This window comes from Copadichromis virginalis, linkage group LG6 (assembly GCF_057382275.1).
Source record: "Copadichromis virginalis isolate Kocher_CV1m ecotype Utaka linkage group LG6, C_Virginalis_male_GT1.1, whole genome shotgun sequence".
Lineage (NCBI taxonomy): Eukaryota > Metazoa > Chordata > Actinopteri > Cichliformes > Cichlidae > Copadichromis > Copadichromis virginalis.
The window spans coordinates 25,606,254-25,672,421 of NC_140623.1; the positions used below are offsets into that span (position 1 = coordinate 25,606,254).

The following is a 66,168-nucleotide window of genomic DNA, read 5'->3' on the forward strand; positions in this document are numbered from 1 at the left end:
CTGTTTTTGGTTGTTACTGACTTTGCATCCAATGATGTAAATGCGCTATATTTGCTTTGTGTCTATTCAGCCTTCTAAACAGACAGTAAAGAATGATTGAGATTGGAAAGAATCAGCCACAGTCTGAAAAACATCAACTTTTTTACTACTACTACTTAAGTAACTACTTTAGTTCTCTCTAAATAGTTATTCCTGTGGTTTATATTAACATAACAAATAAGCACGATGTTCCCCACAGTGATATTCCAAAAAATAAATAATTAAATAAAAATAACTTAAAACAAATTTCCATACAGAATTTGGTAACTGTTAAATCAAGTTCACCAGTTCTCATTTTAAATTTATCAGGTCAGCTTCACCATCTAATTGATGAACAGATATTAGATTTTAACATGTCCAATTCTTTACTTTCACATGGTGTCATTAGGAACAAAATGACTTTACAGTTACCTGTGAGTTCATGGGAAGGTAAAGACGAAAAAAGAGAACACAAGAGGCAGATCCGGATTTAAAGAAAGATTGTTAAAAAGATATAAAGTGACATTTAGACCAAAGATTTATCTGCACATCTTCTACCAGCAGTCAGCAGATGTTGGCGCTACAGGTCGCGACCAGCATGGAGTCTCTAAAGCTGGCACTGCAGCAAACACACTAAATACCCCCATGCTAGGTGCATACAAGCTGATGATTAGAACACAATCTTTTATGTACAATTAAGTCCTTGACTTCTTGGACAAAGACACAATTTTTCTCTCTGTACACAATCACATTCAATTTTAAATCAAGTACAGTTTCAGATTTAATTTCAGACTTTCAAAATGCTTGCATTAACTGTTGGTACCGAGTTACAGCTATTTTTACTCACAATTCCCTTTATTCAGAAGCTCAAAATTAATTGGACAATTGACTGACATCTTGTTTCATTGCCAGGTGAGGCTAGTTCTCTTGTAATGACTCTTGTAGTTCTCTTCATGACTAATGAAATAGAAATGATAGCAGTGAATTTGAATGTTTATCTTATCAGTGTGATTTTAAACATGTGGTGCAAAGAGATGTTAGTGCAAGCGAGTTAGGCCATCATAGAGTGAAAATCCAAAACAAACCTATCAGAGAGACAGAAAATCTACTGTAATGTTTAAAAAGAATGAAAACCCTAACCCTAACCCCCATCCAAAAAAGGCCTGGAAGACCACATACAACAGCTAAAATTGATGATTGAAGAATTATATGCATGGTAAAAAAAAAAAAAAAAATCACTTCACAAGATCTAACCAAGCCAAGAACACTGTGAAGGAGGCCTTCGTGAATTAAATATAGAAGGCTTACAACAAGGTGCATACCACTGGTTACATTCAGAGAATTAGAAATCTAAAAAGATCCAGTGTTGTTCACATTTCAGGTAACATGAAACCAAGATAAAATTGTATTAGAAGGATAGGAAGAGGGGCAGGGCGCTCATGTATGTACCGGCTCACTCCTGGTGGCTGATTGGCGGGGCCGGGCGCCTGTGGCCCGGCTGGGCTCCTTCCGGGGGGTGGGATGCCCTCAGGCCTCTGGGCCTGAAGCTCGGTCCTCTCTGGCACAGCTGGCTTCCGGCAGAGCCCACGGGCACGCCACTGCAACCCCCTCTGGCCTCTGCTCCGTAGCTGCGGGGTGACCTCTCCTTTGGGGCTCTACTCAGCTCTTCCCAGGAGGGTGGCACGGTTCCCCCCCTTTGGTGGTCCTCCTCGAGTCCTTGTACTCTGGGGCCTCTGGTTATCTGGGGCCTGGATCTCCTCCATACCTGCTTCATACCCTGGAGGATGGGGTTGTGGCTCCCCACACTCCCTAGCAGATCATTACATGGAGAAACCTTCGGAATACAAGCGTGCTGATCCACACAGGTATGCACACAGGTGTACACACGGGTATTCACAGACACGGACTACAGCTTTCTTGGCTGCTGCCTCAAAGCACATTGTGCGCTGTCTATCTTGCGTGCTGCTATCGTTTATTAATTAGTATCTACTGTTATCTACTGCTAGCTAGTTTATTGTAATGGTGCTGTTTTTTTTATTATGTTGCTCTTTGTTGTTTGCTTTCTCTTCTGTTTTTTTTCTCCATACAGGTGATCCAGGTGTTTTGTTTGTGTTTTTTTTTTCTTTCTCCCCCCCCCCCCCCCCCTTCTCATTGTCTCTTCTCCCCTTTGGTTTTCTTTCTCTCCCTCTCTTTCTTTCATTCTTTCTCCCTGTCCTATCCCCCAGTCATGTCTGTCCCGTTTGTAGCAACTGAAAATAAAATAAATACATAATTATAATAAAGGTCAATCAAATGGACCAATATGGCAAGGCCATGATGTTCCACTTGGTAAAATAAATCCGCTTGGCATCTTTCTTGGCCTTAAGACAACAATTCTGATGGCTAAAGATCCAAACGGGACACAAAAAAAAAAAAAGAAAAAAAGAAAAAAAAGAATGATAGGAAGAGAAAAGTCGGAAGAAGTGTGAGGAAAAACCCATGACAAGGACTATAACACGTTATCTGTTAAACACAGTGAAGTCACTGTTATGGCATTGGCATGGAAGGGTACCAGTGGAAACACACAAGTGTTTAGTGATTAAATTATTTCTATGACTGTAGTCGGATAATGCAGGGCTATAATCTATACTCCAATTTACCCAAATGCTGCAACAGTGATTGGACAGAGCTTCACACTGTAAATGGATAATAACCAAAAGCATACTGCAAAAGCAATCCAAGACGTTCTCAAGGCAACAAAATGGGATACTGTTCAATGGCCAAGTCTGTAACGTGATCTCCACCAAACAGAGCATGTTTTATAGTGACTGAAGACAAAACTGAATGCAGAGAGAGCCACAAGCAAGCAGCAGCTGAAGGCTGCTAAAATAAAGGCCAATAATGATTTGATATCCACTGTGCTAGTGTACAGAGGCAAAACTTCAAAAATTGTGTGACATACTTAAGTTAAATGTTCCTATAATTCAACAAACCTCAGTTATGAGGCCTCTTCTCAAATTAGGTTTGTAATCAACAAAAAAACCATGGGAAAGGCAAGAGTGGTCAGTGGTTCCTTCCATTTCTTCCAGCTATCAAAATATATATATATATTGAATGCACTCTGACCGCATTGCTCACTCAAAAATTCATCTGAACAAACAGAGGTTACATGTCAGAATCATTTACATGAAAAGCAAAGGAAGTATATTTACCAGTCTGCAGTTGGTGAGCTACTAAGCTTCATAAATACTGTCAGCAGAAAGACAAATCTCCTAAACAAAATACTAAAACTCTATAACTAAATATATCTAAATCATAGATACAAACAAACAGGATTTACTAACAAGCACATTCTAATAACTTCTTATATTACAAAATAAAAAGCATCATGAATAAAACTCATGAAGACCCTGACAGCTCATTGGGTGGTCTCAGCTTCCCTACAGTGCTCTAGCTTTAGCAGAGTAACCTCATTAAACTATCATATCAACAAACAGAAGTTATTTTGGATATGAGTTGGATCTGTTTTTTTAAAAATAATTTTAACCTGTAAACAACATTAAATAATGAGATGGTGAACAGTAATCTCTTTCATTCCCTTATTTAGCCACGTCTGAAAATAAACACTTGCTACTCTCTCTCTATATATATGTGTGTGTATGTATGTATGTATGTATATACAGATAAACCTGTAGAAACAAACTATCATGTTTCAGAGAACTCAGTCATGTGAGACAAAAAGACTTCATGTGTTAATGGGCTAATTTGTTTAACCTAGCACAGCAGATTGTACCCCTCCCTCTGACCCCACCTCTTGCCATCTCTCCTGTTAGACCAATCATTTGCATGCCCTCCTACAGTGTGGTCCTGACAGCTCCATCTTCAACATCCTTTGTCCAGTATATCCACCATTCCTCCTTTATACATGTTCAAACCATATACATCTTTGTCTTCTATGTTCTTTTCTCACCATATCTCACAACCTAAGCTATCTGTAGTGTTTAGAGTATTATTATAGAAAGTCAGCAGCTTCAGATGTTGTCTTGATAATCATAAAAACATAGCAACGAAAGTCAACACAAATGCACATGCACATACACACTCATGTTAGTAGGGGCACTGGGTCAATGAACACATGGCAGTAGATGAGAGACCACAAGTGTGTATGATAAATATTTGAAGCTTTGCACAGCAGATCTCTGAGCCATCAATCAATCTGTAGATTCCATGGTGATACTAAGTGTTTTTGATGGTAAGTGTGTGTGTGTGTGTGTGTGTGTGTGTGTGTGTGTGTGTGTGTGTGTGTGTGTGTGTGTGTGCGTAAATCTAGCAGTTTGTAAATGCATGTTTTTATAGATTCGTACACCATGATGGCAAATTTTCTATATACTCTTTATTCTTTCAGTCTTTTTTAAAGCTCTGAAGAGAAAATACCTCTAAAAGAGTCTTTCTGTTACAATACTAGCTTAATGATCCTTATGCCAAAAAGGGAACGTGTAGATCTTCTAACAAAGATGCTATAAGGCCAACAGGTCCACGGCTTGATCGATGTGATGTATTGGCTGTGTTTTTGGGTTTTGTCTTAAGGCTACTGTCCGCCTACACAAGCTCATTAAAAACACAAACAGAAAGGTGATTCATATTCATGGGTGGAATAGTGGTTACACAATACACACTGCTACTGTGTGGTTTGTTTTTAATTGTTGCGATTATCTATTGCCATCTGAAAGTTCAAATTGATTTATGTAGCAGAAAATCATATCCCAACAGCCACTGCGCTTTCGTGCTTGTAAGTTTCCCACTCTGAAAAGAAAAGCCTTTCCAGAAATAAAACATCACACATTAGAAAAAAAAAGCAGTAACAGGGAGTAAAATGGCTAAATGAGCATACCTTATGTAAAGCCTGACATTACAGCAACTGTAAGGTAGCATTGCACTGTGTTTTACCTGACATGCAGTTGCATGTGGTTGCTGAAAGTGAGACCAAAAAATGACAGAAATGGTGGTGTGATAAAAAAGAAGGCAAGTGATTTATTCTCCACCTTCATACACAGTTGTGCTGGCAGATGGTTTCCAAGCCTTTACAATATTGAAGAAGCGGTTACTAGTTCATTATGAGTCTACTGCTGGACTAATGTGAGGCTGCAATTAAGCAGAGCAATCTCTGACCAATATATATAATTTTATAATTAATAATTTTTCCAATGTTTAGTAATACTTTTTTTTGTTAGCATTTTCCTTAATATGTAGATTTTTGGTAACAAACAAGTTGCTTAAACAGATTTTCTGACTGTATTATAGTACTAGAAAAACAATGAGGGGCTCACGATTGTGATTACAATTTGGAGCAGGAGTTTAAAACATAAGGGTTGGGTAGGGCTGTTCGATATAACGATATATATCGGATGACGATATAAAAACGTCTATCGTTTCATTTTACGCTATCGTTTGTTTCGTGGTGTCGCAAAATAAACTGTTTACGGCAATACTTTTTCATCGTTTTGATGGTCACTGTAGTGGCTATATTAATTTCTTAAAGTTCTCTCTTTCTCTTATATTTAATATAACCACACTACTGACGGACAAGCGCCTGTTTTTATGAGTTGTGTTTAGCAACAAGGACGGTAACACCATCGCATGTCCGCTTGTTTATGTTCCACATAAGCCTTTCACAATAAAGCTCAAGATCCTGTTGAGACTTTTCAAAATAAACTGAATCACGTGAAAGAGCAGATTATTTACGGATGAGAAGTAAAAAAGAGCCGGCAGGTGCTAAAAAATAAACCTTAGACTCAAACGTTAGAACAGGCTTTTCCCCGCAGCACGCCGTGTAATAAATACTCACAAAGAAAAGCAGCCGTTACAACTTATGTCTAAAAATGTATAGTTTCACGCATCGATTAAAACACTCGACTCCAGCTACATGATGCGCAGCTGGAAACACTTCCCACAAGACGAGCTGCCCGAGATTCACAGAATTTACAGAAAATGTTAAATTTTTGTGATTTAGATCATTATCGGACGATAGATGTCTTATATCAGGATATGAGATTTTGGTCCCTAGGGCTGGGGATCAGATCGGCCCTGTCAATTACAATTACAATTATAACAAAAAAAAATTATTTGTTTTATAATTACAGAACAGTCTGAGCAATAAGCTATCAGAAGAATTTTTCTCAAATTTTACACATTTATTTCTTACAATTTAAGAGTCATGCTGGCAGACCTCTTTCATTTACTAAGACAGCATTTCTTTATCATGTAGACAAACCGATACTATTCTTGAAAATACATTTCTTTTCCTTATATTAAAATGTCTCAGGGATTAAAAGGGCTGTTAAAGTTCTTTAACTGACAAAAAGGGACGTTTTGGTGGTCTGGCCCCCTTAAGATCAAACTGGGTTGCATGTGGTCCACAATATAAAATTAGAAACATGGATATCTGTAACTTCATTTGTGGCTGGTTGCCAAGAAATTTTCTCAACTCAAAAAAATGCTCAAATTAAATTGTCTTTGGGGAAGTAATGGGATAATCAAAGTCAGGCTTCATCCTCTGGGGGCACAGTTATCGTTACTGCATTTCCTTTTGAAATTATACTTGTCTGGGTGCAATTCCCCCCTCCAGGGGCAAGGGTACCTAGACCCGGTTTGTAGAGTACGCTTGGGGAGTGTGATTGTGTGTACAGCGTCTCTTTATGTCTGTCTCCACGTTGGTTGAGTGTGGAGTGAGTGCATATGAGAGCATGAGGGTGGGAATGGATGTTTGTGTCTGTGTGTGCCTGTATGTCTGTGTCTATATGTCAGGTTGGGTATCAGACGCCACCTCTCTGGGGACACCTCAGGCCCTCCAAGGTTTGGAGGCCTATCTCCACCCACCACCACTTCCCCTGCCGGTGGCGGACTCCCTCAGGTGTCGGTGTGTTGGTGGTTCTTTGTGTCTGGGGGTGGGCGTCCGGGTACACACCGGCTCACTCCTTGGCGGCCGCTTGTCGGGGCCTGGGGCCTGGGGCTCGCTCGGGCCCCTTTGGAGGTGGGGTGCCCCCGGCCTCTCGGCCTGGGGCTCGGTCACTCAGGCACAGCTGGGGGCCGGCGGAGCTCACGGGCGCGTCACTGCAACTCCCCCTGACTTCTGCTCCGCGGCTGCTGGGCGAGCCCTCATCTGGGACTCTCCTCAGCTCTTACTGGGACAGTGGCGCGGCTGCCCCTCTGTTGGTCTTCCATGGTCTCTTGTGTTCTGGGGGCCTCTGGATGTCTGGAGTTTTGATCTCCTCCATACCCACTTCACACCCTGGAGGACGGGGCTGTGCCCCCCCCACACTCCCTAGCAGATCATTACATGGAGAAACCTTTGGAATGCAAGCATGCTGATCCACACAGGTATGCACACATGGGTATTCACAGACGCGGACTAAAGCTTTCTTGGCTGCTGCCTCAAAGCACACTGTGCGCTGTCTATCTTGCGTGCTGCACAATATCGTTTATTATTTAGTAAATATTGATATCTATGACTAGCTAGTTTATTGTGATGGTGCTTTGTTTTCTCTATTATTATGTTGCTCTTTGTTGTTTGCTGTCTCCTCTGTTTGTTTTTTTTGTTTGTTTGTTTTTTTCTCCATACAGGTGACCCAGGAGTTCTTTTTTTTTCTCTCTCTTCCCCCCCCTTCTCACCGTCTCTTCTCCCCTTTGGTTTTCTTTCTTTCTCTCCCCCTCTTTCTCTCATTCATTCCCCCTGTCCTATTTATTAAAAAAAAAAAAAAAAAAAATGACAAAGGATGAACTGAAGCTCTGCCATCACGTAATGTCGCATACTGCTGTTTCTGATGTCATTTGGGAAAAAAAAAAAAAAAAAAAAAAAAAAAGAAATTATACTTGTCTAGATATTTAAGATGGACTGGCCAACCAGCCAATCAAGCTGATTAATGGGTCAGTGTGTGGCCAAACATGTTAGATGCCCCACCTGCCAAAATAAGAAAATAAAAGAAAAAAAGTTTAATAATTCCAAGAGAACACAGTGAGAATGGGGAACAGCAATTTATGGTCTCATATCAATCATGTAAAAAAAACAACAACTACACATTAAAAACACTTATTTGAACTGTTGAATTCATAAATGAATCACAGGCAAGTCAGCTATTCAGTTTAATGTACTGAATGGGGATCTAACAGATGTCTGTTCACATTCAGTACAGCAGTCTGAAATCAGGGTATCGGTACTCAGCCCAGTTCTGCTGCTCCTGTCTTGATGAGCTGAGAAGGCTGTCGAGTCACATGAGAGCTGGGATTCTTTGAGGATTTGATGATGGTGCAGTCCCCAGATTGCCATCCTATTCCAGGCCCTGTGATTAGATAACCAAGCATGTATGTGTGTGCAAGTGTGACCTGAAAATAAAAGCTTTGCCCTTTGAAAACCTTTGATTTTTTTTTCTCATGCAGTTTCATTTCATATATTTTTCCATTAATTGTTTGCCTTCATTTCTAAATATTATAAAAATATAACATATACTATATACTCTAAGTTTCAGGCATTGACACGAGCATCATAAATGGTTATTTGGTTAGTTTTTAGTTTTGACAAAATAAACTTTGCTTAAATGACCTCTGAAAGAATATGAGTGGCAACAAACCTTGCATGAGAAAGCAAATTCCTCACTCTGTTAGACAGCACAACATATACACATGAGCTTAGCAAGATAATACAAGAGTCTTATCTCACTAAGCTCATGATATAAGGCGGAGTCAGGATGTTGGAGGGAGTTTTGTGGCAACCTGCACTCCTGTTAGAGGACCAGCACAATAGAATTTAAAATGTTACCCAAGATGCTTGTTAAATGGAAATAATTGGCAACCTTAACCTATCATATTTGTCCAGGTTGACATATCCTGCAACAATACGTTAATGATATGGGATGACTAATGCCAATCAGCTGAAGACTTCATTGCACAGCTTAAATTACGCTTTGCTTTACTTCACTCAGACACTTATGTCACATTACTTACTGGAAATGGTTATGCAGTTAAAGTAAGCAGGAAAGCCTCTGCTATTAGAGAGAGCTCTCAATGAATCCGATCAACGTCAACAGTTCTGCTGAGTGGGCTAATCCCCCAAAACAAAATTATTGCTTCCTGCTTATTAAGTATTAGCAAGGAACACATTAAAACCCCTGAAACAAAAGAGCCATTGTGATCAGCCATCCTGTATTTAAGCAGCAAGCATGTTGCTGAGGTTTCTCCCCCACTGGTAGACAGCCTATCCCACTTGAATGGCACCAAGAAAGATATGGCAATTTCCTTGGAACAAGATACTCCCATCACAAGGAATCTACACTGTTTAAATTGCTCAATAGATCTACAAGAAGATGGTGAATGGCACAATCGTGAAATGGAAGTCAAAATCACTGACAATTTGATGGCTGATTTAAAAAAAGAAATCACACCAAAATTCAGCATATTTTACACATAAATGTGCTGTACTTTACTAGTTAGAGCAACAAGTACGTTGCTGTTTACTCTACATGCCTGTGTACCCCTTGTGCTTTAACAGATAGTGCATTAGTGTCATAACTAATGAAACGGGTGGGACTGAAGACGCAGACTCAGAGGATAAAAGTTAACTGAAGTTTACTTAAAATGTATTTACAATGCAGCAAAAGGCAAGGTTTGACAGGAGGATTTATAGTTAGTGGATCCAAGGCTCCAGTGCAGACAGGTCTACTGAATAATCTCTCAACTGGAATACTCTCTCAGTAACTCACTCACAATTGGTCCAGGAAACACGTACAGAGGAGAACAAACAGATAACAAACAGGTAAGGTGAGGGCAAAGAGGAGAAGCCTCAAAGTCAGAGAGAGCGAGAGAGAGAGAGAGAGAGAGAGAGAGAGAGAGAGAGAGCAAATGAGACAATGAGAAAATGCAGAGAAGATAGATATGGAGAGAATGGGTGAGCCAGCACAGGGGGACTGGAGGACCATGACAATTAGAGTATGTTCTCTTAACTTCTGAAATTCGGATTCTAATAGAGCATTTATCCTGTTAGCTGGAATATGAGATGCTTTCATATTGAAAACTCATATGATGAATTTACAAGTAAAGCAGCTCTTTAGTTTATTGATGAAAGACTTTATCATATCAACCATAGTTTAATTAACATGGGCCTATTACCTGCTTTCAAGACCACTGATGCCTCTTTCCTATGGCCAGATTAATAAAGTGCTTTGGGGTGGAGCTGATAATACTTTTGACCCTCCATCAATTAACCATTGTTATTAATTTATTTTTTAAAGCCTATGGAGCAATGGACCCATCTGTTTTATCAATGTAAAATTTTATTATTTTGAGCTAAGGAAAACTACAAAAATCTGTCATGCTACTCTAGTATATGTGCTTAAAAGCACTAAATGTGGCAGGAATAGCTCAGTAGGTAGAGTGGTCACCCCACAATGGGAAGGTCAGGGGTTTGAATCCACTGAATGACTACCCTCAGGTACCCCTGAGCAAGGTACCGTTGCCACACACTGCTCCCTGGGTGCTAGATTGGTGGCTGCCCACTGATTCACTAAGTGAATGGGTTAAATGCAGAGAGGAATTTCCCCACAGGGATCAATAAAGTATACCTTATTACACTAGAAAAAATGTCTATCCATCTGTCAGTCAGGCAAGTTCAAACTCCTTTTTGACACTGAAAAGAAGGTATATGCATCATCTACCTGCAACTTTATCAAAACAGCTATCCAAAATTCATATATATGGAGGTGAGATAAGTCACAGTTCATACTCTTCTTTCTAATTCTCTGCTTTCATTATTTATGCATATATTTGTGGTAATTTCATCTGAACCAATAAAAGTCTAGAGAAGCAATCTGAAAATGTACACCTTCATTCTCTTTTTTTAATTACATCTGCCTCCCTCGTGGCTCACTTTTCATACTTTTTTTTTTTGCCATTTTAATCAACTATAAGCCTTTTTAAATTCCAGCAACTTCAGACAGAATGTCCCCACAGCTACTTCTGAGAGTCCAGGACCTAGCTTTAAATGTAAGTACTGGAAGGATGGTGAATGGAGAAATCATGAAGGCCTTTTTCTTCTTCTAGTTTGCTTTTCAGATTGGAGACTGCAGAATGTCGCAGTCATGAGAAATTTTTGGAAGCACATACAATCTTGATAAAAGAAAAAAAAGCCCCTAAACTAAACAACTGAGTAAGTACTTCATAAAGCGAAAAAATTTGAGATTTTTTTAATGCTGTCGGACGTTTAGTAATTGTGACACGGGTTATTTCTTTTTTACTAAACAAGTTGTGAGGAAGGAACAGACAGACTTAGGGTATCTCCTGCTGCAATCATGCAACCATTGGTAATTAGAAAATGTAAACACATTCACAGCAAAGTTAATAAGGATTACATGGTTACCCTGGAGCTTCTGAGATTCGGGATGACAAAAGCCAATTACTGGCTTCATAATTCTGCTGTGATGACATTCTGTCATTCAGACATATGTCTCATTTAGATTAACCCTCTCAGGCCCAAATTAAGTGTTTTGTTGCTAATGCACAACCAAGTCCTGCAGTGGTACCTCTGAGTAAAAAAAGACTCATAAAATATGTATGTGGGGTAATCAGGTTGTTAGTTCTTAACTGTTGCAAATCTGCAACGTCTGCCTGGAGAGGGTTAATGACTTTCAGTGTTTCATGACAACATATCCACACCAGTGATACAACAATACAAATGTGATGTCATGTACTGTGGATGTGATTTGACACTACATTAAAGCTTGGCATGTTGGCTATATTTTGAAAGTTGCTTGAAAATTAGACATTTTGCCTCTGGGCACACATGCAGGAGGTAGTGTTTATCTCAAAATTCTAAAACCGCTTATAAATTGTGACACTATGTGTCAGCCTACCCGCCTGAAGTAAAGTACATAAAGTTAGTTACGTATACCGGTAGATCCTGACTGACACTGTATCAGTGCCACTGATAATGTATAACAAATACTTACTAATCTTAGTGAAATTGATCTGTTTGACTTGATTGGAATTTCCCAAAAAGCTGATTCTGTTCATCTGGATGTAACGTTTTCAGTGGGAGAAATGTTTCGTCACTCATCCAAGTGACTTCTTCAGTCTCAGCTGACTGCACGTTTCCCCAACCTTATAAACAGTACATTTGCATAATGACTGAAACCAGCACCATTGACTAACAATGGCCTGTGAGGTCAGTTTCATGATCATTAATATGCAAATTGTCATTCATACCATTCATAGAGAGTTGGGGAATGGCAGCAATCACAGCATTGTAAAATGGCGAAAGATGTACCCTTAGGCCCCCTCCTCAATTCAGAGATCGGGTTTCCTTTTTCACATAAATGGCCTCCTTGACTCCTCGCTCAAACCAGTGTTCCTCCCTGTCCAGGATATGTACATCCTCATAGCTGAAAGGGTGATTGCTGGCCTATTGGTGTAAATAGACTGTGAAGTCCTGGCCTAATGAGTTAACTCTACTGTGTTGCACCATCTGCTTAGACAGAGGTTGTTAACTTTCCTAGATGTATATATCATTGCAATCCTTCTGGCACTTAACAATGTACAGTGTGCTGGGGGACCGATCCTTGGGGTGGACCAGTTTTTGACGCAGCGTGTTTAAGAGTTTAAAAGACACGGTGCTTAGAGAAAATGTTTCTCAGCTGTTTCAATACTCCAGACACAAGGGATCACTAAAGGTCTTCTCTTAGACAGCAGTTGTCCTTCTCTCCTGGATCATCTGGAGCTTTCCTTTAGGTGCCTTCCCAGCTTGGAAAGCTCATGTGATGTGAAGCTGGGAAAACAACATTTCCTCAGGGCCTTCTTGATATGACGTTCCTCTGCTTCACTAGCCGCTGTTTCTGTGGGGATGGTGTTTACTCTGTGTTGTAGCATCCTAATGACACCCAGTTTGTGCTCCAGTGGATGATGACAGTCAAACCTTAAATACTGATCCGTATGTGATGGTTTATGGCGCACGTCACCTTTTAAATATCTCACAGTTGATAATGGATTGGATTTATATAGCGCTTTTCAAGGCACCCAAAGCGCTTTACAATGCCACTATTCATTCACTCTCACATTCACACACTGGTGGAGGCAAGCTACGGTTGTAGCCACAGCTGCCCTGGGGCAGACTGACAGAAGCAAGGCTGCCAACACCAGTAGGCAAGTAGGGTAAAGTGTCTTGCCCAAGGACACAACGACCAGGACAGAGAGCCCGGGGATCGAACCGGCGACCTTCCGGTTACAGATACGCTTCCCAACCCCCTGAGCCACGGTCGCCTGATCTCACAGTCTAAGGAAGTTAGCCTGTCACATCCTCCCTGGTGAATTTGATGTGTTTGTCCGCAGAGTTAATGGTATCAATGAACTGTGGTACATCCTAAGATTTGATTTTCATTCAGGCGTCATCCACATACCTGAACCAATAAATTGGTGGTATTCCAGGGTAGTATAGCAAAGCCCTCTTTTTCCACTTACTCAATATACAAGTTGGCCACAATGGGTGAAACTGGGGAACCCATGACATACCCATGTTACTGCCTGTAGTCCTGACCCTTGTATGTGAAATATGTGAAATGAAGCCACGAGAAGAGAAAACAAGAGAAAATAAACTTGGTCGGTGCTGAGAGTGCTCCTGTTGCTGAGGTTGGAGTCATCCAGTAATCTCTTATGAAGTACCACTCTACAAAAATAGAGAGAGATGTTACATCACAGGAGACCATCATTTCATCTGCCTCCATAATGACATCTCTCATCATCTCAACAAAATCCAAGTTGTTCTGGATGTGGTGTTTAGAGATGTCTATCAACGGGTTGAGGATCAAAGCCGGAAACTTTGTGATGTTATAGATGACTGAGTTGATCAAATAGACAAGAGGTCTTAAAGATACACCTTGGTAAACCATACAGATTTGGTTTAGCTTACCCCGGGTATACCCTGTGGTATCAGGTCAGGTCAATAGCGGACACAATATTCTCACGATAGTCTTAATAATAATAATAATGGATTGGATTTATATAGCCTTTTCAAGGCACCCAAAGCTCTTTACAATGCCACTATTCATTCACTCACTCTCACATTCACACACTGGTGGAGGCAGCTACAGTTGTAGCCACAGCTGCCCTGGGGCAGACTGACAGTAGGCGGTAGGGTAAAGTGTCTTGCCCAAGGACACAACGACCAGGACAGAGAGCCTGGGGATCGAACCGGCAACCGGCAATCTTACTGGTTTAGCAAACCTGAGCACCTACCCGATTCTGCTGGAAGGATGATGATGTTGTTGTCCTTACTCAGCAATGCGAGTGGCTTCCTCTCCTGCATGCTAATATTAGATGTGCGGTCCTTTGCATTGCTAAGATAGGCCAAAACTTTCACCGCCAGTTGCTCCGCTTCCACATCTGCAATGCTGTTGTTTCTAATTGCTGATTCTGTAGTTCTGTCTGTCAGACAAATTTTTCACCCACTTGTCCTTCTCTTATCTGTGTTTCAGACTTTATAATTATTTTCTTTGATTATTGTTATTCTTGGTTTTACTCTTCTTTAGTTCTCAGTGATCTTATTATCCCTCCCATTAGTATTTTTCTCAGCTTCTTTTTAGTCTCTGTTCCCATGTCTACTCTATGCTTTTCCTGTGTCCCACGTTTCATTTCACCCTCATTGCTATGTTCCCTGTCTCCCCAGTCACTGTGTTAAGCTTGCATGTCTTCAGTCTGTGTGTTTCCTGTTTTATTTTGATAGTCCTTGTCCTGCGTGCAGTGTGTCTAATCTTGCTTCCTCTTGCCTCCTTAGGTCTGATTTGTCCCAGCTGTGCTCCCACCTGTTCCCCATCCTCTCATTGTCCTGCTTGTGTATTTAAGCCATGTGTTTTTCCCTGTCTGTTCTTGCGTTGTCCTCTTACTATGCTGTGGTTTTCCCATCTGTGCTCCTAGTCAATTCCTAGCTCGCAGTTCCTGGTTTATAGTGTTTTAGTTTGGGTTTTGTCTGTCTAGTTTAGTTTTGTATTTGACATGAAGTTAATCCAGCAATAAAGCTGGCGTTTTGAGTTTATTCCTTCATCTTGAGTCCTGCATATGGGTCCTCATCCTGCCTGCCACACAGCAAATCCATGACAAATATGAGCCACTATGTCCATCTTTTTATGACCACAGTGTAAGCATCTTCTGATTGATGCTTCCAACCATCTTCTTACACACCCTGCAACAGTAAAGTGGCTGGTCAGTGTATTTATTGTTGAGTTTTGTTGATCTGATTTGTCACAGATTCATCAGTGAACTGTAAAATTTAACCTAATAAAGATGTCAATGTGTAAAACTGGTGGAGCAAAAAACAGATGAGGGAAAACTCAGGGGTTTTTTTTTTAATGGATTTTGAGAGGCTTGCGTGCACCGCTGCCAAATAATAGCATGCAAACTGAGTTTCTGTGGACCAGTTACAATGCAAAAAATATTGAAACAGCCTTGTCTTCACCCTTTGCCCTATGTGCAATAAAAATGACTATTCACATAACATTTTTTTTAAATAAAAGAGTGGCTTTGAGGCTTTTGTGAGATTAGTTTGGGTATGGTGAAACAGACATGCAGTAGAAGAAATGTGCGTGGAGTCCTAATGTTTGTTTGCGCCTGTCTTTTAATGTGACCATGCGGTCAGCCTTGTGCCATGTTAAAAGAGACATAGTGACTTGGGAGTACTCTAAGTAACAGCAGCGGTCTGTAAAAGATGAAAAACTGGTGGTGGAGGCAGTTGGTACAAGAGTGAAAGCAGTCAAATTATGGCATTTGGTGGAGAGAAGTCTGGTGTTTGCTAGCAAATTGGCAACACTGCCTTGCAAGACTGAGCTGACATGCTAAAACCTTTACTGCACTGTCACAGGGTAAGAAATGGAAGACATTTTAATTAAAATGAAAGAGACACATGCACTGCTCATTACCAAACAACAACAACAACAGGAAAAATGTAGCAAAAAAAGTATGTTAGACAACAAAACTTGAATCACATGAGAAACATTTGTCAGTCTAAACCACAGGCAAAAAAAAGACAGATACACTGCTTTTACAACAACTCTGTGAATCAGAAAAACAGTATTGAATTGGCATGAGACAATTTGTACAAGAAGAACAGCGATGCTGCTCAGCTCATGCAGAAACAGCTTTAGCATTAGCATTTGTGTATGTCATGGCTGTAAGTTTCTAGAAACCCTTCAGTAACAATGGGTCTTGTTATGTTGTGTAGGCATGAGAGTAAACTCAACTCCTGAAGGCCAGTTGCTGGAAGCAATGTTCGGCATTGTTGCTTTTAATTAAAAAATTCCAGCACTAAAGTTCTCTCCATAAACTGGGTTCCCTTCAGTTTCTTTGTACTAATAGAGCTTTGTTACTTTTAATTTGTAAACTGGAGTTCTTAACATTTTCAAATCAAAGCAGAGTAAAGCACAGTTAGTTTGTCAAGATCACTGGGAATTTTATGACAAGCTGTAGTCACTATTCTTTAGGAGTCTAAAGAACTGAATCTTTTTTAATTGCAATAAGGCTGATAATTGTTGTAAAAGGAAAATTACTTGCCCTTTCTAGTCTTTTTTTAATTTCTCACAGCATTGCTTTTTGATAAACCAGCCACTTCCATTCATTTCCTTATTGTCCTATAGGATGTTGTGGTACCATTTGTACAAAGCTATCCACAGTCAAAAGTTGACATGCAGATCTAAAGGTGAGAGTGCATGTGTGCGCGTGTGCCTGTGTGTACATGAGAATGAGGGGTAATTGAGGTGCTTTATCCCTGAGTTTTTACAAGGGGACTAATGGTGCATGTGGTTGCTGTGGAAACCTTTGTTTGAGTATAACAGCACAAGGACTTCCATTCCTCCACACAGTATGCATATATGCACCACCCGTGTGTACACACACACACACACACACACACACACACACACACACACACACACACACACACACACACAAACATTGCACCCTCCCTCTCTGTCATATGAGAGCATACTTTTTGCATCAGTGATTTAAAAAGAGGCAGCAGATACATAATAAGAGTCCTTGGATGCTACAGCAAGCAGCTAGCTTTTTAATCCGTTTTCTGCCTGTGAGGCTTGAATATCTACCAACACATAGAAGTGTCAGGGTTTTTGAATTTGGCCAGATCTCAGAATTGATGCTAAACAAGTGCAAGAAAAAGGCTTCAGTTCATCAAAACACACACAGTGATGTACACAATGTAACTCGCACACACTCACACATCTTCCCAGGTGACCTGTATTCATGCTGTGAGCGTGTTGGTAAATTGTTAATATTGCAAGGTGCATTGCAGCTTATACATTTGAATGGATCTTAAATTACATTTTAAATTTAGATGAGCTGTTTCAGTTAACTGACAAATGTGTTGTCCTGCTCGCCGAGGGAGGGCTCAGGGCATCTAGTTCCTGCAGAGGCAGTTCAGGAAGGAACAAGCAGCCAATCAAAATGCACTTCACTTCATTTTTGTGCGCTGCTCTCATGCTTGGTTTTGATAATCACACACCCTTTTCAGAGCGCTGAGAGGTGTATCATGCCTGTATGTGTGTTATACATTTTTTTTTATCCATAGCCTCTGCGAAAAATAATTAACTGTCTTTCAATCAAGCATATCCATTAAAGAAGATAATCATTCTAGCAGAAATGTAATCAGACTGAATGTTTGATGATGCTTCTGCAATTTCTTATGTAAACTTCAGCATTTACAGAACCCTCTTCTCACACAAAATACCTATTGGTTATTGTCAATAGTGTACTGTACCAACTCGGCTCTCCCACTGACTCTGTATAAATATCCATAATCTATGCAAATAATGACAAGCAGATACATGCTGCATGAAAGTATGAGCCTGTAAATGTTTGCACCCACTAGTCAACACACGAAATCCAGCCACGGAGGGGGCCACAAGCCAGTGCCAGTGGGGAGGGCTGCATCGAGAAGGCCGGAAACAAGATTTCCAGACTGGATTGGTCAGAACCCAGGTTGACAATAACTGCCTCCAGCGCTGTTGGCCTAGAAGGTGTTAGTGGAAACTGTGCCACTGTTTGCCCAAAACAAAGAAAAAATAGAGGGTGAAGGCATGTTACACGACAATGGGAGTGAAGGAAAGGCAGGAAGGTGAGAGAAGGTGCATTAAATGTAGGGACTATGGCTAGTAAAGAGAAGGAGCTGGCTGAGACAATGGAGAAGAGGAAGGTAAATACACAATAATGCCAAAAGTATTCACTCGCTTCAGTTCAATTCAATTTTATTTATATCGCACCAAATCACAACAATTGCCTCAAGGCACTTTATATTGTAAGGTAAAGACCCTGCAATAATACAAAACAACCGTAGAGAAAACCCCAACAATCATATGACCCCCTATGAACAAGCACTTTGGTGACAGTGGGAAGGAAAAACTCACCTTTAAAAGGAAGAAACTTCAAGCAGAACCGGGCTCAGGGAGGGGTTGCCATCTGCCATGACCGGTTGGGGTGAGTGGATAAAGATAGGATAAAGACGATAGGATAAAGGAAGAGAGCCAGAGATTAATTATGATAATTAAATGCAGAGAGGTGTTTAACCCCCCCCCCCAGCAGCCTAGATCTATTGCAACATAACTAATGGATGATTCGTGGCCACCTGATCAAAACCTAACTATAGAAAAGTAGAGACAATGTCTGTCTCCTGAATCCACATTGGAAGCTGGTGCCACAAAAGATGGGCCTGAAAGCTGAAAGCTCTGCCTCCCATTCTACTTTGAAATACTCTGGGAAGAAAAAGTTAGCCTGCAGTCTGAGCTTAAAAAATTTGTGATGATCTTTTAAAAATGAGAGCTGCTCCATCTAAAGTAGGATGGGTGCCGCCTCTTTTAACAAGACCAGGTTTTCCCCAGAGGGTTACCTAATTATCTGTAAAGCCCAGGTAATTGTTTGACACCACTCAGACAATTTAAGGAGAACATGTGGCTAAACATGTCACGAGAGGACCAGAGAAAACTACAGAGTCTAATATTGGTTTGGCAAAGTTACACACTGAGCTTCATGGAATGGGTTTCCATGGCCGAACACCTGCATTCCAAGGACAATGCAAAGTGTCAGATGCAGTGGTATAAAGCACGCTACCACTGGACTCTAAAGCATTGGAGACATGTTCTCTGGAGGGACGAATCGCGCTTCTCCTTCTGGCAATCCCATGGACAATTCTGGGTTTGGCGGTTGCAAGGAGAAAGGTACATGTCAGACTCCATTGTTTCAGTTGTTAAGTTAGGTGGAGGGGGGATTACGGTCTGGGGCTGTTTTTCTGGAGTTGGGCTCTGCCCCTTAGGTCCACTGCAAGGAACTGTTCATGCTTCAGCACTACCAGACATTTTTAAATGTTACGCTCCCAGCTTTGTGGGAACAGTTTGGGGATGGCCCTTTCCTGTTCCAACATGACTGTACACCAGTGCACAAAGCAAGGTCCATAAAGACATGGATGAGCGAGTTTTGTGTTGAAAAACTTGACTGGCCTGCACAATGTGCAGAGAGTGATTGAACCCTATGGTTTAAGGAGATGTCACTCAAGTTTATATGCATGTAAAGGACAAGAAAATACTTTTGGGCTATACAGTGTATAATGTGTGCAGAGGAGAAGGGACCAAGGCCAGGAACATTGGAAGTGGATTCATAATATTCCATCACGCTAAAGTTACGAAGAGAAATTGAGTAGGAGTAATCTTGAAGGAAGAAGACTGGAGCAGACTTCAATAGATATATGGGTGAAAGCAACATAATGAGGAGGTATTGGGTAGGCATGGAGAGAAATTCACTAAGGTAGATGGTAGTGGCTTTTTCAAAAACAGTGGAAATAACTGTGGTGAACATGTAGGCAAGCTTTAAATGGTGGATAAGAACGAAGCATACTGGATAGAGTTCAGGGAGGAGTTGAGACAGGCTGCATGGTAGCAGTTACCAGATGACTTGTAAAGTGCTGCTGTAGTATTGAAGGGAACTGAAAATATCTGTTTTGTGTATCTGCTGGAAAGAGGAAAGAGGACAAGGAGACTTGGTAGTAGAATGAGGAAGTAAAGGATAACATTCATAGGAGGTTAGTAAAGACATAGGGAGTGACATAGGGAGTGACAAAGGGAGATGAAAGTAGACAGGAGTACTGGGAGGCTTAGACATACAGCAAAGAGAGAGGTGGCAAAGGTAAAGGCTTGTAGTGAGTTGTGTGTGACGCTGGACACTAAGGAAGGAGGAAAAAAACTTATCAATTGGCTAGATAGAGAGATCAAGCTGGAAAGGGAATGCAAGAGAGTCATTGAGGATAGAGATGGAAATATACTAATGAGGGTAGAGAGTGTGTTCAGAAGGTGTAAGGAGTACTCTGAGGAGCTGATGAATGTTGAAAATGAGAGAGAGAGAGAGAGAGAGAGAGAGAGAGAGAGAGAGAGAGAGAGAGAGAGCGAGAGAGAGAGGAGGACAGATGTAGAAAAGTTAATGAATCAGTGAGTACAGGGGATTTGTAAGGAAGAAGTGAGGACAGCTATAACAAGGATGAACAGTGGTCTAGTGACATATTTGTGGAGGTATGGAGATGTGTAGGAAAGATGGGAGTGTGTGTTGATGGAGAAGTACAGAGAAGGTCAGAAGGAGTTGCACTGTGTTTCTGTGGACGTAGAGAAAGCATTTGATAGGGTGCAATGAGAAAAACTGTGTTACTTCATGCGGTGAGTCAGGAGTGGCACATAAGTATGTGAGGGTAGTGCAGGATTTGTATGAGGACACCAAGTCGGTGGTGAGGTTTGTGGTTGGAGTGATAGAATGGTCCGGCTGACAGATGAGGTCGGGCGGGAGTCTCCGTGGACTATGACATTCGCAGATGACATTGTGTTCTTTAGTGAGATTAGGGTGCATGTGAAAGAGAGCCTGGAGTGGTAGAGACTAGAGAGAAGAGAGGAATGAATGTAGAATCAAGACACAATACATCGGTGTGAATGACAGGGAGAGAGGTGTAACAATGAAGCTGGCTGCAAGGCGCAGAAGTAGTGAAGTGAACAAGTTTAAATACCTGGGCTCAATCATTCAATGCAATGGGCAATGCACAAGAGAGATGAAGAAGAACTTAAATGGTAAATGGACTGGTTCTTATATAGTGCTTTTCTACTCTAGCTGAGCACTAAAAACACTATATACAACATACCTTATTCACCCATTCATACAATCACTTTTTTTCTATACTTAAGCACTTACTATCTAACATTCACACTCAGATAAATGCATTGGAGAGCCACTTGGGGTTAGTATTTTGGCAAGACCAGAGCAACCAGTGATCAAACCACCATACTTCCAGTTAATAAATGACCTGCACTACCTTCTGAGCTACAGCCACCCAATAATGGTCCTCCCTGCAGACAGGGTGGAGTGGGTGAGGACAAGTGTGGGGGTGATTTATAACAGGATAGCAGCAAGAGTGAATGGGAAGGTTTCCAAGACCTGCTGTGGTGTATAGTTTGGTGGCTCTGACACAAAGACAGGAGGTGGCAGAGCCTAAGATTCCAAGATTTTCACTAGGAGTGACCACAATGGACAAGATTAGAAATGAGTGCATGAGAGGGGTAGCTCAGGTTGAGCAGTTTGGAGACAAAGGTTCAGATAGAGATAGAGACATGGTTAAGATGGTTTGGACATATGCAGAGGAGAAATAGTTGATATACTGGACCAAGGATGCTGAAGATGGAGCTAGCAGGAGGAAAAGAGTTAGACCACAGAAGATTTATGGATATTGTGAAGGAGAACATGCAGAGGATGCTAGGAATAGGGTGAGATGGAGACAAATGATCCACTGTGGCGACCCCTAAAGGGACCAGATGAGAGAAGATTCAACCCACGTCCTTCATAAGCACTGCGCCCAAACTACTGAGGCAAATGCTGAGTTTTGTGTAGGCGTTCAGTTTGCATTCATTTGACTTCAGTGAACAAACTTCTCTTAAATCTCCTTAAAAATGACTCTATTCAGTCATTGTGCTGCCTGTATAAACAGTTTTCATTCAATCATAAAAAAAGCCAAAAAGCATTCTAATATGCTTTCATAGCGAAATTTTCAAATATTTTAACCAAATGTGCAAACACTCTTTTCTAAATGCTACCTACTCATCACTCACTTGAGCCCTAACACCACAAATGTGTTAAAAACGGTTTATTCACCAGAAGCTAAATTGGACGGCATCGGTGGAAAAAGTGAAAGACAGACAAAATAAATAAGTCTCACTGGTCAAATTTATCTCACAAGGTGTCTCTCTGAACCACGATGTACTGTAGCCATAGCAACTGGCACCCAGCAACTCCTGAAGGGAATGAGAAAAGGATTCATGATTCATATCCAAACAACAACAGCCTGAGAATCCAAATATACTGAGGTAAACTGCCACCCCCAGACAGTCAGGCTGACAGCTGTGAGGAGGAGGGGCCAAGTAGAAAACAAATAAACAAAAACAATCACAATCATCCTCTGTTCGCTTACTCGTGGTCATTGTTTTCTGTTTGCCTCTTGTGGTTTCAGCCATGTTGACTTGTACTGACAAATCGCAAGATGGTAAAAAGTAATAACTTTTTCATGCCAGAAGGATGGAGAAAAGTAAGACTGGCAGCTTTGCTAGTGAGTCAGCTCCTGTGGATACACACCAAAGGACTTTTAAATTCACCAGTCAAAAAAGTGTTTAAATTAAAAGGACAAAATCATGAGCTGCCTGTAGAAGAAGAGTCCTTGTTACCAAAAGGCATCTCCAGTGTTTCATATTCTCTAAGTACATGAAAATATTACATGCCGTTACACTTTTTTTTTAGTCCACTTTCAGGCTTGCAACTGTCTATTTTTGCTCCAAAAGCATTTTCCAGGAAGCACAGCCACATTTACACCATTCATGGGAAGGAGGGAAGAATAAAAAGCCCACCACATACACTGCCAATGAAAACATAATAAGCAAGCCAGAACTACTTGTGGACCATATTTAGCAGAAGTGAAAACACTGTTCTGAATCATGATAACCAAGATTGGGATCTCTTCATTACCAAAAGTCCCCATTCTTGCACTTGCATCGCTATCCAGTAGCTTTTGCCACAATTTCCCTGCTTAAGTAAGCAGTAACAATCAAGGCCCTGCCTGCTGTGCCCACTATAAGGCAGCTGTGCCTCATTACCAATCAGAAGAAAAAGCAAGAAGGGGCCCCTGGGATACACTATTCTTGACTGTGGTGTTGTGTGTAGATAAACCACAGAGGATGCTTATCCTCTGTCCTGTTTGTCTCATGTTATCTGTGTCTACATGCCATTCACACCTTGCTTCTTTCGCTGCTTTGTTGCTAGGTAGCTTTGTTTCCTCTCATTCTTAGCGTTCTTTGTTTCTAGCTTTCTTTCTACAGACTTAACAATAAATTGTGGGTGAAAAACACCCACAATTGTAATTTTCTTTAACCCTTAGCGCTGTGAAATGTGTAAACTGAAAAATAAGTTTGCCTCTCGTGAAAAAAGAAAGTCACTTCTGTCTGCTCTATTGCAGATATGCCTACAACCCAATTATTGTTATGTCTCGGAATCATGCTGCTACTTATTCTTAATGTAATGCATCTTAGTGAATGTGAAAGGAACAGAGCCGTGGGTACTCATGCAGTATGCAGGTTTGTGGTGGTTATTTTGAAAACGACTTACTCAGACTGTATGACACACAGTGCATCTGGTTTTTAATTGCATCAGAAATCTTTTGATTGTACACATTTAATTACTTCTGTTTGTAACATCCTTTTACTTTCTTCGTGTCTAGCTTAATTATGTATATATATTTTTAGTTTGGAAAAATGCTTTTAGGAGGCTTTTACCCAGCCAACATGTATATATGGGCCCCACCTGGTTTTTGCTCGGGCTGGATGGGTACCATGTGGGCATGGGCTCAAACTGGGCTTTTTGTATGGGGCCTACTTGGGTTCTTCACATTAAACCCATATGGGCCATCCCAAGTGAGCACTTTTAGTAGGTCCTAGCTGGGTCAAACATGGGAAACACTTAACTTGGTCCAAAATGGGAAACACATGTAGGACCCACTTGGGTTTTCCACCTGGGATAGACATGGGCAAACACAGTCATTTAAGGATAGGCTGTTGTTGTGTGCCCCAGGTGGGGCAAAGTTAGGTAATCAATATATGTTTTAGTATCGATGACACAGGTGGGCCCCACCTGGTCAAACTAAATGGGTCGCACATGGGCAAATGCAAGTCAGACCCTGAAAACATGTCTATGTGGGCCCCAGGTGGGGCAAAGTTAGGTAATCAATATATTTTTTTAGCACTGATGACATAGGTGGGGCCCACCTGGTCAAACTATATGGGTCACACATGGGCAAATGCAAGTCAGACCCTGAAAACATGTCTATGTGGGCCCCAGGTGGGTTATGTTAAGTTAATATGGGCATATATTTTACGTGGGCTCAAGATTGTTTAGTATATATGGGACCCACTTGGGTTTCTCACATGAAAGCCATATGGGCAAAACCAAGTGGAAACATATAGTAGGTCCTGGCTGGGTCAAACATGGGAAACACTTCACTTGTTTCAAAATGGGAAACACACGTAGGACCCACTTGGGTTTTTCACCTGGGTTAGACATGGGCAAACACAGTCATTTAAAGAAAAGCGTTTGCTGTGTGCCCCAGGTGGGGCAAAGTGAGGTAATCGGTATATATTTTTTGGTACTGATGACACAGGTGGGGCCTACCTGGCCAAACTATATGGGTCACACATGGGCAAATGCAAGTCAGACCCTGAAAACATGTCTATGTAGGCCCCATATGGGTTATGTTAAGTTAATATGGGCATATATTTTATGTGGGCTCAAGATTGTTTAGTATATATGGGACCCACTTAGGTTTCTCACATTAAAACCATATTGGCAAAACGAAGTGGAAACATATAGTAGGTCCTGGTTGGGTCAAACATGGGAAACACTTCAATTGGTCCAAAATGGGAAACACATGTAGGACCCACTTGGGTTTTTCACATGGGTTAGATATGTGCTAACATGGTCATTTAAAGAAAAGGTGTTGTTGTGTGCCCCAGGTGGGGCAAAGTTAGGTAATCAATATATGTTTTTAGTACTGATGACACAGGTGGGGCCCAACTGGTCAAACTATATGGGTCACACATGGGCAAATGCAAGTCAGACCCTGAAAACATGTCTATGTGGGCCCCAGGTGGGGCAAAGGTGAGGTAGTCAATATATTTTTTAGCACTGATGACACACGTGGGGCCCAACTGGTCAAACTATATGGGTCGCACATGGGCAAATGCAAGTCAGACCCTGAAAACATGTCTATGTGGGCCCCAGGTGTGGCAAAGGTGAGGTAGTCAATATATTTTTTAGCACTGATGACACACGTGGGGCCCACCTGGTCAAACTATATGGGTCACACATGGGCAAATGCAAGTTAGACCCTGAAAACATGTCTATGTAGGCCCCATATGAGTTATGTTAAGTTAATATGGGCATATATTTTATGTGGGCTCAAGATTGTTTAGTATATATGGGACCCACTTGGGTTTCTCACATGAAAGCCATATGGGCAAAACCAAGTGGAAACATATAGTAGGTCCTGGCTGGGTCAAACATGGGAAACACTTCACTTGTTTCAAAATGGGAAACACACGTAGGACCCACTTGGGTTTTTCACCTGGGTTAGACATGGGCAAACACAGTCATTTAAAGAAAAGCGTTTGCCCATGTGTGCCCCAGGTGGGGCAAAGTTAGGTAATCTGTATATATTTTTTAGTACTGATGACACAGGTGGGGCCTACCTGGCCAAACTATATGGGTCACACATGGGCAAATGCAAGTCAGACCCTGAAAACATGTCTATGTGGGCCCCATATGGGTTATGTTAAGTTAATATGGGCATATATTTTATGTGGGCTCAAGATTGTTTAGTATATATGGGACCCACTTAGGTTTCTCAACAATCAAAGAAAGGACTTGTTGCCCGGACACTGAACTGTGTGCTGTTGGACTCAGGCCGTATTATTTACCCAGGGAATTCTCTCACGTCATCTTGGTGGCTGTCTATGTTCCCCCCTCTGCTAACCCCACAGCTGCATGTGACACTATCCACTCTGCCATAGCTCGGCTACAGACTCAGCACCCGAGTGCCTTTATTGTGATCTCGGGTGATTTCAACCATGTATCACTGGACAATACACTACCAACATTCAAACAATATGAGGACTGTCCCACCAGGGGAGAGAAAACTTTAGACTTACTGTATGCTAACGTCAAGGATGCATACAGCTCCTCCTCCCTCCCCCCACTTGGTAGGTCAGATCATAACCTGATTCACCTCACCCCCCGCTATGTGCCAATTGTGAGGAGGGAACCTGTGACCACCAGGACTGTTAGGAGGTGGTCAGAGGAGGCAATAGCGGAACTACAGGGCTGTTTCGAGGTGACCGACTGGGAAACACTCTGTGAGCCTCACGCCGAGGACATCAATGGGCTTACTGAGTGTATCACAGGCTACATAACTTTCTGCACCGACTCTATTGTTCCAGCTCAGACTGTTCATTGTTACCCAAATAACAAGCCGTGGGTGACTAAGGACATCAAAGCCCTCCTCAACAACAAGAAGAGGGCTTTCAGAGGGGGCAACAAAGAGGAGGTGAGGAAGATCCAGGTGTTACTAAAGGACAAGATCAGAGAGGCTAAGGACAATTACAGGAGGAAGCTGGAGTGGAAACTCCAGCAGAACAGCATGAGAGAGGTGTGGAGGGGCATGAAGACCATCACTGGATTCAGGCCAACCAACAGCAGGGGAGCTGAGGGAGGTGAGAATAGAGCCGACGAGTTGAATCTGTTTTTCAATAGATTCGACACCACAGTGTCTGCTCCCACCCCCACAACCTCACCTGCAGTCAGCCTGGAATCCAGAACCACACCACTGTGCCAGCCTCTCTCTTCACATGTTGCCTCCTGTGAGATTCCTGACACCCCTCCCCCACCCATCACCTTCACTCAATACCAGGTTGAGATGCAAATGAGGAGACTTCACTCAGGCAAGTCTGCTGGACCAGACGGAGTGAGTCCCCTTGTCCTCAAGACCTGTGCCCCCCAGCTGTGTGGAGTCTTTCATAAACTGTTTATGCTGAGTCTGAGTCTGCAGAGGGTCCCGGTGATGTGGAAGACATCATGCCTCGTCCCTGTACCAAAGACGCCTCGTCCCAGTGGCCCCCAGGATTACAGGCCCGTGGCACTGACCTCCCACATCATGAAGACCCTGGAAAGGCTCATCCTGGACCAGCTGCGACCCATAGTAAGACCACATCTGGATCCCCTTCAGTTCGCTTATCAGCCTCGTCTCGGAACAGAGGACGCCATCATCTACCTGCTCAATCGTGTCTACACCCATCTGGACCAGCCGGCGAGCACTGTGAGGGTCATGTTTTTTGACTTTTCCAGTGCTTTCAACACCATCAGGCCGACCCTCCTGGGTGATAAGTTAGCAGCGATGCAGGTGGATGCTTCTCTGGTGTCCTGGATTGTTGATTACCTGACAGGAAGACCACAATATGTACGTCTCCCACAGTGTGTGTCTGACAAGGTGATTAGCAACACAGGGGCACCACAGGGGACTGTCCTCTCCCCCTTCCTCTTCACCCTCTACACCACAGACTTCAGCCACTGCACAGAGACCTGCCATCTTCAGAAGTTTTCTGATGACTCTGCGGTGGTTGGATGCATCAGCAGGGATGATGAGACAGAGTACCGGGCTGTGGTCGACTCCTTTGTCACGTGGTGTGAGCAGAATCATCTGCAGCTCAACGTGGCAAAGACCAAGGAACTGATCGTGGACTTCAGGAAGACCAGGAAACACTTGACCCCTGTTTCAATCCAGGGGGTCAGTGTTGACATTGTGGAGGACTATAAATACCTTGGAGTACACATTGACAATAAACTGGACTGGGCTAAAAACACCACAGCACTTTACAGGAAGGGCCAGAGTCGTCTCTATTTTTTGAGGCGACTGAGGTCCTTCAACATCTGCCAGAAAATGCTGAGGATTTTCTATGAGTCTGTTGTGGCCAGTGCGATCCTCTATGCTGTTGCATGCTGGGGGAGCAGGCTGAGGGTCGCAGATGCCAACAGACTTAATAAACTGATCCGTAAGGCCAGCAATGTTGTGGGGATGGAGCTGGACTCCCTCAAGGTGGTGTCGGAGAGGCGGATGCTGTCCAAGATAAAGACAATGTTGGATAACACCTCCCACCCACTCCATGACATGTTGGTCAGTCACAGGAGCTCATTCAGTGAGAGACTGAGATTACCAAAAAGCACCACTGAACGACACAGGAAATCATTCCTGCCTGTGGCCATCTCCCTGTACAACGCATCCACTTAACACACTGTTTGCTGCTACAGCTACACATGTTTCTTTTCCAACTATTTATTTATAAGTGACTTATGTATGTATGTATGTATATATATGTATATATTGTACTATTCTTAGTTAGCGTATTGTCTGTCTTGTCTTAATGTTGGTTTAAAATGGAGCACTGTAACAAAAAATAATTTCCCCCAGGGATCAATAAAGTATTCTGATTCTGATTCTGATTCTCACATTAAAGCCATATGGGCAAAACCGAGTGGAAACATATAGTAGTCCTGGCTGGGTCAAACATGGGAAACACTTCACTTGTTTCAAAATGGGAAACACACGTAGGACCCACTTGGGTTTTTCACCTGCGTTAGACATGGGCAAACACAGTCATTTAAAGAAAAGGTGTTGTTGTGTGCCCCAGGTGGGGCAAAGTGAGGTAATCGGTATATATTTTTTGGTACTGATGACATAGGTGGGGCCCACCTGGTCAAACTATATGTATCACACATGGGCAAATGCAAGTCAGACCCTGAAAACATGTCTATGTGGGCCCCAAATGGGTTGTGTTAAATTAATATGGGCATATATTTTACATGGGCTCAAGATTGTTTAGTATATATGGGACCCACTTGCGTTTCTAACATCAAATCCATATGGGTGGGCATCCAATGTAGGTCCTAGTTGGGTTAGTGATGGTAAATGTGTACATTGGTTCAAAATGGTAGCACATGCTTATGTGAGGATTCTTCTTCTGTGAAGAGCCTGAGAAAGTGTTATTTGAATAAAGGAGGATTTATTCCAAACAAGCCCATCACAGATTGCGCACAACCCAGGGAGTTCTGAAAGTCAAATTGTAAAAATAATCTCAAAAGAAAGTATGAACATAACTCTCTTTTATAACCTGCAGACGGCACCCATGTGGTACCATTCTCTAAGAAATCACCCTAACTTTAACATATTTGGCACAACCTCAGTCTATCACTTTTGCTACCCTTACGTACAGTCAGATGTTCTTGACCCTTCATTTTTGACCCTCTCAGTATTTAGCCTTGGCTAGCAAATGTACTCAAAGTCCACATTGAGACCTCAAGATGTTATGTGTTATCAGACACTACAACCCAGCTGTCAAGTGAGACTATAGGAACTTTGGTGTTTTTGAACATTCAATGTTACTCAAAACACTCTGCACACTATTCCAAATAACTGGTTTGAAACTGGTTACTTTTTAATTTTAGATTTCATTTTATGTACTTAATGTGAACTCTGCATGGTAGGCTGCATGGTGAGGCTCAGATAAGATAAAATAAGGACTTCATGATTCTTCTTAGGTAAATTCACTTGTCACAGCAGCAATAATAAGTGATTAAAACGGACACAAGAGTAGAAAAAAAGAAAAGCAAAAAATACGAATAAAAAACCTAAGATAAAAGTGAATTACACAGACAAAATCCAGATTTGGCATTTGCAAATTAAGGATTACTGGTTGTTCAAACAATTAAGACTATTTACTTGAGCAAACATGCAGTTGAGGATTTTTAGTAGATCAGACACACTCTACTGTATTAGAGAAAAGACAGTTAGTTACATGGAAGATGGAAGTTTTGGTTAATCAGATCCAGTAAAGCTCCTGAAGTATATTACCGATCTGTTAAAATGTTACTCTTCAAACTTGTGCCCTCAAATTATATAACCAGAAATAATTTATATTTTCTTTGAACTAGTGGAAAGGAGAGGGAATGGGGTCTTTCAAGCAGTCACACTTCAACTGTGAAACTCCCTTGTCCTTATGGTGTATTGACACTATTGAAACTTTTCAAAACCAGTCTAATGTTAGAAGAGCTTTTAGGTAAACTGTTATTCTTCTTCTTATCATTATTATATTTTTATTAATTATATTTTTATTATGATGTTGATTTGGGTGACAATTTTTGATAAATATTATATATTACTTTTTAAAACATATTAACCATCCCTATGCTTAAAAAACTTTTAAAAATAAAATTGTTCTTTTAAACTTGTGCATTGTTTGACTTTTAAAATTTTTGTATCAGGTGTAAAACGACTTTTTAAATAAAGTTGTTTTTAATGTGAGCAGCTCCTATTGGCTCGTTTAAAAAGAGGGAGGAGCAGATTGCACCGCCTAGCGTCTAGTCTTCGCGGTCTTTCGTCTGTTGCGCCTTTTCTCTCCCTGGTGTTTAAGAACGTGGAGGACAAAAGGATACCAAAGAATCGAAAACTATGACAAAGGTAAATACTTAAAGTTTGATACGTTTTCATCAATGGTTATTTTAGTAACTTTCTATAGTCGTCCTAAACGGTATAAGGGGGAGAAGCATAACATCTTTAGCTAGCAGGTAGAACTGGGTTAATTTACTGCATTGTCTTTGGCAAACATAATTTAAAGTTAATTACAAAACTCTTACTGCCTATATTCTACTCAATAAAGTTCATCTTATCTTATTCTGTTTTCATTGCACCATTCTCTCTATACAGTTTTTGAATTTACACACTATAACGTACACGGCAGTTTTTTTTCTGTGCTTCTGCAACTGTTTCTTGGGTTTTCCTATAAGGTTTTTGTAATTAATTTAAAAAATTTATATTATTTTTTTGGCTTTAGTGGATTCCTGCTCAGCTAACTCGGCCATTATGCACTACCCAGTAAACAAAATGGCTGAACAGTATCTTAAATGTCTGAACATGAGCTAGTCATACCATGTTACGTAATATTCATGTGCAGTGTAGCAAGGTGATTGTTTAAATTACAGGAGTAGATGCCTGCAGCTGAAACGGTTTTCTGATCTGAATACGGTAATGTTACCAGATATGCATTGTACTATAGGAAAACGGTGGTGGATCAGTGTGTAAAAAGCCCCCAAAAGAAACACGCAGATTCTTTAGCTCAAACACTGTCTGATCACTCTCTTAGATACTGTGCTGTTCCATCTAGTTATTGGTTACTGAGAAATGTTAGGTCATTAATTAATTAAGAGAGTGCAGCTGTTCAGATCAGATGGTGAAGTAGGAAAATGCAGAACATGTTATTATAGCTGAATGCTGTGTAAAATACTAGTAATAAATCTAACTCCCATTTATGGCTTTTACTACTGTGGGGCTAAATAAAAAATTGCAGACATAATGAAATCTGCTACAATTACAAAGCTTAAGTTTAAAACAATTATTATATATTAAGCATTTTTTTGCTCTTTTTTTTTTTAAATTCTTTTTGCTAATAATGGACTCAATTTTATTATCAACTTCAAAGACCTATTAAACTTTTAAATCATTAAATCCAGGAAATTAGATGCCCGTAAATGTACGAGACCCTCTTTATGGCTAGTATCCCCAAATATTTAATAATCCTTTCTAAAAGTACACAAATTTTGTTCTTTTCAATTAAATATTGCATGTTCAATGTATTCTTGAGCAGGTAAAAATTCCACTAAATTCGTTTTTGCATATTTTTAAGTATAATCAAATTTTTATAGTTTGCGAGTACTTTTAATTTGGAGATTTTGCCACTTGATTTGAAGTTTGGATAGTGCTTTATAGTAATTTGTAAATGTTTTGAACTCATCTGGCTTCTTAATAATTTAATAAAAAATTAACAAGCCATGTAATAATTTGAAAACCACTAGGGACCACTTATAAAAAAGTAATTCCTTTTTTACTTAAAGGAATTTAGGATTTATGTCTGTCAAGTCATTTGTTCTGGCATAAGTCACCATTTTGATATATCTTCCTGTGACTTTAAAGTCTGTCAGCTAGTTAGATACATTTTTGCACTGCTAGTGTTTTCTGCTTGAATTAGTCAGTTTATCATATAAACACATGCAGTGCCTTTCAAACTTTTAATTACACTGTTCATTTTGTGCATTAGTAAGATAATCTTTTATATTGAATTATCCTGGGAAAAAACAAAAATGTTTGTATTTTCTCATGCACTTTCTTTCATTTCCTTATCACGTTTAGATTCTTCAAGATCACAAGCACCATCTTTGACATGTAAGTAACTTTCATATTATTTGTATTACTTATTATTAGAACCAGCTTCAGCAAAACAACGTTGGTGAAGTCTGGAGAGGCCTCAGAACCATCTCAGGCCACAAACAGCAGAACTCTCTGCCTGGGAGGGATGTGAGATGGGCAAATGAACTGAATCATTTCTTCAACAGATTTGATTCAACCATGAGACAGTCTACAACATCGGCTGCAGACTCACCCACCCCCACTGCTGCTGTTCCACCTCTGACACCTCAGACACTTCACACCTCCTCTATTCACCCTGCTCACTCCTCCCCACCCCCAACAACAGCATCCAATACACAGTCAACACAAGGCTCCAGCCTGTCTCTCTCAACCACCCAGGTTAGGAGGGAACTGAGGAGGATTAATGGCAAGAAGGCAGCGGGCCCAGATGGCATCAGCTCGAGGGTCGTCAGGTCCTGCGCGGACCAACTGTGTGGGGTGATGGAGCACCTCTTCAACCTGAGCCTGAGGTTGGGAAGAGTCCCACAGCTCTGGAAAACCTCCTGTGTTGTACCAGTGCCAAAGACTTCACGCCCCAAGGACCTCAACAGCTACAGGCCGGTGGCTCTGACATCCCACCTGATGAAGACCCTGGAGCGGTTGGTCCTGGCTCAGCTTCGGCGCCTAACAAGCTCATCACTGGACCCACTTCAGTTTGCCTACCAGCCTGGCATTGGAGCGGATGATGCCGTCATTCACCTCCTACATCGTTCCCTCGCTCACCTGGAGACCGCTGGAAGCACTGTGAGAATCATGTTCTTTGATTTCTCCAGTGCCTTCAACACTATTCTTCCCTCGGTTCTGAAGGACAAGCTGGAGAACTCTGGAGTGGACCATCACCTCACTACCTGGATTTTGGACTACCTCACCGACCGACCACAGTATGTGAGGACTCAGGGCTGTGTGTCGGACAGGGTCGTCTGCAGTACGGGGGCCCCACAGGGAACGGTTCTGGCTCCGTTCCTCTTCACCATCTACACTGCAGACTTCTCCCACAATTCCACCCAGTGCTTCCTGCAGAAGTTCTCTGATGACTCTGCAATAGTCGGCCTCATCACTGATGGGGACGACAAGGAGTACAGAGGACTGACTCAAGACTTTGTGGACTGGTGCCAGCTGAACTACCTCCAGATCAATGCCAGTAAAACCAAGGAGCTGGTGGTAGACTTCCGCAGGCACAAGCATTCTCCACTGCAACCACTGAACATCCAGGGTATGGACATTGAGGCTGTGGACAGCTACAGGTACCTTGGTGTTCATCTGAACAACAGACTGGACTGGACTCATAACTCAGACGCCCTCTACAGGAAAGGGCAGAGCAGGCTGTACCTGCTGCGGAGACTCAGGTCGTTTGGGGTGGAGGGCCCACTCCTGAAGACCTTCTATGACTCTGTGGTGGCTTCTGCTATCTTTTATGGTGTGGTCTGCTGGGGCGGCAGCATCTCTGCTGGGGACAGGAAGAGACTGAACAGGGTGATCCGAAGGGCCAGCTCTGTTCTAGGATGCCCTCTGGACCCAGTGGAGGTGGTGAGTGACAGGAGAATGGCGGCTAAGCTGTCATCCCTGTTGGACAACGTCTCCCACCCCATGCAGACTGTGACAGCACTGAGCAGCTCCTTCAGTGGGAGACTGCGGCACCCACGGTGTGGGACGGAGAGATTTCGCAGGTCTTTCCTCCCCACTGCTGTCAGACTCCACAACAAAGACTTTAACTGAACAAACACACACATCCACACATGTGCAATAACACTAAGTGCAATAATCTTTTCTGGCATATTTTTACTCAGTTGTATATAGCATTCGTATTCTATTTTTATCTTATTGTATATTTTTATTCTATTTTATTCTACTGTATATAGTATATTATTTTATTCTATTCTGTACAGCTGTGTACTGTATTTATTCTTATTGTATTCTAATTTTTGCGTCATAATTTTTGCACTGTCCACTTCCTGCTGTGACAAAACAAATTTCCCACGTGTGGGACTAATAAAGGTTATCTTATCTTATCTTATCTTATTATTATTATTATTATTATTATTTTTGAAAAGTGATGGTCTTTGGGGCATCCGTTTTTTTTTAACTGGTATTAAGTATATATATTTATTTAGGCACAGGAGGCAATGATCTATTTTAAAATTTAACATTTATTTAATTTTCATCTTTTATGCTAACAATAATGCCAACAGTGTTCTCTTCACTTGTCCCACAACTCTGACAGTTTTGGTCCTCTGCTCTCCTCACAATTGGCTGATTTCCATCTGAGCTGCTACTGTCAACTGCATTAAACTGATTTTACATTGCCTTGTTATTCTAATCTTTATCTGCGTTTTGGACTCCAAACATTCACACCTGCTGTTAGTAACCAGAGCTCACAAGAGTGTAAGGCGTGTAGTTCAATAAAGTGATCGATGTGTTCACTAGCTGATTTCAATAAACCGGTAACTTATCAAACCCATATTTTATAGGAAGTACATTACTGATAAAAGTGGTAATAAACACGGTAACCAATAAAAATTTAAATTTCCTGTTATAAAAAAAAATACTGCTGTGAGCTCGGTTTTCTAACACCAGGTGTGAACATCTACAGTCTTTAAGCGCTGGTAAAGATTTAAAAATAAAAGCATTCAATAACATAACATTAAACACTAAATTAGTTTGATGGTGTTGACTGCAGCAGCTCAATGTTAATCAGCTGATGGTGATGGAAGCAGATGAGCGTTTTTCATCATGGTTGTTAGTGATGTGTTGGTCAAAACGAAACGGCTCTTTGAAGTGAACGACACAAGCGTGTTTTTTTTCTCTCTCTCACCCTCTCTCTCTCGCCCTTTTTTCCGCTTCACTCTGCACTCGAGCCTTGTGCTTTGCGCTGGGAAGAGGGGGGAGGGGCGGTTGTTACACACGCAGTAGCACAGTAACAGAGCAGGAGGGAGAGAGAGAGAAAGAGAGCCAAGGACAACAACCTCACATTAGAAAGGTATAGTAATCATCCACAACTATTTTCAATTGCGGATGATAAAGGATTCAGAAAGTTTATTCATGCAGGCCCATATGACAGAGAATGTGCATCTTCTGTTTGTTTTCATATTATAATTTATATTTAATTGTGTTGTGGTTTGCAGTGTTTTGTGTTGTTTCACTTTAAATTTGTTTAAAAGGAAAAAGCTGAAAATTTAAATAGTTAAAAGTTGAAATGTAAATAGTTGTTTTTTTTGTATTATATGATTTATTTATTACATTTTATGTGGAGAGAATAAATAAAAGTATATTTACGGTGGCTGCTAGAGACAAAGCACGTACAAACTAGAGATGGACCGATCCGATATTACGTATCGGTATCGGTCCGATACTGACCTAAATTACTGGATCGGATATCGGAGAAAAATAAAAAATTTAATCCGATCCATTAAATATCACGAAAGCACCTCACAAAACTTGCAACACGCCGTAACTCACCTCAGAACGTTAGCACGTCGGAGCAGTATGCATCACGTGATAGAGCGGCTGTGGCATGCGGGACCTGTCGGTGGTCTGGATAGCATGTGGAGCTTCGCTAGCAACCCGGCATTTCATCTCCGACAAAGTTATCCCCGAGAGAAGTAAAGCAAGTGTGTAAGTCCATCTCTGAATGTTTGTAAAGCATTCCTGCGTTAAGCTTACCAAACGATATATGGAGCGACTGCTTCTTCTGGCTGCTACTTCAATCATGAAACTGCTTAACGATCAGCTGATCGGCTTTTCTGTCGCGAGTCCGTCTCTCTGGTTTGTTTTTGGCCCACTTTGCACCAGAAAGAGGAAACCATCGGCTGAACACGTTTAAGCTTGATAAGCTGTTGTTAAAATTTATTTATTATTACTTTCTACTCGAGGATCTTTTTCTACGTAGCTGACGGCTGGTAACTGTGCAGGGGCGGATCTAGCAAAGTTTAGCCAGGGGGGCCGATAGGGCATGAACAGGGAAAAGGGGGCACAAAGACATACTTTTCTTTCTTATTCTCATTTAAAATGTCTAGCTTTTAATAAATAATTATCCGAATCTTACACCCAAAGTTTTAATTTGATGTAAAATGAATAGAAGTCCATTACTGTATATAGTGACTATTAAGTCTAATATATATACCCTAGTAAGCTATAGTACTTTTTCCTTTGGGAAGGTACCATCTGTGCAGTCTGCAATTTTGTTGAAGAAAGATGTTGAATCTATTTAATATTTCTTGAAAAATAATTGATTTCTGTGCATTTTTTTTTCACACTGCATCAAATTAAGGTTGATTACGTTGATTAAGCATCATGAGGTGGAGTGTGAGGGGTGGTTCCCTATTTTTTATTTATTTATTTTTGTTGTTGCTGGGAGTTGGAACCCTATTAGTTAGGTTGCTTAATATTTACGCTAAGTACTCTTTAAAATACCAGAATAGGGAGGATGGTGTAGGTTTAAGTTTATTAGATTGATCAGTATTGCTGAACTATGAAATTTTTTTTTTTGCATATAGGTATAACAGAATAGCTTTAGTGTAGTTGTTGTTTTAAACTTGAGTATGAACTTATACAAAATGCAGCAAGATATTTAAAAAAAAAAAACAGTTTTGTTGATTAAAAAACATTATATCGGATTCATATCGGTATCGGCAGATATCCAAATTTATGATATCGGTATCGGTATCGGACATAAAAAAGTGGTATCGTGCCATCTCTAGTACAAACCCCAAAACACGTAAAAACTCCATAGCACGTACAAACTCCAAAGCACGTACAAAACACAACAGAAGTGATCCAGGATGCTAGGCACAGTGTTGAGATTTTGTTACCTAGTGGCTACACAAGCCAGGAAGTACCAACGACCGGATTTGGTGTGTGGTAGTAACAGGTAAATGAACAGCTTTTGGAATTTTTTATGAATATATATGAGTGCTTGTGTATAAATACACAAAAAATACACATATGATTTCAATTGTGTAAATTAAGTGATCTAGATAGCTCTGTTTTGGAAGTTCAGTTGACGCTAGAAATGGGTTTTGGAGTTTGTACATTAGTGATGGGATTTCCGGCTCTTTTTAGAGATCCGGCTCTTTCGGTTCGGCTCACTAAAAAGAGCCGGCTCTTTCGGCTCTTCAGGTTGTTTTGTTGCTTTAATTTATTTATTATTAACAATAATATAAAATTATGCACAAAAGGAATTACTAACATAAAAACAAGTGGTTTTATTTATATATGTTTATATATAAATATATGCGGTGGCCCCTAGAGACAAAACACGTACAAACTCCAAAACACATTTCTAGCATGAACTGAACTTCCAAAGCAGAGCTACTAGATCACTTAAATTACACAATTGAAAGCATGTGTGTATTGTTTGTGTATTTATACACAGGCACTCATATATATATTCAAATAATTTAAAAAAAAGTTCATTTACCTGTTATTACCACACACCAAATCCGGTCGTTGGTACTTGCTGGCTTGTGTAGCCACAAGATAACAAAGGCTCAACACTGCGCCCAGCATCCTGGAGCACTTCTGTTGTCTTTTGTACGTGTTTTGAGTTTTTATGTGCTTCTGAGTTTTTATATGCTTCTGAGTTTTTACGTGCTTCGGAGTTTGTACGTGTTTTTACGTGTTTTGGAGTTTTTACGTGTTTTGGAGTTTGTACGTGTTTTTACGTGTTTTGGAGTTTGTACATGCTTCAGAGTTCGTACGTGATTTGAAGTTTGTATGTGCTTTGTCTCTAGGGGCCACCGTAAATATACTTTTATTTATTCACTCCACATAAAATGTAATAAATAAATCATATAATACAAAAATCAACTATTCACATTTCAAGTTTTAACTATTTAAATTTTCAGCTTTTTCCTTTCACAAATTTAAAGTGAAAAGAACACAAAACACTGCAAACCACAACACAATTAAATATAAATTATAATATGAAAACTAAAAGAACATGCATATTCTCTGTCATATGGACCTGCATGAATAAACTTTCTCAATCCTTTATCATCTGCAACCGAAAATAGTTGTGGATGATTACTATACCTTTCTAATGTTGTTGTCCCTGCCTCTCTTTCTCTCTCTCTGGCTCTGTTCCTGTGCTACTGAGTGTAACTACCGCCCCTCCCCCCTCTGCCCAGCGTAAAGCACAAGGCTCGCGTGCAGAGTGAAGCGGGAAAAAAGTGCGAGAGAGAGGCTGAGAGAAAGAAAAAAAAAAAAAAAAAACCCACGTGACGGCTCGCGATAAGGAGCCGGCTCGCGTCGTTCACGTCAAAGAGCCGGCTCTAAGAGCCATTTCGTTCGCGAACGACCCATCACTATTGTACATGCTTTGTCTCTAGGGGCCACCATATATATTTATATATAAACATATATAAATAAAACCACGTTTCTTTTTTTACATTAGTAATTCCTTTTGTTCATAATTTTATATTGTTGTTAATAAAAAATTAATTAAAGCAACAAAACAACCTGAAGAGCCGGTTGGGAGCTGAAAGAGCCGGCTTTCTAAAAAGAGACGAAAATCCCATCACTAGTTGTGTAATATGCTGGTATTGATATGATCAAAAATGAACTGAGTTGTTTCGTATTCTATAGAAATTGTACATCTAATTAATAACAAGGCTTTCTGCTGATGTTTTTAATTAAAAATTTATTGTTTTATTTTTAAGCAACAACTTTTTAGCATGCAATCAGTCCATGCTGTACAGGACAGATTTGTAAACTGTGCATACAAAAATAGACTATTTTACAAAATTGCTCTTTCAACAAATGTAAATCACAGCAGATTTTTTTTGTTGTAGGTGCACTGTCACAACTAGAAATGTGGGGGGAAGTCCTCAAAGTTGAAGGCAGAACAGGAAAATACATGGAAATAACAATTTTCCTTTAAATGGTAAATGGCCTGCATTTGTATAGCGCTTTTCTAGTCCCTAAGGACCCCAAAGCGCTTCACACTACATTCAGTCATTCACCCATTCACACACACAATCACACACTGGCGATGGCAAGCTACATTGTAGCCACAGCTGCCCTGGGGCGCACTGACAGAGCACATCAGTAAAGGTCGATCTGGATACTTGATAACTGTTGGTATAGGTATGACATGAATTTGAATCTCCATTATCACAGGTTTTAATTGGGAGGGAACATGCAGATATACAGGAGGACTATAAACAGCAATTCCTATTGCATACAACTGTTTTAGAAAATACCAACAACACTGTTAATTTATCACTTGCTGGTCTATAGACTTTACAGTGTGGATGGATGGAAAATCCATCTGGCTCCACTCTGGCTGAATTGGTGCTACAAACAACTCTGCGCTCGGCTTTCCTGGCTGTGTGTGGATTTATACTTACACATCCAAATTTTGACCCTATTTTTCTTCCTTTCAGCTGATTGGTCAATTTCATGTCAATCACCAATTAAACAATCCAATCAGAGAACATCTCCAGAAGTTGATTCTGTTCATCTGGACGTAGCATTTTCAGTGGGAGAAAATGCTGCAAGCGCTACGTCCAGATGAACAGAATCAACTTTTGGAGATTTACTTACCTGGATGATTGAGCATGCATCAAGACAATCAGAGAACAGATAGGTTTGGCTGTTGGAGGGCTGCATTACGGAGCTTCAGGTCCTGGAAGAATAAATTCCCTTTTACATACCAGACCAGCATTTTTCTTCATTAGCACGAAGGAAAACAGTCTGTGCGTGTCAGAGTTCTGTGGTTTTTGTGTCACAGGGCTTATAATATGTGTAAAAATCTGGCCAGGGACCATCACATCACACTGCTATCATATTTTTCTGTTGCTATCATGTTTCTTTTCTGAGATGTTGTTACTTTTATGACAGATGTAACGAGAAATCTTCCAGAAAGTTAAATTTTTTATTCTAATCAAATATTTGATTCTGATAACAGATAAAGATTTTTTTTTTTACTTTTGTTCTGCTATTTCATAGTTTATACAAATTTTGGCCAATTCCTATTTATTTGAACCCTTTAGCCCCCAAAAAGTCGCCAGCGACAGGTTTTTCCAAACCTGTCTCGTCAAACCTGAGCTCTGCCAGGGGCCCAACACGCCTGGACTTTTAGAAGAAAAGAGATGTCCGAAAATAAACCACAGGGTCAAATACTTAATTTTGTTCAGTGTTTTAGAGTTATTAATTTGAATTGACTAGTTTAAATATTTTATTCATGTACATTTTGATTGCCTTTAGTAAAAATGGCAAAATTTCAATTTCTTTTTTCTTTCTGTTATTAATCCTTGATTACATTCATATAGTATACAGTAGAGGAAAAAACCTACCAGACCTACCAGTTATCCTGCGTAACATTATTGGGGATAAAGGGTTAAGGAAGCGCAATTAATTTTTTTAGTTTAGCTTGTGTTTACTACCATTTTTTTTTTTATCACCACACAGTAAACATTAAGTAATATGTAAAGCGTCCATTTATCCTCCATTCCGGTCCATTATCTTAAGCTTAGGCTGCTGCCCCTCGACCCAATCCGGTACTAAGTAGAGAGGCCCAGACTTCGCTCTCTCCAGGCACTTGGCCCAGCTCTTCCGGGGGAATCCCAAGGCATTCCCAGGCCAGCCGAAAAACATAGTCCCTCCAGCATGTCCTGGGTGTTCTGGGTCTCTTCCTGGTGGGACGTGCCCAAAACACCTCACCAGGGAGGCATCCTAACCAGATGCCAGTATCTAATCTGTCCTTTTTGTATGTTCCCCTCAGGTTGCCATGGTAGCAGATACAGGGGAAACAAGTGTAGACGATGCCACAAGAAGGATGATGAAATTCCTCATATCACCTGAGCTGGCTGTGGAGTACAACATGCTTGGCCAACATGGGGGAAAAAAAGTTCAGAGATTTGCGTCTTTTTAATGTTGTGTATGGTAAGTTAGTTTCACTTGAGACATTTGAACTTTAGAAAACTAAACTTTTTTAATAAAGTGTTTGAAAGTGTAACTGAGATTGGTTATCATGCAATTTGTATATATTTTTTGAGGCAATAAAGTGAAATAAACATTGTTCTTTGCAAATCATCACCAAATGAAGTAAGCTAAGATTAACTTTACTTTGGCTTGCCCGTTTTTCTTCTTCTTCATTTGCAGAGGCACTGAAGAATTATTTAACATCAAAAGTCAACTTGCAAGAAGCAGAGAAGGCTCTGTCCAAGTGGTTCAGTGGAGCTAAAGACAGAGGAGGACCGAGGGCTGCAAGGGTACAAAATAGACTTACGGCTCTGTAAAAAAACAAACCCTGCTGATTCAAGATAAGCTTTTGAGTTTTCCATCTGACTTTTTCCCCATGTTGCTACGGTTCCAAATATCTAAGGAATTTTGCTGTAGTTTGACATTTCTAGTTTTTAAACGTTTACGCACTTTGGAATACAGTTACGTAAAATCACAGTTGTTGGACAAAATAAATGTGAAAAATGTTGTTTTGTGTACCCTCGTGATTTTTGAAATGGTTTTATTTACAAACTAGATTTTGTTTGCGGTCAGCTTTAATATATTTGGTGTCTTTGTGTCACAGAACCCGTATTAGCCGTCTGAAAAATTGATTTTGTGACTGTTTTACTACATGGGGCCCACTCAGTGCCAGAACTTAGTCAATTCAAACTAGAAATAGGATGCAAATACAGAACCCACTGCTAATGCCATTCCAACTTTTTAGCTCATGTTTTCCTCATGTTGTACCCACTAAGAACTTGAAAAATGGGGCCTAGGTGGGTTTCAGTGTACTTTGCCCAGTTGGGGTCCATTTAGTTCCCAGATTTTACCTATATAACACCGAGATGGGCTTATAAAATGGGGCCATTATGGAACCCGCGGACAATCCCACTTAAAACCCACTTTTTAGCCTATGTGGTACTCACATGGTACCCACAAAACAACTTGAAAGGTGGGGCCCGGGTGGGTTTCTGTGTACTTTGCCTAGTTGGGGCCCATTTAGTTCCCAGATTTTACCAATATAACACCGAGATGGGCTTATAAAATGGGGCCATTACGGAACCCGCGGACAATCCCACTTAAAACCCACTTTTTAGCCTATGTGGTGCCCACATGGTACCCACAAAAACTTGAAAGATGGGGCCTAGGTGGGTTTCTGTGTACTTTGCCCAGTTGGGGCCCATTTAGTTCCCAGATTTTCCTAACATAACACCTATATGGGCATTTAATATGGGGCCATTACGGAACCTGCGGACAATCCTATATGGGGCCCATTTTTCAGCCCATTTCCAAACCATATGGGCCCCACATATAAATGTTGGCTGGGTAGAGACAGAATTGCTTGGTGGTAACAATGGCTGACTAACATAAATGTGAATGTGTGCTGCAAAGCTGTATAGTTACCTTTTTCATGTTAATGACTTGAACTTTGTTTAAAGGTTGGTGTTAGGCAAGTACTCTGGGAGTTATAACTGGAGTAAGTTTTCAGGAAATCTGTTTAAACTGTGGTCATGAAGAAACTCAAACAACAAATAATAATATAGGTTATAAGTTAGAGGTGGAGTTCTGTACAAAAATACTCTGGTTGTCAAACAATGAATACAAAGAAGTACTATTTTAAGAAATTCCAAATTATATTAAACATGAAAGCTCGGGTTATCAGTGTAACTTTGCTTTGTGTGCTGTATCGCTGCGCTACAAAATTACACAATACAGTCTAGAAGCAAAGCACATATTTCCTTTACTGATTCTTTTTGGAAGATCAACAACCTTTCATAATTGCTTGTTTGTGCACAGATAGCTCAATTATCCTTTCATAGTAAAACCAGAGCCACTTTTCTGTCCGGTGGAGAATTTCATTACAGCTTTAATGACTAATCTGTAGACAAGATCTAACGCTTGTAACTTAGTAACACATGCAATTACTGAGGATTGGGGTTCAAATGATACATATTATCTGTAATTTAATTTGATCATATGACGGATATTATTAGAGATTAAATCACAAATCACAAATCACTTTTTATTGTCACATCACATGTGCAGGCACACTGGCACAGCATATGCGAGTGAAATTCTTGTGTGCGAGCCCCACAAGCAACAGAGATGTGCAAACACAACAACACAAACGAGCAAAATACAAGAATGGCCAACCTGAAACTAATAAATATATGTACAATATATAATAGTGTATGCATTTCTGGATGTGTATACTAAATATTTTCCTACGTGTGTGTGTGTGTGTGTGTGTGTGTGTGTGTGTGTGTATACACATTTTTACAAATTAAATAGTAAAAAAATAAAATAAAGTAATAATAATAATAATAATAATAAAATATATAAAATATACAGAGTTGAATATGTGCAAAACAAGTGGCATTTATATACAGTGTGGAGTGCATAATGTTGAAGTTCCAGTAGTGAAGCTGAGGTGTCTATGACGTGTTCAGCAGTCTGATGGCCTGATGGAAAAAGCTGTCTCTCAGTCTGCTGGTACGGGACCGGATGCTGCAGAACCTCCTTCCTGATGGAAGCAGTCTGAACAGTTTATGGCTGGGGTGACTGGAGTCCTTGATGATCCTCCCCGCTTTCCTCAGGCACCGCTTCCTGTAGATGTCTTGGAGGGAGGGAAGCTCACCTCCAATTATCCGTTCAGAGCACCGCACTACTCGCTGGAGAGCTTTGCAGTTGTAGGCGGTGCTGTTGCCATACCAGGTGGTGATGCATCCAGTGAGGATGCTCTCAATGGCACAGCGATAGAAGGTCCTGAGGATGCGGGGGCTCATGCCGAATCTTTTCAGTCTCCTGAGAAAGAAGAGGCGCTGCTGCGCCTTCTTCACTGTTTTGTTTGTGTGTACTGACCACGTAAGATCCTCAGCCAGGTGTACGCCAAGGAACCGGAAGCTGCTCACTCTCTCCACAGCAGCGCCGTTGATGGTGATGGGGGTGTGTACTTCTCTGCACCTCCGGAAGTCCACTATCAACTCCTTTGTCTTTGCGACGTTGAGGGTGAGATGGTTGTCTTGACACCAGTGGGTCAGGGCGCTGACCTCCTCCCTGTAAGCCGTCTCATCACCGTTGGTGATAAGACCCACCACTGTAGTGTCGTCCGCAAACTTCACAATGATGTTGGAGCTGTTAGTGGCTGTGCAGTCGTAGGTGTAGAGTGAGTACAGGAGAGGGCTCAGATTAGGACCAAGGTGAAAGCAGCACCTTGTGCCAGGCCACCGATTCCGTTTAGCATCCAGAGGAAATTATGAATTATTTTACTTTATTTTATATAGACAAGACACTGTATTTACACATTTTTCTTTACATTACAACCTGCTTCTCACAGCCTTCTGTGATAACTCCCACGAGCAGTACTCCCCCCCTTCATTTAGACTGTAACTAAGAAGGTACAAATATGCAGTTGAACATACAGATAATCTTTGCTAATGCAGGTTTACCAAGTCAGATCTTACTTTGGTAAGACTGTACGTTATTACAAGAAGTCCACACTTTAGCTTTAAAATGCACTACAGTGCAAGAACATATTCATGGCTGTCATAAGGTTTAAAGGTACATCTTTGCACGGTTTTCTTCCTGTGGAAACGTGGGATTATTAATTGAATGTGATTCCTTTTTCAAACTGCTTTTTTTTTTTTTTAATTTACAACAATTAGGTGTGATTTTTCCACATTTGGGGCAATCAGATCAGTTCTTTTCTTAGTGAATTGCGATTAGTTTGAAGAAGTAAATGAATCTTTTTTAGAAAGTAACTTGACATGAGTCTGGCCTACTGTACTAGCTCTCCACAAAAACACACTGGCAGTAATCCAGTGTCTGTCATATACACTGGTGACTAGCCTTCTCGCTTTCTCCGCCATCCCAGAGACTGTCTAAATGTCAGTGTTTTCTGTGCTCCTAATGTATTCCTAAAATAGTGTCTCCATTGCTGAGCCTCTGTGAAAAGGCACGCTGCAGAAAAGGCATAGTGAGTCTGACTCACAGCAGAGACAGCAGAAACACCATGCCATCCCAAAGCCAATTAAACATGCATGGGGGTGTACGTGACCTCAAAAAAGCCCGTAGATGGCCATTCTCTCCCCCATTCATTCCACTTTGTAGCTCACCCTCTGTCACTCTTCAGCTGAGGCTTGTCGTCTTCCCTTTTTACCAATTAAAGTGAATTATTCAGGGCAGCCTATGTGTACCTGTTAAGTGTTTTTCTTCCAATGAGCACTCTCACAGAAAATTGAGGTGAGGAGAAGATGATCAAGAGCATGTATGCTGCCGCACACAGGCTGGGCAACTGAAGCAGATGAGTTGGCATAGGCATGCCCGCACCAGCATAGGTCAGTGGACGGACCCCTTTGCATTTTGATGTATTTCCAGAGGTCAGTGAGAGGCTAGTGATTCAGAAGTTAATATGATGTGACTTGGAGAAAGACTAATTAGCCTTCTATCACAGCTAGCCTCTAATAAACTAAAGAATGGCTACATAATGACAAATGAATCTGCGGATGACACAATTAAAAATGTGTAATTTAAGACCGTAAATTCCAGTGACATCTGAAATTCTGGAATGCGAGGTGATGTGCTTTATTTCATCAGAACCTCAACTAGATTCTAGTGTGGCTGGAAAATGTCCTGCTTGTGCTTAACAATGCAGAAGAAGGAAATGGGATGGAAACATTAAAATGTCATACCGTATATGGATGGGCTAAATTTCCATCTTTAATCAAATTCATATTCAGCTTTAAATGTCATAGTTGCTTAAATTAACAGACACCACAATGTAACACCAGTTTCACAGTGGACGCTGCTTGTTGCCATGCCATTCATTCACGTTTATTGATAACTGACTAAATTTCACTGAAATACTTGCTTCTACATAAATAAAATTAAAGATGATGATGGGCTAAATTATTATTATCTAATTTTGTCAGTAACCAGAAAAGAGGCACTCATAAAACTTTACAGCTGTTTAGCCAACATGAAACAATACATGTATCAAGGCTAGCTTACACCATGGAGTCCTACTCTAAAATACTGTCATAGATTTAACACTGTCTGTGAACCTGGATTCATGAAATACATGTTTAAAGTTTCTAGAGCTTGTGTAAAGACGTCTTGTACCAATATAGAATATGACTACTGGTTTTGTTGGTTGGTGGCTGCTAATAGATTACACAATATGTTTATGTTAGCTAACTAGTGATAGTGATAACTCAGCAGAAAACAAGGTAACAAAAACTCTTAAAAGCAGTCTAAGGGAGTCACTTTTGTAAGGTGGCTGGTTTAAACAATAGAAAGTGGTTCCTTGTTGTTGATTAGCTTAACTGAAATGGGAATATCCACATGTTAGCATTACAGCTAACAGGTAGATTTTCCCATTTCTCAAGCACTTTATGCATGAGGACAGTGTAGAGAGAGAGCTTGTTTGTGTCAGGTCCACTGATGGAGTCAGATCAGGTCAGGTTGGGTGTACCGAGAGGCACATTCATAAACTTCTCTACAAACCCAAACATTACCGCTAACAGGTGGAATTTCCTGTTTCAGTTTAGCTAGCCAACAAGGAAGAGCCAGTTGCTGCTAAAGAAACAGAGAGTGAAAGTGAGCAGTACAATTAGTTTTCTCATTGTTGCAGAAAGCGGTAATACAAAAATGTCACCCTTGGACTGATTTTAAGTTTTCTTGTTTTCCACTGAGTTATTAGTTCAGTCACTGGTTAGCTAACATAAACTAATGTAAGTCTACTAGCACTAACCAACCAACCAAACAAGTGATAACACTTACACAAAAGATGACACTTAACATGCTCTAAAACAGGGGTGTCAAACTCAAATACACAGTAGGCCAAAATTCAAAACTGGAACAAAGTCGTGGGCTAACGTTAATATTTATTGAAATATATTTATTCCTCCAGATATAAGAATGAATCTTTTCTTATGGACTCAAACACGTTTGCTGAAAAACTGAATATGGAACAAGCAAAGCTTAATACTAAACAATATATATATTAGCTGTATAATACCAGTAGGCCAGCTGATAGTAATTTGGTATGGCTTCGCGGGGCAAATGAAAGTAGGCTGCGGGCCAAAATTGGCCCGCGGGCCAGAGTTTGACACCTATGCTCTAAAACATGTAAACATTTATTTCTTAAATCAAGCTTCACAGGCAGAGTTAAACCTATGGCAGTTTTATAGAGTAGGGCTTCATTGTCTATGCTAGCCTAATGTTTCATGTTTCTACAGCTGTAAAGTTTTGAGTGCTTCTTTTGTGGTTATTGACAAAATTAGATGATAATGGTTAAGATGAAGCCATATTTCTTTCTTTTTTAATGTAGAAGTAACTTTGACTGGCTTACTTTTATTTATCTTTATTTATATATTTTATTTCAGTGGAAAGTCAGTTATGAATTAATGTGAATTTAAAGGTAGAGCTCAAAGATGGATATGACCGGTGTGTACTGAATAAAAAGTGACAGAAATGGATTGCTCTTCCCCTTATACGTCACTAGGGTTGCCAACTCCCTGAAAAATAAATAAGGGACACCTCGTGGCTAGGGCCGGGCAACCCAGTTGTCTTCACCCTTCCCAGCAAGGCTGGACTGGGACAAAAAATCGGCCCGGGCATTTTGACTAGAGACCGGCCCACCAGGATAAAGATTGAAATGTGACGTCATTCAGGGATAAAACCGCAAAGGATTCTGGGAACTTGTGGCAAGAGGTACTAGCGCACGCAGGCTTTCAATTGAACTCAGTTACACAGCGATAAAAAGAAACCCAAAAAATGGCAAGAAGCTGTTGTAACTGCAATAGCCGGTCGCATGACAGCCACGGGAAGCCGATGGGTAAAGAGATCGTTTTTTTTTTTATCGGATTACGTCGTTGAAGTGAAAATTTTTAAGCCATGTTTCCGAAGTAAGAGCCGACGGATGGTCTGGATATACCAAATATAACATCTCAGAACACTCCAGCTCACATGTTAGTCTGATCCAAGCATTCCCACAAAGGTCAGAGTTTTGTAGTAGTTAATGCGTCATTTTTCTTAACATAATTGGTGATATAGATTACAAGCAAGTCTGGCGCTGAACAGAAATTGTCGCGCTATGCTCCTTTGTTTATTGTGCATAAATAGTGAATTGTCCTGACACAATATTGCGTTTCGCTTCTGTTATAACCATGGTACACTGACAAAACCATATACTTTTATTCACAAGATAAAACAGTTGTTTTGTATCACTAATTGTCCATTGCGATTACAACATACAATATTATTGTCACTGCTACATTTCTGTAATGCTACTGTAACCGGTTTCTGCTTCATCCCACTGCAACAGTTCGGCCCAAACAGACTCCTCGACTCTGCGTTGTGTAGTGTTTTTAAAAAGACAAGGAGTCTCTGATCGATCGTTGCCACTTTATTTCCTGAATGGAAACAACGGTGTATTATCAGTGCACAGGCTCGCCATACACCACTCCGCACAGCACACTCTCGTATGGCTACGGCAGACTGGCAGCGATTACTGCAGCAATATTACAATTTCTAATATACAATAAAATAACAGCAACAACAAATGATGTACCTGAATGGAAACAACGGTGTATTATCAGTGCACAGGCTCGCCATACACCACTCCGCACAGCACACTACGGCAGAACATCTCATTAGCATTCCGCTTTAGCATACAGTTTCACACATTAATAAACAAATGAAAAGTACATAAAACTGGTGTTGGACATGTGTCCACTAAGCACTTATTACACTCGGTGCTCTTCAGCTAATCAAACATGTTTTATGTGTCTGTACTACTTAGCTATATTGTGTGCGGAACAATACAACTCACCTCTCGTATGGCTACGGCAGACTGGCAGCGATTACTGCAGCCAGCCACACCGAGAGGGGGGGCGCTGTTTCCCCATTACACTGATATTTGTGGCAAGTGGAATAATACCACATAAACACTGTTACACTACCAGAAATTATTTCCACTACTAATTAATTACCGTTGAGCTCAAAGGTCCTATTAATAAACTGTTAATGAATGTGTATTTATGAAGACGATTTGTGAGACTGGTAAACTTATGATATGTACAATAGTCTTTCGTTCTACACGGTGCGTTTCAAGGTCCTGTACCCATCCGTCGGTAAACTGTACCTGGGCTTGTTGCAGTGACCTGAAGTTACTAAACTTCATGAGTGTATGCACTCACTCCAAGAAGCGTATAATTATAAATCTGAGCGTGGTGAAAGTTGGGCAGCACGCTGACGTCTTTTGTCCACTCTTTCACTCCTTTGATTTTTTCCTCGTATCTTTTCTTTGTCTTTTCGTCGAGTCTGTCTTTGTACGGACCGGCATTGTTCTCCTTTTGTTTTGTACATTCCTTTTTTGTGCGGCAAAGAAAAAAAAGAAGGTATTGGAACCGGAGAATGAACGTTTTGCGGTGCTGCAAATGTTTGCATTTGATGCGGTACTTGGATTGTTTTGCCACGAGTTCCCGGCATGCAATGCGCGAAAATCACGTGATTGCTAAACAAGGGGGAGGGTGCATCCAGCCTCCTCGGCTGTAATTGGTCCAGCCCAGAGTCGATCATGACCAATTGGTCAATCCAACACCTTTCATTATATATACCCTTCCTAAAAAATAAAAATAAAAAAAATAAAAAATCCATCGGCCCATAAAAACAAAAAATCGCCAGCGGCCCACCGGGCAAATGCCCGGTATGCCCGATGGCCAGTCCAGCTATGCTTCCCAGTGTGGTAGCTCTTTTTTTGTGTGTGAAATTATTTTTTTAACCATTTGACTTGAAGTTGATTTAAGCAGATGCATATTCTTTGTGATATGAACACATGGGAAACAAATGATCATTTAGCCATTTATTTTTAGCTCAAAATGACAACATTAACACAGTAAAACAGGTCTCCTTCTTAAACAGAAGCCTGTTATGCTTAACTTTTGAGAATATAAGTAAATCTTTCTTTAAAAGAACTCTGTCCTGCTTAACTTAAAATTATATAAATTAATAGAAAACAATAGAAAGAAAAATATTCTTGTAACTGTGCACCAGTGGCGTGTCTAGAAAATTTTTGTTGGGGGGGCCAGGTAGGGGCACAGATTTGGAGAAGGGTGGCAGATTTAATTGGCAGATAATGTTTAAAAAAAAAATTCTACCAACCCTTAACCATAATTCAATAATCCTATAAACCTAATAACCAAATGCACTTTTAACTCTTATTAGAATGAGATTTTAACCACTACGGTGCAAAGTTTTTAGATACTGCGTTGATAAAGTACAAGAGATACAATCAGTGCTTTGTCAGTGCTTACTCAGCATTCAAGGACAGCAATATTTGCATAGTATTTTTACTGACATATAGTGCACATATGTTTTGGGCAAAAACATTTTTGAAAATTAAAATACGAACATTTGTAACAAACAATTGACAAATTAGCCAATGCCAATGCAAAACTTTATCTGCCTGTTAAAAAAAGAAGATAATCTTCTCACAAACTGGTGTTTGATTTTGAAACAGGAAAAAAGTGGGGAAACAAATGAAAAGACTAACATTTGAATAAAACCTGAAAGCAAGTAAATACTTTCTATGCCCTAACCCTACCCTAACCCTAACCCTAACCCTTTCGTGCTTGGCTCTCCTACCTTTGCTAACGTGATGCGCATAGCGCAGAAGCGATGCTGCATTCACTTACACTCGGATATCTGAGCGTCACCGTGAAAACATAATCGGACATTTGATATTTGATTGAATTTTATTGTTTTGCCTTTGGGGTGGCACCTGGGGTGGCCAGTCTGGTTTGGGGGGTGGCCTGTGCCCCCCCAGGCCACCCCGCTGGACACGCCATTGCTGTGCACATATAGTGCATTTAGTACAATTGGCTTCAGTTGAGGTATTATTTCAGCTTTTCTAATGCTAATCAGCTGCTCCTGTTTGTAAACCCGCTTGTTCCCATGATTACGCATCATAACTCATCATCATTATTCATCTATGTATTACTTTTATGTATTAGTCATCTATTTGTTGTAATCATCTATCCTTACAGATGTTTATTACACAAAATAAGTTATATTATCACACTTCTGGCCACATAGCGCTGATATTCACTGCACATGCCCATATTAACTTTTTCCAGCCAGGTGTTTTCCTTTTCCCATTCCTCCCTGTGCTTTTGCAGCCTATTTTTCTTTCTCTGAGCGAACAAACATTGCTGCTCTAATGCTGGGCTCACACTGTGCGATTTTTGGCCCATTTTGAGACGATTTCTGAGTCGTGCGACGGATTTGGTGATCAGACCGATTTTGGCCTTCATCGTGCGTCGTGTAGTATACGTGGGGTAACGAGAAGCGATTAACACCTCACGACCAGCTCCCGATCATCAATCGCTCGTGAGGGTGTCACCGCAGCCGCTCACACTGCGCACGCGCAAACACGTAAACGTCGGTGAAAAAGACGGAGCAGCACAGCTGTGCAGCGTGTGATCTGGACACAAGCCATGGAGGCACAACTTGTAGAACTTTAGAAAGCTCATCCGAGCCTTTTCGATGTGGCATCACAAAATTATCACGACCACAACAACCGTGAAAACAGTTGGATTTACACTGCTGCTTAATCACAGCTGCCTGATCAGTGTTTTTCATTAGCAATTTAGCAAACTTGATGGTGGTGGTGTGTCTGTGTGAGTGAAAGACAGAGAGAGCGAGCGACAGATTGTCTGTTATAACCTTCATTTTATGGAGGCACAGTGTGAGCTCTCAGGTCGCATCAGAGCATCGGGCGGTATAGTGTGAGACCCTGCATCGTGACCTACCAACTTCTAACCCCTGCGAGTCAATCGTGCAGTTTGAAAATCGCACAGTGTTTGCCCAGCTTTAGGTGTACTGTCATCCGAGACTTGCACCGCAGTGTCGGCGTTTGTTTCCCTGTTGGCCATGCTTGTTGTTGTGGTCATCTGTTGTCTTCCGGTATTTTCTCTGTAAGCGACCTTTCCTCGACCAATGAGATAATCTGAATTGTCATACTCGAATTGTCATAAGTGTGCTGTCAGCTCATTGGTCACAAAGCAGGAGAGGGGCTGGGAATTATGTTTTCAAACAAAGCGTTAATTCCATTAACATTTATAGACTACTTTTGATTCTCACTATATTACGGGACAAAGTGCGTCCCTTATTAGCTCAATACGGGACGTGTACTTTTGTTTCGAAATACGGGACGATTCCGTATTTTAAGGGACGGTTGGCAACCCTATACGTCACTGTCCTATGGTCTTTTTGTTCTGTATGTATATGTAATGACAAAATTATTTATCTTGTGTACAAAACCTCCCCGAAACCCCTTTGATGATTTGTGTGGTGTGAGAATCCATTTGCTATGCAACTGGTGTGATCACATTACAGGATGGTTACACTTTATCCAGAATTATGTGGCACAGCCTTTGAGCATGACTTCTAATTCTTTTTCTTTCTTTCTTTTGCCTTCTTACCTTATGTAATTTGAATTTTCATATTGCTGCATCTACAAATAGTCATAAAGAACTGAAAGAACATTTCTGAACATTTTTTCAAAAAATTCTATTTCAGCAACTATTTTAGGCTATAAGTATCTTTCCAGAAAGCATTAGTTATTCCACACTTTTCCCTCTCCTTTATTTATTTATTTATTTTGGTAGTCTGTGCACTACAGTTGCCACATTTAGATTCCCTCAGCTTGCCAAAGACATTAATTAATCATAAACAAATACAATAAACAGAATGATTCCCTTTAATTTATATTCCTGCTCATCCTTGCTGTCTTATGCCTTTGGTGTGTGAGCTGAGTCTGAGAGACATGTCACCTTGTAAGACATACTGAATGCCTTCCCTTGAAGGAGGGAAACAGAGAGAGCAGGAAGATAACACAGCCAGGCAGCACTAACCGATCAGAGCACTCCAGCAGAGATATGACCCACATAGCCCAATGCTCGTTTAATCAGTCTGCTACTGGCAGAGGAAAGAGGGAATCGGAGGGAGGAACAGGGGAAATTTGAGTGTTAGGTGGCTTTAGTTAGTTTTAAGGAAACTAAAATACATTTATAAAAAATGTATCTTTTCTCCATTCTACTTGTTCACACTTTCCTTTATTTTTGCTCCTTCCTTTATTGTTGGTCTCCCTACTTTTCTTATTTTTCAAATCCTGTTGCTGTATTATTTTCTTTTATTTCCTGCTCATGAACTGAATCTATGATCAAACTAGATAAAAGATGGCAAAAGTCTTAAATAATATAAAGATGCTGTGCAGAGATTGCACCCAACTGAGTAACAAGAAACATTTGTGGGGGCAGTGCCACAAATAAAAGGGCATGTAACCATTTCATTAAGCTTTTCATATCGTGGCCCAAGTGCATTTTTATTAAATTAAATAACTATTTTTTTTTATTATTATTACAAAAATAAGGGGACTCTATTGTAGGCCAATGCAGATTATTAACTGTTTGACATGTGACAAACAATTATTTTGTTTTTTTAAATTCCATATATTCGTAAAATGGTCTGTTTAGCTACACACCAAAGAACAAAGCTGATGTCAGTGTGAGCGAGATATTGTTAGTATAGGCTGGAATCTTTTTACACTAATTGCTGTTAGTTTTTCTTCACCATTGTAAATATACCCACATCATGGTGGTAGTTTGTTGTGGCTTCACAGGATTTGTTTAGTAATACTGAACCAAGAACACCCACCCTAACCAATTAGTAACCAACCGTTCTGCAATCTGAGCTGCAGCCATTTAGAAAATACAAATTTATTGCTGGCGAAGCACCTCCAGTGGTTTGAGTTTTTATCATCTTAAGTATACACAAGTGAAGAATAACAGTTTCAGATCTGTTTATGCAGTAAATTTTGCTCCAAAATGTTTCCTCTCATTGGAATAAAATAAACTGTACAGCTATGGTTATAAATTTGACTTAATATATGCAATAGACAGCTGTGATGTCTTTTTGCCAGGATGCATAAGGATGCCAAGATGCATAGCCTGTACAGTGACTATGGATGTGATACATGATGTGTCCAGCATGTCCAAATTAACACTGTCAGATTTGATTTCAACACTATTAAAGTGTCTATATGGGTCCACACCAGAGAGTGTTAATTTAACTCTTTTTGGAGAGTTGGTACGTTAACTCTGATTTAGTGTTAAACACCAAATCTGTCTGGAGTTGATAATTTAACGCTTGCTAATGCTAACTAGGTGTTAAGAGTTTATATATTAACTCTCAAAGAGTATTTTAGTTTAACTACATAAGAGTTATCTTCTAATTAATTCTAAAAAGCGGGAATTTTACTGTTCTGAACTTCTAGAAATTTCTTTTGGAAATAAACGTTTACTAAAAAGACGCAATGGTTTTTGAAAAACATTTATTCTGAACTGTGCACCACAATTTCAAAACATTTTCTGAAAGATGTAACAGTGTACATGTTCTCACTTTCATTAGAATTGTGTTTATCAAAAGGTCTGACATAGGTGAGCTGGTAAATGCAAATAACAGCATTCTCATCACTTATTTCTTCAATACAATATGCATGTCCTTCATTCATCACTTTGTGCAACTTCAACGCACTTCTGCTCTCCCCCATATTCCATCTTCACAAGCATATCCTATGTGGAGATTGAATAAAAATTAGTTGACACAAATTAATGGCACAAATCAATTGCTAACGTAGAACCCAGTCAGGACATCTTCTACTGCTGTTTGCTCGGAGTTTTTTTTTTATGGGAGATAATTTTCAGGCTTCAAGTAGCACCATTATACCAACATTTCACATTCTAGACATTGTTTTAGGTGTATTTGACCAAAGGTTTGACTGAAAATTCACATGCAAGCTTTTTTTCAAGGCTGTGGTATTTGTCCACAAACAATACATTTCAGCTAGCTAAAACAGAATATTATGCTATCACCGAGCAACATGGCTAATGCCTTTCACACAGCTTTGTCTCAACTCCAAAAAGCCACAGAAGTAAAAGCTAATAATAATAATTGAAACAATCTTTGAAAAAATGACTTACCAAGCATGGCAAACAACTCAAATATGTAGAGCAAAATGTTCTGAAACGGCTTCACTTCAGCTTCGACTGGAGCCTATGGTGCTGGGGGCGGAGTCTGTGAATTTACTCTATTGGTGTCATAGCCCCTCTAGGAGTTCAGAGTTAAGAGGTCAAGAGTTAATGTTTCCATTGTAACACCTCCAGATTTGACATAGAAACACTCATTTTTAACACTTGTGTAGTGTTTTCAACGAGGATGTTGGTGACACCGAGTTAAACCACAAATGAAGACCCTGGAGTTTAGTTGCAGCTTGTTTAATTGTCTCCATGAACATGTGGTGAAAACTGAAATGACAGAAAATAAACTCCATCTCAACAGGCAGAAGCATGTTTACATCAATAAAGTGCATTACTCTCACTAAAACATTCATGTTAGCAAATACACATTAATATCCAAAGTTATCTGTACAAACTGTCATATAAAGTAACTTACGGCGTTCCGGCCTGATAATTCGGAGTAGATGGCATTAGATTACATCTCCATACTGCCTTTAGCATGAGCCTGTTTCTCAGCAAAACCGAGCGCTTGACCCAAACCGGAAGTGCTCGACCGGAACCGGAAGTGCCCCGCCAGAACGGGAAATACATTTTAGCGATATTTTCCTTTTAACTAAAACGTATGTAAAGCATGAATTATTCATTTTAACAACACATTAATTTTTTAATGGCAAATCTTTTTAGAATTATTTATTTCAAATTTATGAACCTATTTATTCAGAGAAACGCCTTAAGGGCAACACAACTTGATTTTAACTACTATCATTTTACACCTCAGAGTTACATTAAAAGAATGTGACTCTACTTAGGCAAGGCAAGGCAAGTTTATTTGTATAGCACAATTCAACAACAAGGTGATTCAAAGTGCTTTACAGAGACATTAGAAACAAGAACAAATAAAAAGCATGATTTAAAATTGATTAAAACAAGCAAATAAACTAACTAACTAATTAACAAACAAACAAACAACAGTATATAAAATCAAAACAGATAAAATCAGAACAGTAGATAAAATCAGTAGTTAAATGTAAGTTTTGAAATTTAAGCTTAAAGTGTGGATTTGGTGCTTTATTCAAATGCAGCTGAGAACAGGTGAGTCTTCAACCTGGATTTAAATAAACTGAGTGTTTCAGCTGATCTGAGGCTTTCTGGGAGTTTGTTCCAGATATAAGGAGCATAAAAGCTGAATGCAGCTTCTCCGTGTCTGGTTCTGACTCTGGGAACTGATAAAAGACCGGATCCAGATGACCTGAGGGATCTGGATGGTTCATACTGGGTCAGGAGGTCATTGATGTATTTTGGTCCTAAACCATTCAGAGCTTTATAGGCCAGCATCAGAACTTTAAAGTCTATCCTCTGACGGACAGGCAGCCAGTGTAAGGACCTCAGAGCTGGACTGATGTGGTCCACTTTTTTGGTCTTAGTGAGGACTCGAGCAGCAGAGTTCTGAATGAGCTGTAGTTGTCTGACTGATTTTTTAGGTAGACCTGTAAAGATGCTGTTACAGTAATCAAGCCTACTAAAGATGAATGCATGGACTAGTTTTTCCAGGTCCTGTTGAGACATCAGATCTTTTATCCTTGATATATTCTTGAGGTGATAGTAAGCTGACTTTGTTATTGTCTTAATGTGTTTTTCTAAGTTTAGGTCTGCATCCATCACTACACCCAAATTTCTCGCCTGGTTTGTGGTTTTTAGATGTATAGATTGAAGTTCTCTGGTGACCTGTAATCGTTTTTCTTTGGCGCCAAAGACTATTACCTCAGTTTTGTTTTTGTTTAGCTGGAGAAAATTGTGGCACAACCAGTCATTGATTTCCTCAATGCATTTACCAAGAGCCTGTACAGGGCCTCGGTCTCCTGGTGACATTGTGATATATATTTGTGTGTCATCTGCATAGCTGTGATAGTTTATTTTGTTGTTGTTTATAATCTGTGCCAGTGGGAGCATGTAGATGTTAAACAGAAGGGGTCCCAAGATGGAACCTTGGGGAACTCCACATGTGATACTTGTCTGCTCAGATGTGAAGTTACCTATTGATACAAAGTATTTCCTGTTTTCTACGTATGTTTTGAACCAGTTTAGTACAGTTCCTGAAAGACCTGTCCAGTTCTCCAGTCGTTTGAGTAATATGTTGTGGTCAACTGTATCAAATGCTGCACTGAGATCCAGTAAAACTAAGACTGACATTTTTCCACTGTCTGTATTCAGACATATGTCATTGAACACTTTGGTCAGAGCGGTTTCAGTGCTGTGATTCTGTCTAAAACCTGACTGGAAGGCATCGTAGCAATTATTCTGTTTTAAGAAGTAACTGAGCTGTTGAGAAACTGCTTTTTCAATGATCTTACTTAAAAACGGGAGATTTGAGATCGGCCTGTAGTTGTTCATTTGTGTCTTGTCAAGATTGTCCTTTTTCAGTATAGGTTTGATTACAGCAGTTTTTAGTGATTCTGGAAACACACCTGATAATAAAGAAAAGTTGACGATCTGTAACAGGTCTGACTCTAAAGTCTTTGAGACCTTTTTGAAAAAACTTGTTGGCAGGACATCTAAACAGCAGGAGGAGGAGTTCAGTTGACCTAAGATGTCCTCCAGGTCTTTGCTGTTAATAGGTTGAAACTGTTTCATGGTGTTTAAACAGTTTTTTGGTGGACACAGTACATATCCTGGATCTGCTGTTGATGTACCAATTGCTTGTCTAATTTTTTGGATTTTTTCAGTGAAGAATTTGGCAAAGTCATTGCAGGCCATGGTCGAATGAAGTTCAGCTGCCACTGACACAGGGGGGTTTGTTAGCCTGTCAACTGTAGAAAATAAGACCCAAGCATTATGGCTGTTTTTAGTGATGATGTCAGAGAAGTAGGACCTCCTTGCACTCCTCAGTTGTAAATTATAATTGTGAAGTTTCTCTTTATAAATGTCATAATGAACCTGGAGGTTTGTTTTTCTCCATCTGCGCTCAGCTTTCCTACACTCTCTTTTTTCATTTTTCACCAGTGTGGAGTTTCTCCATGGAGACTTTTTCCTTCCAGAGATAACCTTCACCTTAATGGGAGCAATAGTGTCCATTACATTTAACATGTTAGCATTGAAGCTATTGACGAGCTCATTGACTGACCCTCTGGACAGGTCAGGTGTTAATGGGAAGACCTGGTTAAAAATTGCACTACTGTGTTCAGTTATACACCGTTTTGTGATCACTGTTGTTGATATATTTGTGTGGGCTGAGATTTTACTTTCAAAGAAAACACAGTAATGATCAGACAGGCCCACATCAGACACAGTAACCTTTGAAATGCTCAGGCCTTTGGAGATCAGTAGGTCAAGAGTGTGTCCTCTATTATGTGTGGCCTCTGTTACATGCTTAGTCAGCCCAAAGTTGCCCAGAGTGTTACTCAGGTCTTTAGTCCCTTTGTCCTGAGGGTTGTCCACATGAATGTTAAAATCCCCAGCAATAATTACACAGTCAAAATCAACACAGATCACAGACAGCAGTTCACTGAGGTCATTAAAAAAGTCTGTGCAGTATTTGGGAGGCCTGTAAACATTAAGAAACACAACTTTGGATGGGGCCTTCAGCTGTAAAGCCACATATTCAAAAGACTGAAAACTTCCAGGAGATAGCTGCTTACATTGAAATGATTCATTAAATAAGACAGCAACCCCTCCTCCTCTCCTGCTCGCCCTGACCTCACTGATAAAACTGTAGTTAGGAGGGGTCGTCTCGATGAGAACAGCTCCACTGTTACTTTGGTCCAACCAAGTTTCAGTTAAAAACATAAAATCAAGGCTGTGCTCAGTGATTAAATCATTAATTAAAAATGTTTTCCCAGCTAGAGATCTAATGTTTAATAAAGCCAACTTAAGTGTTTTAGAGGTATTACTTGTCCCCTCGTGTTTGGGAGCAGTCTGTGGCACACAAGGTATGTTTACTATGTTTAAAGATCTTTTAGAGTGCAGCTCTCTGTGTTTTGACCAGGCCACATGTCTCCTGTCACCTAAAAGTACAGAAATTTTAAAACCTTCTAGTAAACAGGGTCCCAGCTTCTCCTGGGAAAAGTCATCACTGCCGTAATCCTCACAGCCCGGACCCTCCACACATCACACATCAGACTGCGGAGACAGAGCATGAAGAGGAACTAAGGGGGGCGAGGCTGGGCAATGTGACTTCGATTGCTCTGTTGAGGGTGGGGCTCAATGGCGAACCTTTGGCCGCTCTGGTGGGGGGTTTATGGGGGACAAAAAGGGATTGGGACGGGGGGTAGATCTGAGCCCAGCATTGACCCGCTCCATCATCTCCTCAGTGAATTTCAGGTGTGGGGAGGAGGGAGAAAGGGAGGGGGAGGAGGGTGATGGCCTGTCAGGGGTTTGGGGGACTGGGGAAGGTCGTGGTCCCTTGTCCTGGTCGTTGGTGTTGTTGAGAGAGTTGGGACCCCTCTTCTTGCCTTAGATGTCTCTCCTTTCTGAGGCTCTTCCTCAGATGCCATGGATGTCTCTCCTTTCTGAGGCTCTTCCCGGGTGGGGGCAAATGGAGCTCCTCCTCAAGGTTTCTGCTGGGCTTTGTCTGTTCTTGGAGTACTGTTTGTTCCTCTTTATGAGATAACTCCTCGTTTATCTCAGCCTTGGCACCAAGCACAGATGGATGACGCATGGAATAAAACAAGTTGGAGGTGAACAGTTTCACCCCTGACTTGTTAAAATTAAATCCATTTGCTTTGAACAGATGCCTGCGTTCCCAAAAAATATTAAAGTTGTCGATAAAATGCACTGAGTGGTCAGCACATGCTGATATAAGCCATTTATTCAGTGTAAACAACCTGCTGAATCTCTCGTCTCCTCCTCTGACCGGCGGTACAGGTCCACTGATGAATACAGCTGCATTCAGAGAGTTTACAGTATTTAATATTCCAGTAAAGTCCCGTTTCAGAACCTCCGACTGTTGTTTGGACACATCGTTTGACCCTGTATGCAGAACAATGTTTGTCACAGTTGGATATTCATCTGCAATTTGAAGAATTCTCTCCTTCAGGTTGTTGACCATATCGTTAGGAAAGCAGAGGACTTTAGTGTTCTTACCGCACATCCTTTGTACATCCTTTACGGCAGAGTCACCCACAATCAGAGTTTCAGGCCTAGCCTTTAGCTTTCCCTTTGGCCTTTCACTTTTCAACAGATTAGAGTAAAATTAACTCTACTTTTGCAAGAAGACTACTAACTAGGGCTGCTCAATTAATTAAATTTTAATCACGATTACGATCTGGGCTTTCAACGATCATTAAAAATGACTGAGCCGATTATTAGCCCCTCCCTCGTGCTTTACTCTCGCGCTGCTCCGTGTGGCAAATCCAGCGCACCTCTCTGCATTTCGAACACGTGTCACAACAATTAAGAGCAGCCAGTGTTGCCAACTTAGCGACTTTGTCGCTATATTTAGGGAGTTTTCAGACCCCCTTAGTGACTTTTTTTCTAAAAAGCGACTAGCGACAAATCTGGCGACTTTTTCTGGTATTATTGGAGACTTATTTATGACGACTTTTTGACGTGAAAACGCGTATCGCTCTTACTCTCAACAAGCAGCGGGTGCTGCCGTGGGCACCTCACTCGTGCCAAAGCTCTCCCAGGCGGAGGATAGTCCTCCCCCGCTGTTATCAGGGCAGGAGATGTTCACACCCATGCGTCCAAAGGGCAAATGAATCGCGCATGAGTGAAGCCGCTGCTCCCGCACTGACCGTAACGCAGTCAATTCTTCTTCTACTGTTATGCTGTTTTGTGGATCACAAGGTTTAAAACTACTTATAAACAAACACTCTCACACACAAAGTAACTCCACCAGAGTGCCAATTTCGGGTCACTTTTGCCAGTCCAGGCCCGGATAAAGGAGCAGGGTTGGAACTGTGACATTAAAAAACAATAATTGCTAAAAGAAATTTAATTTGTAGTTCTAAATACATTCAAACTGCATTTAGGACATTTTTTACTCACTTTATGTCTCTTCCACGATGTTATTTCTCTCTCCAACAACGTAGGTTACAATTACATTAGCATGACCAATTATACAAATTAGGCGATGACGTCATTTGGCGACTTCTAGCGACTTTTAGGACAACCAATAGCGATTTTCCTTACTGAGGAGTTGGCAACACTGAGAGCAGCGGTCCCCAACCTTTTTTGCGCCATGGACCGGTTTATGCCCGACAATATTTTCATGGACCAACCTTTAAGGTGTCGCGGATAAATAAGACAAAATAAAACTAGTACCAGTACCGAAAAAAAGAAAATTTATTCATAGCACATGTGAAAAGACCAAGGAAAACTGAGTAAACGATAAAAACGATAACAAAATAACGCTGAAAACCGATAAAAACCCTGAAAACTATACATTTCACACCTGAGCCTCAACTCTCACGGCCCGGTACCTAACGACTAACGGACCGGTACCGGTCCGAGGCCCGGGGGTTGGGGACCGCTGATTAAGAGGATCCGAGGGAAGCTCGGAAAGCTAAGCAGAAGTTATTTGGAGAGGAGAGTGACTGCTGTTGGTTTAAAAGAGAGGTAAAAAAAACTTCAGTGGTGTGGAAACATTATGGGTTCGCGGAGTCAGACGTGGATCAAGTAGACATAGTGTGTAAACTTTGCTACAGTGTCGTAGCTGCACCACAGAGCAACACTGCAAAGTTCACTAAACATAGATGTTTACATTTTTCATTTATTTTTTATATTGCAAACATTTGCACTGTTATCAGTATTTGCACACTATTTTATGACAATCTTTAAAGTCATTATTCAATACATTGTTATTGTTAAATAAATATCGTCAAATAATCGAGATCTCAATTTCAGTGAAAATAATCGTGATTATCATTTTTGCCATAATCGAGCAGCCCTACTACTAACACCAAAACATTTAACACTTTTGAATTTGCTGTGTAGGAGACACCATCAGTATGTGTTGCAATAATACGTTACATGATCTGCTGAGTTTGCAAGTTTGATCAGTTACAAAGAAACACATTACATAAAAGTTATAAATTGATTTGCATGTCCTTGAGTGAAAATAGCATTTGATCCACAAGTAAAACATGATGTTTCTTGTAGGTGGTCACCAGGTTTGCACACATCTCATCAGGGATTTTGGACCTTTGTCTTTACAGAAACACTCAAAATCATTTAGGTTTCTTGGCTGCTGCTTGGCAGCTCCAATGTTTCCATCTCCGTGCTTGACTGTGGGGATGGTGGTCATTGGGTCATACTCAGTATTGCGCTTCCTCAAGATATGGCAGGCTGCACGAATGCCAAAGAACTATGCTTTCATCTGATCACAGCAATTTTTGCCATGCCCTCTCTCAATAATTTATATGTTCACTGGCAAACTTTAAATTGGCCTCTGCATGTGGCTTCTTAAGGGGAGGACTTTGCAGATGCTGCAAGATTTCAGTCCATTACAGTGTAGTGTGTTACCAACTGTGTACTGTGGCTGGTTTTCCAACTGCCTTCCGATAACAAACAAGCTCTTCCTATGTATGTATGGGTTAATTTAACACCTTTCCCATAATCATCTTCACTCCATGAAGCAAGAACCTGCATTGAGCTCCAGACTGAAGGTGATTGATCGTCATTTAATATTTCTTCCACTTCTAAATAATCACACTGATAGTTGTCACCTTCTCGTCAAACTTCTTGCTAACACCCTTGTATCCCATTCAAGCAGATCTACCATGTTTTCCTTGATGTCCTTTGACAGCTCTTTGGTCTTGCTTATGGTGGTGGAGAGTTTGGAATAAAAGAAATTGATTCTGTGGACAGGTATGCTTTATACACATAATAAAGTTGATTGATTGATACATTTTTAATTCTGAGAGCCAGAATTCTAAGAGATCAAATACTTATATCACTCAATACAAATCAGTTTATAACTTGTGTGTAAAAAAAAAAAAAAGTAAGGAGAGAAACAATCAAAAGGACTGTAAGTGTGTGTGTGTGTGTGTGTGTGTGTGGAACAGCAGAACATAGCCAACAGGTTGTTTACAAATTAACTTCATACACACTCTTAGGCCTGTTGCCAAATTAGAGGATGTTGGAGCTTCTCACTCCTGCCCTCTAGAGACTACACTAGCTGGAGAAGGTAACTAGCCATTCCTCAGTGGGGTTTACCAAAGTCCACCCAGGGAATCATTAAGAATTTCTATTGCTGGGCAACACTAAGCACATGGGCCCTAAGGACAAGTTAGCAACTTCACCACATTAAGTGGGTGGAACTGTGTAAATGTAGAGGGAACAGACTACATGGAAAAAACTACATATACAAGTAGACCAACACAATTCTGGCTATGATGCAGCTACTGGGAAGGACCTTGACAATTGAGCAAAATCCAAAATGTAATGTGAAGACCTGAACTTTTACAAAGACAGGACTACGAACTTTAGTTTGCAAAAGACAAACAAGTAGTCTGTTTTTTTTTAATGGGAATCTTTGAATCCAGTGCCATTGCCACAGGCTTATAAAATTGAGCACTTAGCCATGCAGCCTACCTTTAAAAACATTTGTCTAGGAATAGATTGATCTAAGAGCACAATGAATTTGAGCGTGATATAATAAAAGGATGTCAGCAACTCAATAAGGAAAATTTTCCTTAAATATTAGATTTATTATTTTTTATATTAGATATTTTTCTAGATATTCTAAAATCAACTTTACTGGTATTTATACAAAGTGAAAGCTTTCAGAAACCATAGTTATTCAAACCCAAACTGGGTTTACTGAACAAATTAGGTTTTTTAGGTTTACTTGAGTCATTTGTGCTGTTTTAAGAAAACATAAAAATTAGATTTACTTTAAAAAGTTGTTGCACTCAAGTGTGTAAAGTAACTCTGAAGAAATTGGCTGTTTTGTACTCTAAAATGTTTGATTCAATGACAAGCCACTGAATTAACCTGAAAGAATAGAGAATTTTACTGAAATAACATCAAAGAAACTACAGAGGACTCTTTAAAACTGACAATGTAGAGAAATATTTTTTATGTGATTTGACAGGCTAATTCAATGACCTTGAGCGACAAAACAAAACAAACCTTTTTTTTCCAAACCTCCTTTGGCATTAACATCAGTACAAAAGCTGTGTGCTGGGAGCTTTGTGGCATCCAAGGCCAGGAAGCAACTGCAAGTGTAATGTGTATGTGATCCAGTACTTTTGTTTATATTGTGTATGGACTAGAGATGGCACGATACCACTTTTTTATGTCCGATACCGATATCATAAATTTGGATATCTGCCGATACCGATATGAATCCGATATAGTGTTTTTTAATCAACAAAACTGTTTTTTTAAATATCTTGCTGCATTTTGTATAAGTTCATACTCAAGTTTAAAACAACAACTACACTAAAGCTATTCTGTTATACCTGTATGCAAAAAAAAAATTTCATAGTTCAGCAATACTGATCAATCTAATAAACTTAAACCTACACCATCCTCCCTATTCTGGTATTTTAAAGAGTACTTAGCGTAAATATTAAGCAACCTAACTAATAGGGTTCCAACTCCCAGCAACAACAAAAATAAATAAATAAAAAATAGGGAACCACCCCTCACGCTCCACCTCATGATGCTTAATCGACGTAATCAACCTTGATTTGATGCAGTGTGAAAAAAAATGCACAGAAATCAATTATTTTTCAAGAAATATTAAATAGATTCAACATCTTTCTTCAACAAATTGCAGACTGCACAGATGGTACCTTCCCAAAGGAAAAAGTACTATAGCTTACTAGGGTATATATATTAGACTTAATAGTCACTATATACAGTAATTGACTTCTATTCCTTTTACATCAAATTAAAACTTTGGGTGTCAGATAATTATTTATTAAAAGCTAGACATTTTAAATGAGAATAAGAAAGAAAAGTATTTCTTTGTGCCCCCTTTTCCCTGTTAATGCCCTATCAGCCCCCCTGGCTAAACTTTGCTAGATCCGCCCCTGCACAGTTACTAGCGTCAGCTACGTAGAAAAAGATCCTGGTGTAGAAAGTAATATTAAATAAATTCTAACAACAGCTGATCAAACTTAAACGTGCTGCTGTTGTTCAGCCGCTGGTTTCCACTTTCTGGTGCAAAGTGGGCCAAAAACAAAGAAGCCGATCAGCTGATCATTAAGCAGTTTCATGATTGAAGTAGCAGCAAGAAGAGGCAGTCGCTTGTTAAGCTTAACGCAGGAATGCTTTACAAACATTCAGAGATGGACTTACACACTTGCTTTACTTCTCTCGGGGATAACTTTGTCAGAGATGAAATGCCAGGTTGCTAGCGAAGCTCCACATGCTATCCAGACCACCGACAGGTCCCGCATGCCACAGCCGCTCTATCACGTGATGCATACTGCTCCGACGTGCTAACGTTCTGAGGTGAGTTACGGCGTGTTGCAAGTTTTGTGAGGTGCTTTCGTGATATTTAATGGATCGGATTACATTTTTTATTTTTCTCCAATATCCGATCCAGTAATTTAGGTCAGTATCGGACCGATACCGATACGTAATATTGGATCGGTCCATCTCTAGTATGGACCGAATAAACTTGGAAGAAAGCCGGACCAATTTAAAATATTAACTGATTTCCACTTTGATAGACAGGGAGAGAAAATGTGCAGCAGTGAGTTTCTGCTGGTAGCGTGATCACCATGGGTTACTTGCAGAGGTTCATATCAC

General features: G+C 40.4%; 2 long non-coding RNA genes across 2 annotated transcripts; one reads left to right on the forward strand and one right to left on the reverse strand.

Annotated features, from left to right (window-relative positions):
• The first annotated feature begins 28,946 nt into the window (after positions 1-28,946).
• LOC146707885 (uncharacterized) lies at positions 28,947-41,870 on the forward strand. The gene is made up of 4 exons (XR_014920890.1): positions 28,947-30,658; positions 32,384-32,416; positions 41,163-41,323; positions 41,543-41,870. It is a non-coding gene; the product is annotated as an uncharacterized LOC146707885 (long non-coding RNA).
• A 12,892-nt stretch (positions 41,871-54,762) lies between these two features.
• LOC146707886 (uncharacterized) lies at positions 54,763-55,487 on the reverse strand. The gene is made up of 2 exons (XR_014921094.1): positions 55,429-55,487; positions 54,763-55,020 (listed from the first exon to the last, which is right to left on the reverse strand). It is a non-coding gene; the product is annotated as an uncharacterized LOC146707886 (long non-coding RNA).
• Positions 55,488-66,168: the final 10,681 nt, after the last annotated feature.